The sequence below is a fragment of the Nuphar pumila genome, chromosome 8 (assembly GCF_984573655.1).
Source record: "Nuphar pumila chromosome 8, dmNupPumi1.hap1.1, whole genome shotgun sequence".
In the NCBI taxonomy this organism is placed as follows: Eukaryota; Viridiplantae; Streptophyta; class Magnoliopsida; order Nymphaeales; family Nymphaeaceae; genus Nuphar; species Nuphar pumila.
The window spans coordinates 31,958,625-32,030,713 of NC_143256.1; the positions used below are offsets into that span (position 1 = coordinate 31,958,625).

The 72,089-nt window shown below is 38.3% G+C and overlaps 2 protein-coding genes across 4 annotated transcripts; one reads left to right on the forward strand and one right to left on the reverse strand.

Moving 5' to 3' along the window:
• The first annotated feature begins 2,196 nt into the window (after positions 1–2,196).
• On the forward strand, positions 2,197–20,262 carry LOC149829881 (Thioredoxin superfamily protein). 3 transcript variants are annotated; one of them, XM_090016130.1, is made up of 5 exons: positions 2,197–2,351; positions 3,504–3,769; positions 3,949–4,092; positions 11,460–11,668; positions 19,801–20,262. In XM_090016130.1, exons 2-5 carry the CDS (start codon positions 3,522–3,524, stop codon positions 19,959–19,961), a joined length of 762 nt encoding a protein of 253 aa, XP_089872256.1. In that variant the 5' UTR covers positions 2,197–2,351; positions 3,504–3,521; the 3' UTR covers positions 19,962–20,262. The 3 variants fall into 3 exon arrangements, with proteins under 3 accessions (XP_089872256.1, XP_089872257.1, XP_089872258.1); XM_090016131.1 differs by having other exon boundaries at positions 2,216–2,346; XM_090016132.1 differs by lacking the exon at positions 3,949–4,092 and having other exon boundaries at positions 2,216–2,351.
• A 2,355-nt stretch (positions 20,263–22,617) lies between these two features.
• LOC149829882 (uncharacterized) lies at positions 22,618–54,052 on the reverse strand. Its single transcript, XM_090016133.1, has 6 exons — positions 53,792–54,052; positions 52,934–53,014; positions 36,679–36,750; positions 36,424–36,590; positions 36,112–36,223; positions 22,618–23,021 (listed from the first exon to the last, which is right to left on the reverse strand). The coding sequence occupies exons 2-6, from the start codon at positions 52,970–52,972 to the stop codon at positions 22,803–22,805; spliced, it is 609 nt and encodes a 202-aa protein (XP_089872259.1). The 5' UTR covers positions 52,973–53,014; positions 53,792–54,052; the 3' UTR covers positions 22,618–22,802.
• Positions 54,053–72,089: the final 18,037 nt, after the last annotated feature.

The following is a 72,089-nucleotide window of genomic DNA, read 5'->3' on the forward strand; positions in this document are numbered from 1 at the left end:
AGAAGGAAGCTAAAAAAGTTGTTCGAAACGCAAGGGCTAAGGTATATAAGGAGGTTTATGACAAGTTGGATACCAAAGAAGGCGAGAAGGATATTTATAGGCTTGCAAAGATGAGAGATAGGAAATCGAAGGATTTGGGTATGGTTAGATGTATCAAAGATGAAACGCAAAGGGTTTTAGTCAAAGATGAGGAGATTAAGGAGAGATGGAAAGATTATTTTGATAAGCTATTTAATGATAGTCATGCTCAAGATCTTGGAGACTTCTCCATTCCTTTTCATGAGATAAATCGTGACTTCATGCGCAAGATTCAAAAGAAAGAAATTGCAGAGGCTTTGAAGAAAATGAAATCAAGAAGGGCAGTTGGCCCAGATGGTATACCTATCGAGGCTTGGAAATGCTTGGGAGAGAAAGGTTTAGAATGGTTGACAAATCTTTTTAACTTGATTTGGCGAACAAATAAGATGCCTAATGAGTGGAGGAAGAGTACTTTGGTGCCTTTATATAAGAATAAGGGTGATATACAAGATTGCACAAACTATCGTGGTATAAAACTCATGAGTCATACTATGAAACTTTGGGAGAGGGTGATTGAGTCTAGGTTGAGGAAGGTTGTCATGATATCGGAGAATCAATTTGGTTTTATGCCTGGAAGATCAACTATGGAAGCTATACATCTTCTTAGACAACTTATTGAAAGATATAGAGAGAGGAACAAAGATTTGCATATGGTTTTTATTGATTTAGAGAAGGCATACGATAGAGTACCTAGGGACGTTCTCTGGTGGACAATGATGAAGAAAGGTGTTTCTCTCAAGTACATTAGTATAATTAAAGATATGTATGAAGGAGTAGTAACCAATGTCCGCACTTGTGGAGGGGTGACAACCAATTTTTCGATAACGGTTGGGTTACATCAAGGATCTGCTTTAAGCCCTTTCCTATTTGCGATAGTGATGGATGAGCTTACGAGATCAATTCAAGAAAATGTACCGTGGTGTATGTTGTTTGCTGATGATATTGTTTTGATTGATGAGTCTAGAGCTGGGGTTAATGCTAAGTTAGAATTATGGAGACAGACATTGGAAGCTAGAGGTTTTAAGTTGAGTAAGAGTAAGACTGAATATATGGAATGTCGGTTTAGTAAGCAACGAAGTAGTGATGGGAGTGTAGTGAAGCTTGGTGAGCAAGATATACCGGTGAATGATTATTTCAAATATTTGGGATCCATCATTCAAAAGTATGGAGAAATTGATGGAGATGTAAATCATAGGATAAAGGTTGGGTGGATGAAATGGAAAAGTGCTACTGGAGTGTTGTGCGATCGTAGAATGCCATTGCGGTTGAAGGGAAAGTTTTATCGGACGACTATTAGACCCGCTTTACTATATGGTACGGAATGTTGGGCTGCCAAGAGACATCATATTCAAAAAATGAGTGTAGCTGAGATGCGGATGCTTAGATGGATGTGTGGAAATACAATAAAATATAAGATTCGGAACGAAGAGATACGTAAGAAGGTAGGTGTTGCACCCATTGAAAATAAGATGCGAGAGAATCGTTTACGGTGGTTTGGACATATTCGGCGAAGGCCTAATGATGCTCCAGTTAGAAGGTTGGAGAAATGGGAAAATATATTAGTTAAAAGAGGTCGGGGTAGGCCTAGGAAGACTTGGATGGAGATGATAGGAAAGGATATGAATGCTTTGAACCTCACCGAGGACATGGCGTTGGATAGAAATGATTGGAGGAAAATGATTCATGTGGAAGACCCAAAATGAATTTCTTTTTTGGTTCATATCGCTGACCCCAATTGTTTTGGGATGAAGGCGTAGTTGTTGTTGTTGTATATGATTTCTTTGTGCGTTTGTGGCCATCCTAGTTTAGATTCCTCTCTCTGCACTTAGAGTGAGTAGTAGATTTTTGAAGAGATCCTGCTAAGCAAACGATTTGTGGTGATTAATAAAGCAACAGATCATTTGAAGCAATTTTTGTTCGTTCTTACAAGACAGAAAAAGGATGATGGATAGCAAGAAGATAAATAATGTTGTTTGAAATGGTTTAAAGTGTCCCAAATGAAACAAACACTCACACAATGTTGTTTCATACAAATCTGGGTTTGGGTCAGACCAACCAGATGCTCCACCCCGCTACTATGCACAACCTATATATCAAAATCAGGGGCTCCTCTCGGAAAATCCTTGCGTCATTTTTTTTTCTCGATCCCTTTCCTTTTCTTCTTCTGGCCAGAGGGCTGGGACGAAGGCAGAAATCGTCTTCCAGGGTTTCCTGTTTGATCGATTCTGATGAGAAATTATGGCTAGCGTTTGATGCATCCTCGTCTCCGTTAGGTATATTCTTCTTCTTCTTTTTGTGAGCGTCGATTGCTTAAATTTGGATTTTTTTTCTGGAGTCTTCTTGTGGAATCGGGAGAATGAGTGCGTGGAATCCGTTTCAATGGCTTAAATTCGGTTTTTTTCTTGAGTTTTCAAATAGAAACAGGAAAATGAGTGCGTGGAATTCTTTTTTATTGCTTAAATATGGTTTTTTTTCAAGTTTTCTAGTGGAATTGGGGAAATGAGTGAATGAAATCTGTTTCGATTGCTTAAATTCGGATTTTTAACATGAGTTTTCTAGTGGAATCAGGAAAATGAGTGTGTGGAATCCGTTTTGATTGCTTAGATTTGAATATTTTTCTAGAAAGTACTAGCGGAATTGGGTAAATTAGTGCCTGGAATCCATTTCAATTGTGCAGATTCTAGTTTTTCTCTTGAAATTTCTGGCGGAATTGGGAAGTAAGTGCTTGAAATAGCGTTCTTTCGATCTTAGTTTGTTCTTCCAATTTCTTTGGTGGACATTTTCTTTTTTTGCTGTGTTTTGAATCAAAGAATTTCTGTCAGAAATCCACGAGCACCGTTGGATGTAGATAGATTTTGACTTTTTCCCGTTTTAATTCTCTTTTATTAAAATTTTTTGTTAAATTATCGTATTTTTTCTTTTTCTTTTTTAAGTTTTGTCGTCTATGATTTGTTTCTTTCACATTTTCCTTGAGAATTTTAAAGGATATATAATGTTATATGTTTTTCAGAACTAAAGACTGATTGAGCGCTGAAGATCCATTTTTCTTCAAAAAATTTCTCTGGTTCCTTTGCTTTTATGGAGTTCCTTTTTGTAAATATGTAAGTCGAGAGTGCTATAATAGCATCAAATCAGAAGAAGACAAAGGTAAAAAATTAAAGGATGGTCGATGGTTTTTTCCGTAGGTACATGAAATTAAATATAGGTCAAACGATGGTCGATGGTTTTTTCTATAGGTACATAAAATTGAATATAAGCCAAACTATGGTCGATGTGTTTTTTCTGTAAATACATAAAATTAAGTATAGGTCATTTAATGTTATATATGAGCTGAAACATCTCTGAAAATTATTCATATGAAATTCTGATTTTTTTTTGTGAATAGGTCATTTTTTATCTTTAATGCACTTTATTTTTTTTCCTAGGTTAGCTATTATCTGAAAATGGCAGACTATCACTTTGTCTATAAGGACGTTGAGGGCACCAGCACAGAATGGGATGATATTCAGAGAAAACTTGGAAATTTACCCCCTAAGCCTGCTCCTTTCAAGCCACCTGCATGGGCTCCCTCTGACGATGAAGACTCCAAACCCAAGGATAAAAATTGGCTTGAGAATAAAACAGAAGAGGAATTGGAAGATTTAGAAGATGATGGAGATCTTGATGATGACCATTTCCTTGAAGAATATCGGTAAGCACTTTTGCTCTGAGCAAAGTAAACATTATCTAGTGCTTTTTTTCTGGATTTGTATTCTCGATTTGGCATTATGTCTATGTTGTAGCTGGGTAACATGGTATTTAGAATTTTTGAATTGGACTTGGAAACCAAGTACGTGGAAATTTCATGACTAGGGAACTTTTTTGATCTAGGAAGAAAAGGTTGGAGGAGTTGAGAGCCATTGCTAAGATTTCGCGTTTTGGGTCTGTTATGCCAATTGTTGGTGCAGATTTCGTCCGAGAAGTGTCGCAGGCACCTTCAGATGTTTGGGTTGTCGTTTTTCTTTACAAGGAAGGGTAAGTGTGAGTTCCTTGTATGCTGCTTTTGGGCCAGTAATACAAAATGGGTTTTCTCTTTCGAGCATTCCTTGTTCTTTTCTGCTGTCTGGATAATCATTCTGTACTTCAGCACCTATTTTTTTTCTTCTGTAGTTTCAATTCATCAAAATCCTGCTGATGCAATTGTTCTATACTTCGGTGTTTTGATGTGACCATTTTTCCAGAAAAAGTAGCATGAAATAGGGAATTGCATTGTAAAGTACAATTTCCAACTTGTTACACTGTTGACTTATTATCTTTGTTTGATAGGCTTTTCTCAGAGATGATTCTTTTCTACTGGTTCACAGCCAGGGTTTGGTATCGCTGATATTTTGAAAATATCACAATATTATCAGCAATTTAAGGTAAGCTGATAATATCTGCAAAATATCACAATATTTTTAAAAGACCACCAGAAATCAAAATATCACAATATTGTCATGATATTTTTGTGATATTATTGAAAAAATTCTTATGTTTATATATTTTAAGCCCTTTTTTGTATTTTTTTGTTTCTTATATATTAAAAAACATTTCAAGCTTATTTCCTTATATTTTTGCAAGAAAATGATACGAAACCTATTATTTTCTTATCTTTCTTATTATTTTTTATATATCTTTCATTTTTAAAACTCCCAAGATTTTCCCCGAGAAAAACAACTTATTGAAAATCTCTTCGAGAAAAACTCTAGGTGAAAGGTTACCTTGAAAGATATAGGTGAGTATGGTTTGGTAACTAAGTGGTGAATACTGAATACCAACACAACCATCATCAACATCTAAGTATGAATGGCAACTTTTTAATCTCATCACATAAAATTTTGAATTTTTTCTTTTACTTGCAGTTAATGATGCAGCCAACTTGCGGCTTTTAACACGCATATGGCATTCAAGTTTTTTGAGTTTTCCTTGTTTTCTGGTACTTCAAGATCAGGTTGTTTTTCCTATTTTATTCACTAGTGACATTTTTAGTGCCTATGAATGTAAATTTGCAGCTAGTGGAAGCATGCTGACATGCTTCTCTAAAGTTTGTTTCCTGGGTGGATACTTTAAAGTGTTTTGAGTTTTCCTTGTTTTCTAGTACTTCAAGAGCAGGTTGTTTTCCTATTTTATTCAACAACAACAACAACTACGCCTTCATCCCAAAACAATTGGGGTCGGCGATATGAACCAAAAAAGAAAACCATTCTGGGTCTTCCACATGAATCCTTCTCCTCCAATCATTTCTATCCAATGCCATGTCCTCTGTGAGGTTCAAAGCATTCATATCCTTTCCTATCATCTCCATCCAAGTCTTCTTAGGCCTACCCCGACCTCTTTTAACTAATATATTCTCCCATTTCTCCATCCTTCTAATTAGAGCATCATTAGGCCTACGCCGAATATGTCCAAACCACCGTAAACGATTCTCTCTCATCTTATTTTCAATGGATGCAACGCCTACTTTCTTACGTATCTCCTCATTTCGAATCTTATCTTTTATTGTATTTCCACACATCCATCTAAGCATACGCATTTCAGCTACACTCATTTTTTGAATATGATGTCTCTTGGCAGCCCAACATTCCATACCATATAGTAAAGCGGGCCTAATTGTCGTCCTATAAAACTTTCCCTTCAACCGCAATGGCATTCTATGATCGTACAACACTCCAGTTGCACTTTTTCATTTCATCCACCCAACCTTTATCCTATGATTTGCATCTCCATCAATTTCTCCATACTTTTGAATGATAGATCCCAAATATTTGAAACAATCATCCACCAGTATTTCTTGCTCACCAAGCTTCATTACACTCCCATCACTACTTCGTTGCTTACTAAACCGACATTCCATATATTCTGTCTTACTCTTACTCAACTTAAAACATCTTGCTTCCAATGTCTGTCTCCATAATTCTAACTTAGCATTAACCCCAGCTCTAGACTCATCAATCAAAGCAATATCATCAACAAACAACATACACCACAACACATTTTCTTGAATTGATCTCGTAAGCTCATCCATTACTATAGCAAATAGGAAAGGGCTTAATGCAAATCCTTGATATAACCCAACCGTTATAAGAAAATTGGTTATCACCCCATCACAAGTGCGGACATTGGTTACTACTCATTCGTACATATCTTTAATTATACTAATGTACTTGAGAGAAACACCTTTCTTTATCATTGTCCACCAGAGAACATCCCTAGGTACTCTATCGTATGCCTTCTCCAAATCAATAAAAACCATATGCAAATCTTTGTTCATCTCTCTATATCTTTCAATAAGTTGTCTAAGAAGATGTATAGTTTCCATAGTTTATCTTTCAGGCATAAAACCAAATTGATTCTTCGATATCATGACAACCTTCCTCAACCTATACTCAATCACCCTCTCCCAAAGTTTCATAGTATGACGCATGAGTTTTATACCACGATGGTTTGTGCAATATTGTATATCACCCTTATTCTTATATAGAGGCATTAAAGTACTCTTCCTCCACTCATTAGGCATCTTATTTGTCCGCCAAATCTTGTTAAAAAGATTTGTCAACCATTATAAACTTTTTTCACCCAAGCATTTTCAAGCCTCAATAGGTATACCATCTGGGCCAACTGCCCTTCTTGATTTCATTTTCTTCAAAGCCTCTGCAATTTATTTCTTTTGAATCTTGCGCATGAAGTCACGATTTATCTCATGAAAAGGAATGGAGAAGTCTCCAAGATCTTGAGCATGATTTTCATTAAATAGCTTATCAAAATAATTTTTTCATCTATCATTAATCTCCTCATCTTTGAATAAAACCCTTTATGTTTCATCTTTGATACATCTAACCATACTCAGATCCCTCGATTTCCTATCTCTCATCTTTGCAAGCCTATAAATATCCTTCTCGCCCTCTTTGGTATCCAACTTGTCATAAACCTCCTTATATACCTTATCCCTCGCGTTTCGAACTATTTTTTTAGCTTCCTTCTTTGCTATCATATACTTCTCCAAATTCTCATTATCACGACTCTTACTTAGATTTCTATAACACTCTCTTTTAACCTTAATAGCTAATTTGACATCCTCGTTCCACCATGATGTATCCTTACCTAGCGGTGCACCGCCTTTCGACTCACCCAATACCTCCTTAGCCACCTTTCTCATGCCACCCGCTATCTTATTCCACATTGATTCTGAATCCTCCTCGAGACACCAATCAGCTTCTTTAACTACCTGCTCTACAAACATTTCTTGTTTAGCTCCTTTCAGTGCCCACCACTTAATTCTATGATCTATCCTATGTCTATCCCTTCGTGGAGAGACAGAGAGAGAGTTTGGGTCTGGATCATATGTGGATCCATATTAAAGTTTATATTAAAAATTAAAAAAAAGTCTAAATGTAATTTTTGAAAAAAGGGAAGGGGAATGAAAATTTTAATATAAAAGGGGAAGGGGTATTTTGTAACTCCTTTCTCCACGATCTCTCTCTCTCTCTCTCTCTCTCTCTCCACGAAGGAGAATGAGAAGACCAAGACGACGAAGGAGCGGCCAAGTGAGGACCCACCCCTACCACCTCTCTCTCTCTCTCTCTCTCTCGAGCAAATTGGAAGAAGAAGAAGAAGGTTTCGATATGCTCTCTCTCGCCTCTTCCACCTTTTCTTCCTCCTCTTCCTCTTTCATCTTCTTCTTCCTTCTCCTTTTCCTCTTTCGTCTTCTTCTTCCTTCTTCTCCTCTTTTTTTTTTCCTTTTTCTTCTTCTCGTTTTTTTTCCTTTTTCTTCTTCCTCTTCCTCTTTCGTCTTCTTCTTCCTCTTCCTCTTCCTCTTCCTCTTTCGTTTTCTTCTTCCTCTTTCTCTTTCGTTTTCTTCTTCCTTCTCCTCTTTCTTTCTTCTTCTTCTTCCTCCCTGCCTTTCACCGACATCAAACAAAAAAAATGGTTTGGGTCAGGGTTGGACCTGACCTGGAGCAGTGCGGGACCCGATCCACGGTGTACCTGCACTGCGTCCGGTACCTGCTCCCCTGTCGACATGGGTACACCGACCATTTTGGTGTATCTCGGTTACATAGATTTGCTGCTAGTTGAAGCATGCTTACTTGCTTCTCTAAAGTTTGTTTCCTGGGTGGATACTTGCTAGACATACATTTGCTATTTATACTTCTTTCTTCCTCATATGATGGTTCCAACAGGCTTCTTTCACTTTCCTAGATGATTCCTTAAGAATTTTGGCTGCATTTATTTTTTTTTTCACATTCTGCGTTTCTTCTATCCACATGCCACTTCTAGTTTTTCATTCCAGTAATGACCACGGTTAGAGTTCCAATTTTTTTTCTCCCCAGAAAATAATGAGTTCATAATGTCTGAAGGGTTGCATTTGAGTTCTTGTATCTGAACTACAACCAAACATATTTTATATCATAATCTTGTGGTTCCAAGAAACACTGTTAGATTTGGCGCAATTGAAAATGCCCCATTTTTTATTTTGAACATTTATCGACAGAAATTAATCTTTGTATAGTTGGTCTTTCTTGATCGGAAGGTGATTGAGATTTGAGGGTCATCTTCATTTGAGAAATATTTGTTCTTCGTTAACAAACATTTATGGTTTTTAAAATGGTGTTAAATAGGTTTTGGCATGTAACGACCCCAAACTGGCCCTCGAAAAAAATGCGGATTTTTTTTTAAACAATTGCGGAAAACCTTCCAAGGATCAGGGCTCATCATAGATTTAATATTCCCATTCCATTAACCATCCCAAATATAAAGTCAATTTAAAACTATGAATTGAACTTCATTTATTTAATCAAATAAGTCAAGGAAGTTCAAAATTCAAAAATCAACTCTATTCATCCCATGCACATCAGTACCCAGTTCACCAAGTCATAAAACCTCGAGTCCAACCAGCCAGTCCCTCTCATCACTGAGCCTCCGTGCCTGAAAAACATTTTTAGAAAATGGGTAAGAACCAAAGTCATCGTACGAATTCTTCTAAAAATCCAACAGTAAGGAAATAACATAAATTAAATCATGCACAAATTTAATAGAAAATCAGAGGCAATAATTTATCAGAACTAACTTACTATTCAAGCAATTTAATCAAGCATTCAACAAATTCATGCTAAATCAAATATTTAGGAATGCATGAAACTAATGCTAAATAGTAAATGATGCATGAATCAATGCACGTGCATGAACAACTTAAGTTATTTATCAGAGTTGCTTTTGCATGAATGTCCCTATTAGATGCACACAAATTTAATTTTCACTTTCCTTATAAGCCCGCGGATACTAAAAAATGGGTAAAGTTCCCGAAGTTCAAGGTAGCTCTCAGTTATAGTTTAACACACAATTTGTATTTTAATTATTGGGTTTCACACTTGTTCTCCCTGGCATTAGCACCATCGATCGGAACCTGCGAAAGGGCGCACCTCACCTTGAGGCGAAGCCCTCTGCTCCTTAAGGCGTCAACCTAAGGCATGAAGAAGAAGAAGAATAAGAAGGCGTGACCAACAACATGCTTACAACATGCTTGCTGTCGCAGCGGAACTGTGGATATTATCTTGCTTGCAGCATGATTGCTGTCACAGTGCTAGTGCGCACAACAATAGGTGTAAAACAACATTTATGTAGCATGTAATGCACAATAGTGTGTGTGATCAACACATATTCAAACTGCTGCATTCGCGAACCGCAACAGGTAAAGGACGATACATGTATAACCAGCAACATGCTGGCAGCATGTTGCTGTCACAACACATGTATGAACAACCATAATGCGTGTGAGATTTCATGTATAAACAACACTGGTATGATCAGCAACATGCTGACAGCATATTGCTGTCACAACACGTGTGAACAACCATATACATGTGCACATGTACGAACCACACTTGTACGATCAGCAACATGTTACTATCACTGCTCAAGCGTGAACAACAACATGCTGACAGCATGTTTGCTGTTACAACCCAAACATATTTAGCCCGTAATGCATGCATAGTTAAAGATGTAGAAAAAGCATGTTTTTAAACATCAAGACATCACAAATATGAACAACATAAATACTGAAAATTTACATACATGATTAAAGATGTGAAAACATGGATTTAAGCATTAAGAACATAAAAAATACATGAAATATGCATACAGAAATTTTCAAACATGATTTGCCCTTAAACCTACATGATTTAAGACATCCTAAACCCTTGTTTTATCAGAAAAAGCGAGAAACTCGTACCTTGATTTGAAGATTCGTAAAAATAAATAAATCTAGAGGAAGGAGGAGACTTTCTTCTTCTTCTTCTCTTTATCTCTTTTCTTTTCTATCCCTCAACTCACATTTTCAATATTCTTTCTTTTTTTTTCTCTTTCTCTACGAAACGGTTTCTAGAGAGAGAGAGGCTCTCTTCTCCTTTTTATATTTTGAGAGGCCTCTAGGGGGGGTGACACCCCCTTCTAGATAAAAGGGGTAGAGTTCTACCCATTGTAGAACTCTACCTCTACCATTATCTTTTATTTTATTATTATTTTTTCTTTTTTAGACACCCCTTTTTAGAAGATTAAATAGTGTAGAGTTCTACCCCAGTTTGAACTCTACCTCCTCCTTTCTCTTTAAATTCATATTTTTGTTTTTAAAGTTTAAATTCATATTAGTTTTAAAAAGAGTATGGATGGATTTTGGGTTCGGGTTGGACCCATGATCCAAACCCATATCCAATTCCAATTGGATCTCAACCCAGATCGGGTATTAGTCAATATGGATCCTGGACTGGGTCCAGATCCATATTAATATAAGCCCAACGGAGCGGGTTGAGTCCGATCCAAAATGAAAAAGACCCAAAAATAGAGGCCGATCAATTTAGAAAAATGCATTTTTTGAACAAACCGATATCCGAATTTGATAAAACAGATCTCCTACGAGATCTACATTCCAAAACGGATCTAACTATGGTCTTAGATCTATTTCGCTCCTGAATTGAACCTGATTTTAACCCGAATTTTGGTCGAATTTAATTGTTAAAAACAAATAAATTCACATATTTTTTTTATCATATAGAGATCTTGTCAATGGGAGCCCTGGACCATGTCCAGACCCATGTTGACATCAGTCCATATTTTAAATATTTTCCACAATTTTGTCATATTAAATATAAATATTTAATTAAAATTATATTTTTGAGCTTAAAAATTATGGAAAAATTGTGATGTATTACATGGCTGTTCCTGATTGATCATTTTTGGTATAATTTTTTAATATAATGCTACATTATGCAGCTTTATGTTATTCTCCCCACTTTGTTTTGAAATAATATTTCACCATTCAGAAAAGGGATAAAAAGGGATTTGATCATGATTGACTTGATGCATCTTTGCAGGATACCAGAATGTGGGATACTTTTACGTTGCTTGGAAGAACTTGCTGAAAGATATCCTTTCACCAAATTTGTGAAAATTATATCAACCGACTGCATTCCCAACTATCCAGATCGAAATCTCCCAACACTTTTGGTGTATAATAATAGTGCTGTCAAAGCTACCTATGTGGGTTTGCATCATTTTGGTTCCCAAAAATGCACACCAGAAGGTAACTTTCAAGATTTCCCAATAACATTTACTTAGCTGAGCCCTTTTTTTATTGGTTTTTGCAGAATTGATGTTTACACGATTGACTGATTAGCTTCTGTTTTACTGCACGGCTGTGTTGTGGTCATATATGTCTTTAAATATTTTTTATTTTTCCATTTGGTTTTTGCTTCCGCCGCACATAAAGTGAATCCAACAGTGCACTTGTATCTAGAAAAAATCAATAACTGTTGTATTGTATGATGCACTACTGAGAAGATGAAAGGATCGGCACATGCTTTATTCATGTTGTGTTTAAATCTTGATACTTTCATATAGGAATGCCGCTGCTCTATCAACAAAATAATGTCAAATTAGCATCTTTTTTATGGGAACATGAATGTGTGTTAGAATCAAAGCTTTATTGCCATCATTTTTAGCAGCATTTGTGGTTGTTAATGTGATTTTTCAGATTCCGCGTAGTTGTAGGTGAAAGAAAATGAGAGCTTCCAACAAAGTCCACCAAATTACCAAAGTGGACACACAAAAGAGCCACAACAAAGTCCACCAAATCACCAAAGTGATCACACAAAAAGCCACAAAATGGGCTCACTCACAAAACCCACAAAGGGGCACACAAAGGAAGCTCACAAAATATAAAGTTAATATTTTATTATTGTCAAACCCATGCAAGAAGCATTACATAATGAGAGGGGTTTCACCCCTATTTATATACAATAAGCAAGCTCCATAGAGACGTTGGGCGGTTGGGGCTGGTCTTGCTCCAACGTCTCTATGTTTTACTAGTCAACCTTGTGTTGACTAGATCAACTTGAACTAAAAATAAAAAAAGAAACTAAAAAACCCAAACTATAGTTACAATATATATATATATATATATATATATATATATATATATATATACATTATACATTTTAACAGTAGGGATTTCACTGGGTGTTTCATCTGGGAGCCATAAGACCAGCGAGAGAGAATATACTTGAAGCCCAGAATTTTCAGAATCATGGGGGTTGTATTGTGGCTGAAGAAAAATTTACGAGCTGGTTGGCCATGCCGCCATGAATTCTTAAGGGACCCTACATTTCTATCCTCCAGATTTCTGGACATGTTGGGGACAGGTGAAAGTCTTAAAATGATGTGGTTTCCTAGTTTGAACCACTGGCATCATTCCTGCTTCAAGTTTTCATGCATTGAATTACATGTCCACACAGAGGGAAATACAAAACTGTGGAGTTGTTTTGTGAGCCTAAAAGCAGGACTATTATGATTGTGTCTTCCTAAATGTAAACTTAGGCCATGATCCAACAAGTCACTAGAAAATACTGGTGGTCATGAGTTGCAGTAATGAGAAGTGAAAAATGAAACAAGATTTATAATCTCTGAAGAGGATGAAGTTCAATGTGTCGGAGGCTTCTAATATGAAGCTTAAATATCAGACAGGTTTTCATAGTGAATCCTTATGTAGGCCAACCAACTGATAAAATTGTAATGAGATATTGCGGAAATATAAAGAGTGCATACAAGCACATACAACAATGAATAAAAGAGAAAATATCACAAGTCCACGAAGGGACAATACAAGCACAAGCCTTTAAGAAGGCAACAATATACAAAGCCTCTTATTGAAAAGAGAGAGGAGCTCTCCAAGATAAAAATACACAAGGGGATCACCCCTATTTATACAAGAGAAGGAGGAGGAAAAAGGAGGGCCAAAGGGCCTCAAAAGGAGAGCCAAAAGGGGGCTCCCATAGAGTCGTTGGGAGCCCCCAACGGTCACATTTGTGACCGTTGGGGGCTCCAACGACTTCTATGTTGGAGCCCCTTTTGGTCCTCAAAAATAATAAAAAGAAAAATAAAAAAAATAAATAATAAAAATTACATTTGATCAAAAAGGAAAAAATAGTTGTTTTCTAAAACAACTGTGAAATTACAAAAATACCCCTATCGGGTATTGATGTAATAAACAGAATATATATATATATATATATATATATATATATATATATATATATATATATATATATATATATATATATATATATATATATATATATATATAGGTACATTTTAACACCCCCCCTCAAACTTTACGGGGGAAGGACGGAAAGTTTGCCGAGAAGAAACATGAACCGAGGAGCTGGAAGAGCTTTAGTGAAGAAGTCTGCCAACTGATATTCTGAAGTGACATATGGCAGAGCAATAGTTCCTCGTAAAAATTCGTCACGAACATAGTGGCAATCCATTTCGATATGCTTCGTACGTTCATGAAAAGTATGATTGCTTGCAATATAGATGGCACTCTTATTGTCGCAACATAGCTTGGAGGCTTCAGTAATATCAACTCCCATATCTTTAAGCAAACTGCGAAGCCATACAAGTTCTATTGTTGTGGTTGCCATTGCTCGATACTCAGCTTCAGTGGATGAGAGTGAAACTTTCTGCTGCTTCTTGCATCGCCAGGCAATCAATGAGTCCCCTAAAAAGACACAAAAACCAGTAGTTGAGACTCGATCATTGGGATTACCTCCCCAATCTGCATCAGTATAAGCAAGAAGATTCAAAGGGGAAGAGGAGGATAGAAATAGCCCTTTATTGATGGTATTCCGAATGTAGCGAATGATTCGGAGAACCGCACTCATATGCACGGTTGTAGGAGCATGCTGAAATTGACTGACTGAGTGAACCGCATGAGTGATATCTGGTCTGGTGATGGTTAAATATGTAAGAGACCCAATGAGTTGTCGGTACGGTGTAGGATCTTCCAGAAGAACCCCATCTTCTAACCGTAACTTGGCATTAATAACCTCGGGAGTCTCTACCTTCTTATCATCAGAAATCCCAGACTTAGAACATATATCTGCAGCAAGCTTCATCTGTGACAAAATATATCCTCTAGGAGAATATGCAACCTCAATTCCAAGAAAATATCTGAGAAAACCTAAATCAGACATATCAAAATTATCTTTTAACATATTTTTAACATTAATAATACTACTTTGATCATTTCCAGTGATAATCATATCATCAACATAAAGCAACAAAATTACGATACTAGAACCTGCATTTTTAACAAAAAGAGCAGTGTCAGTATAACAAGAATGAAATCCTAATTTTATCATGATATCACTAAAACGATCATACCAAGCCTTAGGAGCTTGTTTAAGACCATATAATGCCTTTAAAAGCCGAAGTGTTTGACCTTGCTTAATATTTATTCCGGGTGGTGGATCCATATAAACTTCTTCACTTAAACTTCCATTTAAAAAAGCATTTTTTTACGTCAAGTTGATAAATAGGCCATTTTTTGGTTGATGCGACAGCTATTAAGGTTCTGACACTTGTCATACGAGCTACGGGGGCGAATGTTTCTTCGTAATCAATACCATATTCTTGGGAGTATCCCTTAGCAACCAATCTTGCTTTATATCGTTCCAACGAGCCATCGCTTTTAGTTTTAACTTTGAAGACCCAACGACAACCAATAGGTTTTTTGTGTGAGGGTAGATCAACTACTTCCCAAGTATTGGCCTTTTTTAAAGCATTTAGTTCAACTTGCATTGCTTCAACCCAATGAGGTATAGATTTAGCTTGATTATAGTGGGTTGGTTCAAAATAAGAGTGTAGAGTTATCAAACATGCCCGATAGTTGGGAGTTAAAGAGTCATAGGAGACAAACCTATTTGGGGGTATTGATATTCTAGAAGAATGCCTAACTTGTGGTTCCTCAATGGATTCGGAAATTTGAGAGTATTTTTCGAGGGCACTAATAGGTTTTTCTTGATTTCTTCTTGAGTAAACATTTATATTGGCATTGCTATCATGAACATTTGTATTTGAATTATTATCATTTGAGAGTGTTATGTCAAGAGGGGATACCTCGTGAGTGTCATCTATGTTTTCAAGAGAATCTTCTTGTATGTCATCAATAAGATCATATAAGAATACATAATCAATTTCATTTGTCTCTTCTATTTTATCAAAACCGTTTTCTTCTTCGAGAAATGTTACATCTTTTGAAACATATAGTTTATCATTCTTAAAATCATAACATCTATACCCTTTTTTATTTTCACCATATCCAAAAAATACACATTCAATTGCTTTGGGAGATAACTTATCCCTTTTATGTAGTAGGACAAAACATTTGCAACCAAAAATACGAAGTCGATTAAAATCGGGTGAAAACTTAAAGAGTTTCTCATAGGGAGAAGCATTTTTTAACTTAGAAGAGGGCATTCTATTGATTAGATAGGTTGAGGTAAGAACGGCTTCCGCCCAAAATTTTTTTGGAATATTTCTAGACACAAGCAATGTTCTAGCGGTTTCTATAATGTGCCTATGTTTCCTTTCCGCTAGGCCATTTTGTTGAGGAGTCCTAGGACATGACTTTTGATGACAAATGCCATTTTGGCTTAAATAGTTTTGGAATTCGTGAGATAAGTATTCACCACCGGAATCGGATCTTAAAATAGATATGTTACTTTTAAATTGATTTTGAACCTTTTTATGAAAATCTTTAAAGAAAGTAAATACTTCCGACTTATGACTAAGGAAATAAATCCAAACATACCGAGTAAAGTCATCAACAAACGTAACATAATATGAATAACCCCCTTTAGACATAACCGGAGAAGGACCCCAAACATCCGAATGCACCAATTCAAAAGGCCTTGATGAGAAAAAAGATCTAGTTGGAAAAGGAATAGACTTCATTTTTCCAAAAATGCAATCTTTGCAATTAATTTCTTTTTCCTTACAAAATTTGTTTCCAAAAGGAAAGAGATACATTTTGGAATAACTTGGATGACCAAGTCTTTTATGCCAAGTTTCCATATTTTTTTCTTGGACATAAGAACAAAAAAAGTTTGTAGGGAGATCAAGATGGTCCATATAATAGAGGTCTCCCTTTCTATGGCCTTGCCCAATCCGCTTCCCGGACCGGAGATCCTGCACAAAGCAACCATTAGATGAGAAAGATATTTCACATCCATGGTCGGCAATTTGAGAAACCGAAAAAAGGTTTAAATTTAATTTGGGAACAACTCTTACTTTTGGAACACAAAAATTTTGAGAATCTTTAAAAGAGCCAATACTTGAAATTTTCAAAAAAGTTCCATCGGCCGTTGAGACACAAGAGTCCTTTGAATTGATGCAAACATCACTAAGTGCATTCTCATGAGGGGTCATATGAAAAGAAGCTCCGGAATCAAGGATCCAAGAATACGTACCGGGTGATGATGTTGAAGCAATGGCCGCACCCGATGTGGAGGAAGAAACTTTAAGCATTTGTTGGAGAGCCATAGATATTTGTCCAAGAGTTTCTTTAATGTCATTGTTTTTGCCTTCATCTTCTTTGGAGGTGGTTTCTTCAAGAGAGGCTACTTTAGGCTTGAAGGCTCTCATAAGCTTTGGACAAACGGGTCTAATGTGACCCGGCTCATTGCAATAATGACAAACAATCATTTTTCTTCCTCCATTGTAGTTCCCTTGTTTTCCAAAATGAGGAGGCTTATAGGTTCTAACATTGTTACCCGGTTTGGATACGGCAAGGACTTCATCAACATGCTTACTCATGCCAAGCCTTGTCTCCTCTTGAGTGATTTCGGCAATAGCATCCTCAATAGGAGGAAAAATAGATCTATGGAGAAGTGAGGATCTCACTTGCTCAAATTCGGGGCGTAGCCCAAAAAGAAATTGAAACAATCGCTCTTGTTCCATTTGTTTTTGTCTTAAATCAACATCTTCCATAGAAACCCACTTTGGCTCTAAAAGAGCCAATTCATCCCATAGTGGGTTAAGGGCACTATAGTAGTCTTGAATGCTAGAATTACCTTGCTTGGTGGTTCTAACTTTTTCTTGCAAGAAGTATGCTCTTGCAAGATCCTTTTGGGTATACATACCCCTCATAAAGGACCAAGCCTCATTGGCTCGACGAAATTTAGCTATATTAGCACATACCTTAAGCTCCACATTGTTCATAAACCACGTAAGGATTTTTGCGTGATTGCTTTCCCAATCTTCTACTTCCTTTTGATGATTTTCAATGGCCTTGAGACGAGCATCTCCCTCAAGAGCTTTTTCTTGATCTTCTTCCATTTTTGTGAGCATAAGCTTCGGTTCCGGAACGGTCCCCATGACATAACCCCAAAGCTTCTTCCCTTTGAGATTATTCTCCATTGCCGATGCCCACATCATATAGTTCTTTCCATTGAGTTTGAAAGAAAGATCAATCTTTGTCTCCATGATGTTGCCAAGAAGTGAGAAGATGTCCACCAAAATAAGAGATACACGAACCACACCTTTCCTTCAAGAATCGAGTGGCTTTGATACCATGTAATGAGATATTGCGGAAATATAAAGAGTGCATACAAGCACATACAACAATGAATAAAAGAGAAAATATCACAAGTCCACGAAGGGACAATACAAGCACAAGCCTTTAAGAAGGCAACAATATACAAAGCCTCTTATTGAAAAGAGAGAGGAGCTCTCCAAGATAAAAATACACAAGGGGATCACCCCTATTTATACAAGAGGAGGAGGAAAAAGGAGGGCCAAAGGGCCTCAAAAGGAGAGCCAAAAGGGGGCTCCCATAGAGTCGTTGGGAGCCCCCAACGGTCACATTTGTGACTGTTGGGGGCTCCAACGACTTCTATGTTGGAGCCCCTTTTGGTCCTCAAAAATAATAAAAAGAAAAATAAAAAAAATAAATAATAAAAATTACATTTGATCAAAAAGGAAAAAATTGTTGTTTTCTAAAACAACTGTGAAATTACAAAAATACCCCTATCGGGTATTGATGTAATAAACAGAATATATATATATATATGTATATATATATATATAATAGGTACATTTTAACAAAAATGAGTTATTCAACAATGCTAATTTCATCTCCAAATTGGAAAACAAACAGTAGAAATTAACTTTAGAAGATTTGGAAATCTTTCAGGGCATAAATTCTACAAAGCCGGGCATGCTTCATGTTTTATTGTGAAATATTTGACAACCTTCTGTGTAGTTTGTATGAAGGTCTACAACTACTATGGACCATAGAAGTGTGACTCCTTTCATAATGGAATGGAACTATGACACCCCGTACCCATGACGACAAACGTCGACACCTGGACACGCCATTTTTACCCTCCGTACATACAAGTTTGTATTCAATTTATAATTTATAATTATATTTTCAGTATATAATATATATTTTAGATATAGCATATATATTTATATTATATTCAGCGTATTTTAAATTTATGTGATATATATATATATATATATATATATATATAGCTGTGTCCCTGTACCCACATTTTTTGAAATTACCCTGTTGTACCCTCTGTACCCGCATCCGCATCCGCATCCGTACCCAGGTGACATAGGAATGGACAGCAGACACTAAAGTGAAAATCCTTTTTTTTAACCATCCTGGCTGCATATTCTTTGATAATGCTTTCTTGGTATTTGTCTGTTGCTCTTGATGGAAAGATCTGCTGTGAGGATCTTCAAGAGTTGACTATACAAGGGGAGTTTTCTTCTTTTTGCGAGCATACATGGACTCCCTTCTGCAATGCTGGCCTACAACTTCTATGATGGCTGCAAGTGCCATGCAAGCTGTAACTTTGAGCAGAATACAATTTCCTTGCAGTTGATACATGTGTCACCTCCAAAGTAGAGGTTGCATTGAAAGCACTTGTTAGCCATGCAAACACCGTGTGTTCTTTTTCAGTCTGAAGAAAATACATGAATAGATTCAGAAAATGCGTACATATGCCATGTATCAATAAAACAAAGACGTCCTAATGAAAGCTAAGGATTCCTTCAGTCAATTGTATCCTTTGTGAGCTTTTCTTTAGATGCTCACTGCTTTATCATGTTTATATTGGGATAACAAATCCATACAAAAGTTTCTAAAGAATATGTTTATATTTTCAGTACAAGTTAGTGATATCACTTATGAAGTTATGGTTAATTATTCCGAAGAGGAAAACTTAGAAAAACAAAAAGGAAACAGATCAAAACAGTGTCAGTTGAACAAAAGTGTTAGTTGAAATGAACTTTTGTTACCATGACTGCTTATGAGCAGTGTTCATAGAAATATAATATTTTCATCTTTTGCCATCTTTCCAGGTGTTGCATTGACTTTGTGCCAATCGGATCCGGTCCTTAGCAACAGCGAAAACAGAGGTGATTCATCGAGGAAGGCTGTTATGGAAGGCGTGCGCAAAAGGTTCATAGAGCGGATTGTTTCACAGCATGAAGATGATGATAGTGACAATTCTAGTGATTGATACTCAGCATGTTCTTGTTTTGAATGTCAATTAAGGTTCTAGGTGAGAGTGGCCTTGTTATCACTTTCTTGTGGATTCAACTAACGTTGTGTGTGTGTGTGTGTGTGTGAGCACTGCATGCCTGTGTTTGTTAAACAGGCTTTTCTTGTGTTTTAACATGTAACTGTTTTTTTGGCTTCGGTGAGGGTTCCTCGTCATAGAAAAAAAAACATGCAACTATTTTTCTGTGGGGGATGGAGCTGGTATGCGTACAAGTGCCTATGTGGTCCCAGTTTGATCATCATTATTATATGCACATTAGATAATTTGGTTGGTGCTCGCCTGTATTCACTGACCTTGAGCTGTCGAATTGGATGGTAAAAAAACAGATTTGATTTACATGTTTTGGTTTGTTCAGTAAAAAAACAGGTTTTGTACCTTGTGATTGGATGCGTAAGAAGGATTTTCAAAGGATTTAAAAAGTCTATGGCCATACGGTACCAAAGTTTTTCCTGTAGAATTTTTTACTTCAAAAAACATGATTCAAGGTGTCGATCCCTATCCAACAAACCATGATGAATGCATTTAGGGGTCAGATTGTGTGAGAGAGAGGTGGTTGACTTGAGTGCACACTTTAATCTGTGCACACCTCTCTCTCTCTCATCCAAATGCTTTGGGCAAGATGAACCACGAGCAGCTTGTTTAAGCTTAAATGAGTCAAGCACGATCAGAGGGTGTTGGCTCAGCTCAGCTTTGGGTGTGTTCGTGGGGGTGTAATATATAAGATTTAAGTGTAATATATGTCACAATAAACAGTTTGATACGATCCTTGAATTTGAATCAGTGAAGTGATCTAATCAAACAGACTGGCCTGACTGTATTCAAATTGAACCTAATACCTTTTCAATAAATTTTGTACCTGAACCAATATGTATGCAAACCTGTTGACCCAATAGTTCTGAAATGTATATGAAAACCAAACCCAAAATCTAGCCTAAACTCACATTGCTTTGAGTTTGGATCAAACTTTCCGATTGAATTTGAAATGAGTTTAAAGGAAACTCGGCCTAAACTGGCCCCCTTCAATCAGCCACCACCCAACCCTGCAGGATACAATCAAGATTCTGCCCTCATTGCGAGCTTTTAAACTTTTGAAAGGCAAGAACCAAGCTCACCCCCTTATGCGAGTAGGAATGTTGGATCATCCATAACTTAACGTCCCCAATAATACCATATTAAGCAGCTTATGACAGCAAATTATGGTTGATCATCTCTTTTTTCCTTTTTTTTCTGGGAGAAAAGTGGTTTGATTATTTTTAAAAAGAGCTAGGCTCTGTTTAAAACCATATTTTGTCAACACATGGGAACAGTATTTCTATCCCAATGCAAGGCTCCCAAAACAGAGGCTTATATGACTCTGGGATAGTGTATGGCTCAATCAGATGGTCATTTTCTTAATTCCCAAAGTATTGGATAACCAACTTGTCCTAGCCAAGTGAGACATGGTGGGAATACCTCCATATGCTACATAACTCGATATCCCGGCTATCTCATTTTTTCTGGATAAATGAGTCGCTCCAGAAAAACACCCTAAAAGGGACAGATGGTGGAATGCTTAGAAAGAAGCCACTTGGTCTTTGCTTATTCCAGGTCCATCTCTTCGGGTGTCACTTTAAGATATTTTCCTACCACCACACAAACATGCTGTGTTTTAGATTCGGGTCATATCCACCTTAAAGGAATGGATCCCATCAAGATGAACTCAGATCCCTTGGCTCTCTTCAATTCTCATCAGGTTGACTATGGCGTAGTGTGCTTCGAAACTCATCTATCAACAGTTCATACCTCTTCTTTACCTTTCACTTGATGATATATGTAAGGGTGCCAATGGGTACGGTCCCAAGTCCCAACCCAGATCCAAAACCTTATTATCAGATAGGGGCAGTTCACATCAAAACCTGACACGGATTCGAAACATAAGCAGTCTGGTATTTTTGGATCTAGACTAGAACTGGGCAAGCATATAACATCGGATCTGGGTCAGAATCAGAGCTGAACCTAACTTGTTTTTATTTTTTATGTTTTCTAAAAATGTTGAATACTCATTTTACTGAATCTAGAGTCATGGAAGTTCATGTCTGGTCAGAATCCATACCCTATTCAACCCAGCTTGCTGAAAACAGATACGGTGTTGGACCAAGCATGACCCAACCTGTATCCGACCTATCCGAACATGCACCATTCATGTAGCTACTTGTGTTCGCCACTCCAACACTTGCAGTGAAATCGAAACACCTCAATCAAATGATACCTGGGAATCACCTAAATACAAACAAGTTCTGGTGAGTTAACTTACAGAAATCAATTTGGACAAGCTGCGTCCAAGAAAGCTTACCCTTAACCTATTCTGAGTCTGGATCCAAATACAGCACTATGGAAGACAGATTATGACATGCACACAAAATGAAAATGTGTCAGAAATTTCCAGGCCCCATCCCCTCATAAACAAATCAAGTGCTCAAACTGACCTGGCCGTCTGTTTCACATATTCTGTTCTACCAACTATAGCTATCAAATCAAACAAAGAGAAAACTTAGGCAAGCATGTAGCTCTTGACATGCACAAAATAAAGGGCAAAAGGATACTTCTAAATGAATGCCATATCCAAAACTAGATGAACACAGACTTAGAAATTGTTAATTGACTCCAAAATATTCATATTATTCCATTCATAATCATACTCTCATCTATATAAAATGAAAAACTGAAGAGAACAACAATCAAACATAAAAACAAAAATGCTAAATATAGATGAGAGATTTTGGAGATTGCTCCATCACTCCTCAACACAGGCGAGTTTTTCTACTCATCCACCCTTGTGACCATTTCTCCTTTGTCCCTGGGTTTCCTGCTTTTTCCTGCAGCACTTTGTTCTGCCTTCTTCTGTGCTCGGATCAATGCTCGCCTGGCACGGGGGCGCATCTCCCTTACTTTCCTAGGTGGCATTACATGTGGCTCTAGAGGTCGGTCAACAAAAGGATGCTCATCACCACTGAAAATTCTTAGTTTCCGATCTCGGTCCTGCATCAGCATGAACATTATTATTAGCAGTAAATTTCAGGACATAATTAGCATTGCAGATGCAAACATAATTGCAATATCATCCACATTCCTAGCTAGGTCTCAATGAGATCACTTAAAAAAAGATTAAATCCGTGCCAACAAACTTGAGGAAGGTTGTCATGATATCGGAGAATCAATTTGGTTTTATGCCTGGAAGATCAACTATGGAACCTATACATCTTCTTAGACAACTTATTGAGAGAAATAGAGAGAGGAACAAAGATTTGCATATGGTTTTTATTGATTTGGAGAAGGCATACGATAGAGTACCTAGGGACGTTCTCTGGTGGACAATGATGAAGAAAGGTGTTTCTCTCAAGTACATTAGTATAATTAAGGATATGTACGAAGGAGTAGTAACCAATGTCCGCGCTTGTGGAGGGGTGACAACCAATTTTTCTATAACGGTTGGGTTACATCAAGGATCTGATTTAAGCCCTTTCCTATTTGCTATAGTGATGGATGAGCTTACGAGATCAATTCAAGAAAATGTGTCGTGGTGTATGTTGTTTGCTGATGATATTGTTTTAATTGATGAGTCTAGAGTTGGGGTTAATGCTAAGTTAGAATTATGGAGACAGACATTGGAAGCAAGAGGTTTTAAGTTGAGGAAGAGTAAGACAGAATATATGGAATGTCGGTTTAGTAAGCAACGAAGTAGTGATGGGAGTCTAGTGAAGCTTGGTGAGCAAGAAATACTGGTGGATAATTGTTTCAAATATTTGGGATCTATCATTCAAAAGTATGAAGAAATTGATGGAGATGTAAATCATAGGATAAAGATTGGGTGGATGAAATAAAAAAGTGCAACTGGAGTGTTGTGCGATCGTAGAATGCCATTGCGGTTGAAGGGAAAGTTTTATAGAACGACTATTAGGCTCGCTTTACTATATGGTACGGAATGTTGGGCTGCCAAGAGGCATCATATTCAAAAAATGAGTGTAGCTAAGATGTGTATGCTTAGATGGATCTGTGGAAATACAATAAAAGATAAGATTTGGAACGAAGAGATACGTAAGAAGGTAGGCGTTGCACCCATTGAAAATAAGATGAGAGAGAATCGTTTACGGTGGTTTGGACATATTCGGCAAAGGCCTAATGATGCTCCAGTTAGAAGGATGGAGAAATGGAAAAATATATTAGTTAAAAGAGGTCGGGGTAGGCCTAGGAAGACTTGGATGGAGATGATAGGAAAGGATATGAATGCTTTGAACCTCATCGAGGACATGGCTGAAAAGAAGTCGTCATTATGTATATGTCTGACCCGACCCGATTTATATAATGGATCGGGTCCAGACCCAATTAGTGTATAATGTAAATTAGCATGTTATTAAGAGGTATTTTTGTACCCTAGTTTTATACACTTAACACATTAATAGAATGAAAGGTGCAGCCAGGACAGACTGACGCCCTTTCTCTGGAACCTCTCTCTCTCTCTCTCTCGATGACAAGTCTGTGTAGAGATCAAGGGCTCCTTTCTCACATGGTATCAGAGTCAGCGTGACGTCTGGGAGTGAAGGGCTGCCTCGTTTTCACCCTATCAACGTGAAGTCAACAGGCGCGTGGATCTGCGTGGATCTAACCAAGTTTGGGTGTGAAAAAGTTGATCTCGGTTTCACGATGACAGGTTCCCCTCTCTTTCTGTGAGAACCTCGACCTCCACGTGAATCTGGAAACGTAAAGTGCAGGTTTCCCTCTTTCTTTCTGTGAAAAACTCGACCTCTGTGATTCTCTTTGATTTTCTGTGATCCTCTTTCCTTCTGTGAGAAACTCGACCTCTGTGGAAACGTAAATCTGTTTTTATTTCAGATCACTGTGATTCTCTTTGATTTTCTACAATCTGCACTTCTGAAATTTATGTTAATCTGTGATTCTTCTGTTAATCTGTGTTGTTTTCGTGGGTTCTGAAATTATTTTTTATTGCATTTTCTGGAAACGCGTTATTCCTTTTTGTTTTTCTCTTTCTGTCTGCCGAGTATCACCTGGTGCATCAGCCTGCCGAATATCACCTGGTGCATCAGCCTGCCGAGTATCACCTGGAAACCATGTGAACTTGTTTTCTATCATCTGTCAGCCGAGTGTCCTGTTAGCCGAGCTCTCTGTTTTGTTTCTCATACCTAAGTGTCAGTTCAGGTTTTCTCTCAAATGGATTTTACTCATGCGTAGTTATGTCTGTCCTCAAGTTTTCTCGGTCAACTAGTCTCTGAAAAACTGAATAGCTTCAATTTCTTAACCTGGAAAAGACAGATCATCTCATTTATAAAGAGTCAGGACCTCTCTGGTCATCTGGATGGATCGGTTCCACCGCCTCCAAAATTCTTTTAGCAGGAAAAAGCGGACGATAAAGGAGAACAATCTGTTGTTCTTCACAAGAATCCAGAATATGTTGCTTGGATGAAGAGGGATCAATCGCTAGTGGCATACATCACTTCAACTCTCTCACAGGAGGTCCTTATTGCTCTTCCTGATGATTGTTCGGCCAAGGAACTGTGAGATAAGTTTGTTCAAACATATTCACAAATTTCTGAGGCAAAAATTATGTTTCTTAAGCGAGAGTTTCAAATGCTGAAGAAAGATTCTATGTCTATTATGGAATACCTGAACAAAATGAAAGGCATCACAGACCAGCTGGCTGTTGTTGGGTGTCTTGTCAGTGAAAAAGATAAAGTATAACAAACCTTGAGTGGATTGGGGCCAGACTATCATGTTATGACGACAACCTTACTATGTTTACCAAAACTTCCAAAGTTTGAAGATCTTCGTGCGAAATTATTGCAATATGAGATGACTCTGAAAGGATCTTCTGAAGATTCTCATGGGCATTCAGGAACACAAGATGTGCTAGCTATGAGAATGAGTTATGGTCGAAGACGAGGAAGTTCTTTTCGAGGAAAAGGAGACCAAGGGAGAAATACCTATGGAGGTCGTGGCATACTTCCAACACCCAATATACAAAGACAAAGACCCATTCCCACATGTTTCCTATGCAACAAGAAAGGGCACATTAAAGCAAATTGTTGGTTTAATCCTCAAAACAAAGGGAAAGCTCCACAAGCAGAGGCTAGGAAGGATGGAGAAGTAAAGGAGTTGATGTTGGCAGCCTTGGCAGGATTGAATATGAAGCAAAATGACAAAGGAATTTGGTATGTCGACTCCGGAGCAGTTACTCATGTCACGGGTGATGTAGGTAAACTCTCGACTCTTACTCCTTATGTTGGTAAGAATAGCATAGTCACAGGAGATGGATCTCATCACTCAATCTCACATACTAGAAATGCCATTATACCCATGTCAAAGTCCTCTCTTAAACTTCCAAGTGTCATCCATGCACCTAATATTCAAAAGAACATTGTTTCTGTCTCAAAACCCGTTGATGATGCTAATGCTTCAGTTGAATTTACTCTCTTTTTTGTTTATGTCAAGGATCTTCGCATGAGGAAGACATTCGCTGAAGGAAAACGATGTGGCAACATGTACATCTTTCAAGAAGATCCTTCCTCCATTCATTCCGACTATTCATCCTTGAAGCCTCACCAACGTCAATTTTTTTATCCTGATTTTATATTTACTATTTCTGAATGTAATAAGCCAAGACTTTGGCATAGTCGTCTTGGCCATTGTGGTCGCCATTTTATTGAAAAACTTGTCTTGAATAATCTTATTCCTAAGTCCAGTCTGAGTTTAGAGGTCGTTGATACAAAGTGTTCTAGTTGTTATTTATGTAAGAGTCATGTTTTACCATTTGCTTCCATTAATAAAAGAGCTTCAAGGCCATTTGAGGTCATTTGTTCAGATGTCTGGGGTCCTGCCCCAATTACTTCTCTTTCTGGCAGTAAATACTATCTTATTTTCATTGATAGTTACTCACATTATGCTTAATATTTTTTATGAAGCACAAATCAGAAGTCTTTGGATTGTTCCAGACATTTCATTCTTTTGTTCAAAATCATTTCTCTATCAACATTCTCAATTTTCAGTGTGATGGAAGAGGTGAATTCTCCTCGAGTGACTTTGTTAGTTTCCTTCAACATAATGGGATAAAGAGAAGAGTGTCTTGCCCGCATACACCTCAACAAAATGGGATTGCTGAGAGGAAGCATCGACATATTGTTGAGACTGTAATAAGCATGATGCACGGGAGCAATCTCCCTGTATCATTATGGACTGAGGCGTTTCACTCCACAGTTCATGTGATAAATCGATTGCCCATGAGTATCTTAGAAAATAAGTCACCATATTTCTCTCTTTTTGGCATACAACTTGATTATCATGAATTACGTGTGTTTGAGTCTGTTTGCTATGTTCACATTGACAGCTCACTCAGGCACAAGTTCCAAGATAAAGCCTTAAAATGCAGATTTATAGGATATGCAGAAGACTACAAAGGGTATAGGTGCTATGATCCCCTGAGTAAGCGTGTCAAAATATCAAGGAATATAATTTTCGATGAAATGAACTTTGATGATCAGGATGCTAATTCAACCCTTCATGCTGATAACTCAAGCCCCAGCATTGAGGTATACTACCCATGGTTAAATTTAGAACTCTTTTCCAATGGTAAAGTAGACTGTCCAGAAAATTGCAGTCAGAAGGAGACACATGAGGAATCAGCCAATGAAACTCAAACGGAAGAGACTGTTACACATGACTTGGAGCCAACAAGGTATAAGGGTATTGTGTACACCCGGCGAGAGAAAGAGCCCTCATTCATTTCTTGTACAAGTACGGATCCATTTGGATCATCCGCTTCACAGACGATGGATATCAGAAGATCCTCACGGATTCGACATCCGCTTGACAGGTGGGTAAGTTATAAAAAAATTTCATTGGATTTTCAGTTGTTCTTGACATCCATAAGTAAAGAGGATGAGCCTCTCATGTTCTATCAAGCTGCGAGCTCTAGAAGATGGGTAGAAGCAATGAATGAAGAAATGGAGGCCTTACATGAATGTGGGACATGGGAGATTGTACCTAGACCACTAAACAAAAATGTTGTTGGGTCAAAATGGGTGTACAAGATAAAGTATAAACCAGACGGGAGCATCGAAAGGTGCAAGGCTAGACTTGTAACCAAGGGATTCACACAAGGGGAAGGCCAAGACTTTGATGAAACTTTCAGTCCTGTAGTTAAAATGGGGACCATTCGCATTGTGTTGAGTCTAGCCATTAAACATGGATGAACATTGAGCCAGCTGGATGTAAAAAATGCATTTCTGCACAGGGATTTAAAAGAGAAGGTCTACATGGAACAACCCACTGGATATGCAGAACGAGACGCCAAAAATTATGTATGCAAGTTAAAGAGAGCACTCTATGGTTTGAAACAAGCTTCTTGTTCCTGGTTCGACAGTTTTTCTCTAGAGATACAACAGCATGGCTTCTCTCGGTCCCTTCTGGATCACTCATTATTTACTCACAATGAACAAGGAATCACTACTCTTCTATTAATATATGTAGATGACATCATCATCACAGGGAACTGTAAAAGTCACATTGAGCAGGTGAAGAAGTTATTAAATCAGAGATTTAAGATGAAAGATTTGGGAGAGCTGCGATATTTTCTTGGAGTAGAAGTTGATAAAAGAAATGATACACTCACCCTTACTCAACACAAATACACGTTGGACATTCTCAGCAGAGCAGGCATGACAGATTGTAAGCCGTTAACAACTCCAAGTGTCATTCATCAGAAACTGAGTTCAAAAGAAGGGGATATATATGGAGATCCCACTAAGTATCGTAGCTTAGTTGGCATGTTGCAATACCTGACTTTTACTAGACCTGATATAGTATATTCGGTTAATCAGGTATCCCAGTTTATGCATGAACCTCGTATGTCACATATGGAGGCAGTCAAACGTATACTTCGTTACCTGAAGGGTACAGTTGGTGATGGGCTGGTATACAAGAAAAGAGAATTAGATCCAGGCGGGGCCATGAGATCGTCACTTATGCTGATGTTGATTGGGCAGGTCATCCAGACGAACGACAATCAGTATCCGGTTATTGCAGCTTCATTGGACCAAACTTGGTATCCTGGAGCAGTAGAAAACAAAAGGCAGTTGCTAGATCAAGCACTGAGGCTGAATACAGATCGATGGCCACTGCCACGGCCGAGGCTACATGGATAAGACAGCTCCTGACAGAAATGGGAGAACTGATTGCTCTATCACTGTTGCTGTGTGACAATCAAAGTGCCATCAACATGTCCTTCAATCCCATCCACCATAGTCGAGCAAAGTACATTGAAATAGATTAACATTTTATTAGAAAAAGGTTGAAGATAAAGAGATTGAGCCCATGTATGTGTCAACTGAAGAACAAGTTGCTGACATCCTCACTAAAGGGTTGACAAAGGACAGATTTTGGTTTCTGAAAAGCAAGTTGTTCATGGTTCAGCACCATGCACAACTTGAGGGAGGCTGAAAAGAAGTCGTCATTATGTATATGTCTGACCCGACCCGATTTATATAATGGATCGGGTCCAGACCCAATTAGTGTATAATGTAAATTAGCATGTTATTAAGGGGTATTTTTGTACCCTAGTTTTATACACTTAACACATTAATAGAATGAAAGGTGCAGCCACGACAGACTGACGCCCTCTCTCTGGAATCTCTCTCTTTCTCTTTCTCTTTCTCTTTCTCTCTCTCTCTCTCCCCTCTCTCTCTCTCGGTGACAGGTCTGTGTAGAGATCAAGGGCTCCTTTCTCACAATGGCGTTGGATAGAAATGATTGGAGGAGAAGGATTCATGTGAAAGACCCAGAATGATTTTCTTTGTTGGTTCATATCGCCGACCCCAATTGTTTTGGGATGAAGGCGTAGTTGTTATTGTTGTTGTATATTTGGGATATTACAGGCACAGGTAAGGGGCCCACATACACCAGTTGTGTTTTCAAGTATTTTTTTGAAATATTGATAAAACTGGCCTGTCCGACACTTGTAAAGTTAAAATGTTCAGAATTAAATTATTTGTACTGTGTAATGATGTTCAAGTATGGGAAGATGTTAACTACGTTGTTTGCTAATTGAAGAAGATAATTTGGATGGCCCAGAGAGTTCCACAATATGCTGACTCCAAATGAAGTTCAGCCATCAGGTCATCACCCTACCACAACAGCTTGATCGGTTCCGAGGAAGGAATAAATATACTGAAGATACTTTTTTTCTACCAATGAGCTGTCATTAAGCATCCATTAATGACAAAACAAATAACTGCTGCTTTTCAGAAATCTGATCAATGCCAAATACAATGCCCCAAGAAGATCGAACATCAGACTTGCTTAGTTACCACTGCAGGGGTCGCCCATGGGTTGGGGGTGGGGGTTGGTTTGTAAAGGTGTTCAGTTAAAGACCCCAGAACAAACCCTGCTGGCGCATGGGTATGTACATAGCTTTCAGAGATTGGCTACGTAAGGCAGGGTGGTCATGGGGCCCCACCTGGGGTTTTCCCCCGCTTCGGCGAAGGTTCCTCATCATAAAAAAAAAACATCAGACTTGCTTAGTAAGAGATCTAAAGAAGAAACAAGTAATGATAGCCAAACTTCCAAATTGAAATCTTGAAGCTGGGAAGGTGAAATCCATGGAGTGAGGTACTTTCTATTTCAAGGAGGTTCCCCATTCCAGCCAAATATGCAAAGGGGTTGAATGACATAGTTGGACGGTATAATTACACCACCATTACTGACTATAGGGTCCATGTTTTTCAACAGGCTGGATCATAGACTGCCTGTGGGCCTATCCAAAAATTATAAAGGGAAATTACATGGCCGGCCCATGTCAAATTTTGACCAGGCCAGTCAGCCTGTTGATGGCACTAGCAGCCTAGGCCTAGGCTTAGTTAGTGCCAAGCCACAGGTGGGCCATGGGCTGCTTTGTCATGGCCTTGAAGTGCCCATTGGCCATGTCAAACTGCTTCTGTCAGTTCACCTAGACCTACATGCATCTGCATCGAGACCTTGTCCAATGTACCAACACGCTTGGACTGATGCAGCTTGCCTCCAGCACATAATGAATTGGTATTAGAATCACGATTTCATTGTCATTTTCACACCCGCATGAGATGGTGATATTGGATGCTTGTGCCCCTACCCGCAATGCAAGAGATGTGGCTCCTAGCACAGTGAAGACGGATTGATGAGAATGGCTTGCTCAAAGGACTTTTATAGAGAACCACATCAGCAAGGTGAGGCTTGCAGTTGCAGAATGTGAAGACTGACTGGATGACATGAAAGGTGGGGTAATCCACTTGACCTTTAAGTTTCATTGCCTTGAAGACATCATGAAGTTTGCAATTCAAATGTTTTGGTCCTATAGACGGATAGAGAAGCTCACCATCAAAGAGCAAGAACTCAGGATGCACAATGCCGTCCTTGAGTAGGATATTAAAGAACTCAGGATGTGCAATACAATCCTTGAAATTGGTGCATGACGTAGAAATATTACCCCTCTAAGGGAGAATGTGAAGGTTAAGGTGCTTGAGTCGATGAGGTACGAGGGTGCTCGCAACACCAAGAAGCTTGAGAACTTCCAATGGCAACTGAAAAATACTTGAAAGCAAGGGTACCTGGTCACTCCATTTTGCCCTCCGTACCCATGTCAACACGCATTGATACCCGGACACACCATTTTTCCCTCCGTACATACAAGTTTGTATTTAATTTATAATTTATAATTTATAATTTATAATTTATAATTATATTTTCAGTTTATAACTTTATATTTTCAGTATATAATATATATTTTAGATATAGCATGTATATTTAGATTATATTCAGTTTATTTTGAATTTATGTGATATATATATATATAGCCATGTCCCCATACCCACATTTTTTTGAATTGCCATGTGGTACCCTCTGTACACCCAGGTAAGCTACCAAGACATATGAGAAGGAAACAAGGACCAATATGGTGATCACGTTCCTCAAAAGTGACACTATGTTATGGTAGTGTCCTGCTCTATTGAAATCGATCACGTACATGCATGACCGACACCTTTGATTATCTAAAGTAGGTGCTACACAAACATCTTGAAAATTTTGAGTATATGGTGTGCAAGAGCACTAAACATTCCCTAGCTGAACACCATCGTGATAGAGGATGATAATCGAGAAGCTGTTCTACACAAAGGGGTTGCAGTCATGGGTGAAGCATGAGCTATGATAACTTCAAGTCAAGGATATCACTGCAGCACTGGCAGCTGCAGTGTTTGGTGGAAGGCCCTCCTCATAAGGACAACACAAGGGACAGCTGCTCATCATGCCACAAAAGGCCAACAATGGGAATAGAGGAAGGAGCACATTAGCCACACCAAAGGGAAGGGTGAGAGAAGGCAACCCCTACCTGATAGAAGGAAATGGATGTTTTATCTCATCATAGCTTGATAGAACCCTAATCTAATCATACTTTTCATATTTGATTTTACCTTGTTATAAATCTCTCAAACAACAACAACTACGCCTTCATCCCAAAACAATTGGGGTCGGCGATATGAACCAAAAAAGAAAATCATTCTGGGTCTTCCACATGAATCCTTCTCCTCCAATCATTTTTATCCAATGCCATGTCCTCGGTGAGGTTCAAAGCATTCATATCCTTTCCTATCACCTCCATCCATGTCTTCCTAGGCCTACCTCGACCTCTTTTAACTAATATATTTTCTCATTTCTCCATCCTTCTAACTGGAGCATCATTAGGCCTTCGCCGAATATGTCCAAACCATCGTAAACGATTCTCTCTCATCTTATTTTCAATGGATGCAACGCCTACCTTCTTACGTATCTCCTCGTTCTGAATCTTATCTTTTATTGTATTTTCACACATCCATCTCAGCATACGCATCTCTACTACACTCATTTTTTGAATATGATGTCTCTTGGCAGCCCAACATTCCGTACCATATAGTAAAGCAGGCCTAATAGTCGTCCTATAAAACTTTTCCTTCAACTGCAATAGCATTCTACGATCGCACAACACTCCAATTGCACTTTTCCATTTCATCCACCCAACCTTTATCCTATGATTTACATCTCCATCAATTTCTCCATACTTTTGAATGATAGATCCCAAATATTTGAAACAATTATCCACCAGTATTTCTTGCTCACCAAGCTTCACTACACTCCCATCACTACTTTGTTGCTTACTAAACCGACATTCCATGTATTCTGTCTTACTCTTACTCAACTTAAAACCTCTTGCTTTCAATGTCTGTCTCCATAATTCTAACTTAGCATTAACCCCAGCTCTAGACTCATCAATCAAAACAATATCATCAGCAAACAACATACACCACGGCACATTTTCTTGAATTGATCTTGTAAGTTCATCCATCACAATAGCAAATAGGAAAGGGCTTAAAGCAAATCCTTGATGTAACTCAACCGTTATAGGAAAATTGGTTGTCACCCCTCCACAAGTGCGGACATTGGTTACTACTCCTTCATACATATCCTTAATTATACTAATGTACTTGAGAGAAACACCTTTCTTCATCATTGTCCACCAGAGAACGTCCCTAGGTACTCTATCGTATGCCTTCTCCAAATCAATAAAAACCATATGCAAATCTTTGTTCCTCTCTCTATTTCTCTCAATAAGTTGTCTAAGAAGATGTATAGCTTTCATAGTTGATCTTCCAGGCATAAAACCAAATTGATTCTCCAATATCATGACAACCTTCCTCAACCTAGACTCAATCACCCTCTCCCAAAGTTTCATAATATGACTCATGAGTTTTATACCACGATAGTTTGTGCAATCTTGTATATCACCCTTATTCTTATATAGAGGCACCAAAGTACTCTTCCTCCACTCATTAGGCATCTTATTTGTCTGTCAAATCTTGTTAAAAAGATTTGTCAACCATTCTAAACATTTTTCTCCCAAGCATTTCCAAGCCTCGATAGGTATACCATCTGGGCCAACTGCCCTTCTTGATTTCATTTTCTTCAAAGCCTCTGCAATTTCTTTCTTTTGAATCTTGCGCATGAAGTCACGATTCATCTCATGAAAAGGAATGGAGAAGTCTCCAAGATCTTGAGCATGACTTTCATTAAATAGCTTATCAAAATAATCCTTTCATCTCTCCTTAATCTCCTCATCTTTGACTAAAACCCTTTGCGTTTCATCTTTGATACATCTAACCATACCTAGATCCCTCGATTTCCTATCTCTCATCTTTGCAAGCCTATAAATATCCTTCTCGCCCTCTTTGGTATCCAACTTGTCATAAACCTCCTTATATACCTTATCCCTCGCGTTCCGAACTACTTAATTTTAACCATCTTCATCATCTTAGGACTCAGATTTTATCAATTGGATATGGGCTTTTTTTTTATTATACTTAATGAGCTTCTCTGGAATACAGATTAGCTTATATGCTTAACCTTCTTTACATAAGCGCAAATTTATTGTAAACATTTTGATTCTTGTGATATAAACATACCCATACCTTGTGATTCATAAAGAAAGACGTCCTTATTGATCACAATCCAACCAGCCTTGATGATGACAATTAATACAGCCATCATGGCATTATCTAAATAAGTTATGGTAAGAATATGTGGTGTAACATGTTAAGGTTCACAAATGTCATGGTTGTCAATGGGGGGGGGGGGGGGGCAAAACCTGACATGACCCGCCAACCCGACTCTTAGGCGGGTTCGGGTTTGGCTTAAACTAACCCGTTAAACTGGTCGACCCGCCTAACCCATTTATTAAACGGGTCGGGTTCGTGTTATGGGTATGCCAACCCGGCTGACCCGTTTAATAAACGGGTTAGGCGGGCGGGTCAACCCGTTTTACCCAAACCCGACCCGCCAACCCGTTTACCCAACCCCGACCTACCCGCCAACCCGTTTACCCGACCCAACCCGTTTATTAAACGGGTTGGCGGGTCGTGTCGGGTTACCTGTTTAATAAACGGGTCGGGTTCGTGTTTGCCACAACTGACCCGTTTATTAAACGGGTTCGGGTTGTGGTATGTTGACCCGCCAACCCGACCTGATTGCCACCCCTAGTTGTCAATGTGTGTGTGAACATGTGGTCAAAGTTCAAACATATGTTACACCGACTCTTCTAAAAGGTCACCGCACCCGTTTCTTTTGTGTCAGGTAAAGTCAACTACACTGAGGTCCATTTCTGTCCAAAAGTAGATTCAGTTAACCCTAACCAAGTCCAGTTTTATCTATATTACACACACACACACACACACACACACACACATATATATATATATATATATATATATATATATATATATATATATATATATATATATATATCCGCACCTATGGTGTTATTTTTTATTGATGAGGAATAGCAATTGTAGATTGTTAATTTGATTTATTGCATGAATTTATGCATGATGAATTGATGATATGATAATTGTTTTTATTTCATTACTATTAACTTAAAACTGTTAAAAAGTTATATATATATATATATACCCTCCCAGCACCCCACACCCAAGTTTTTTTAAAGTGCCGCATCACTGCATCCAGACCCGCACCTATGTGACGTAGGGTCAAACACATCTTTTTACCCCTAAAAAATTCAGAAATAACGCGATGGTTTTAGGTATTAACAATTGTTGTGCATTTTATATACACACACAAGCATTGTTAGCATTATTTGGGGGGTGTTAACAAGTTCATAAATGTTAATCTTGAGAAATTTGCAATACCAGGTAAATGATAGAACAGAAATCATATGTTCTATGCATGAAGCAGATCCATCAAGCAAGACCAGGGTGGTTTCAGATATAGATCATACTCTTCAATTATAAGCCTAGTCCTATAGATATTTGTGATACCAGTAAAAGTGATGACAAATGGAAAGTAAGAATATATGAAAAACAATAGAAGAAACAGACAGGAAAACATAGAACTTTTCAATCTGCAATGAGCTTCACAAAAGCTTCAGAAACTTAACAGTCCAAAAAATGCATGCAGAGATTCCTCTTCTTTTAACAGGTCCTCTTCTTTTAACAGGTAAGTACTAAAATGCCAATCATGAAATTTTTAGAAAAGACTAATCACTCACATCTCTTAATTTGTTCCGAGGAAGCATCCGTAAGACAGCTTTACGGATAACCTCTGTGGGATCCTTTGCTAGCTGGTCCTTCAAGCTCCTCTCTTTAAGGTGACCAACATACCTACAAGACAAATGATTCTCCAGTGACTTATTCAAACTCCCATTAATTGCATAACATTAGAAAGCACAGTAGATTTAACTAGCTGTCCACAACTCTACTATTCAACCATAAGATATTGAGTTTGAACCATATATTCAGCCAAGTGCTTGGCCAGGGCCAGCATGATGAGCAAAACAAAGGGATTAATGTGGATCACTTGCCCCGTGTGCCAATAATAGAACTTATCAGTCATTTTTCTCCCAGTGACACAAACATCTTTTGCATTAAGGACGATGCACATATCCCCATCTTCACGATATGGAGTGTATGTCGGCTTATCCTTTCCTTGAAGCACAGTAGATAAATGTGATGCCAATCTTCCAAGGACCTGAAAACAGTGTATCTTATGAATTGATGTGCACTATAAGAATACTGAGGACAAAATTTCACTCATACAGTGAAAGATATTAGTTAACCTGCCCTTTTGCATCAAAAACTCTCCATCTCAAACCCTCCAAATTGATTCTTCTTAGGCCAGCAAGAGCTTTCTGCATAGCACAGACATGAATAAAATGAAGTGAGAAATTTCCTTAAAATCATCATAGATAGCAGCCAAAGGCATGGAAAGCAAATGTTAACAGCAAACGAATGTCAAAAAGGAAATCATACTTGCCATTTTGTATAAGGATTGTGAGTTCCACAGATGTAGCAGCGAAAGAGCTTTACACTAACCATATTGGAAAAAAAAGTGACACATTACCACACAGAACTCCAAGAGTGTATGTCTCCTAACTGTACCGTCATTCATCATCTATGCACAAGTTCAGGGGTGGACATTGAATTGGGTACTCAATGGCTGCCCCTTGTGGGATGGAAATTTTGCTCAGACCCTACATGGTCCCAGGTCAAACTGGACCAGACAGCTAGTAGTATCAGGATTGGGTACCTGCCTGGGCTCGGTCAGGCCATTATTTTTAAAAGATATAGTTCTAGTAGTTTCAATTATTTGCCTATGTTTTCTCTCAACTAATCTGTTTTGTTGAGGGGTATAAACACATGAACTTTGGTGAATAATTCCATTATTTTCAAAATAAGTTTTGAAATCATTTGACATAAATTCTTTCCAAGAGTCGGAGCGGAAGATAGAAATTTCAGTCTTAAATAAGGATGGCAGTGGACTAGGGGAAGCGGGGCCCTGCCTCGCCCCGTTTTGACAAAGGATAGAGGACATGAAACGGGGAATGGACTGAGGATGGAGGTTAAAATCAAAACCCATGTGGGGATAGACGCGGGGATGAACTTACTCTTTCCCCCACCCTGCCCCGTCCCCGATCTCCGTTAAGGAAATTACTATTATACCCTTATAAGTATTATAAAATCATATTCCTAACCCTAACATAAAAACCTTTTCGCGAATCTCTCCTTCCTCTAACGAGCCGTGCAAGCTCCCATTTCTATCATCTACTTCCTCTAAGGGTGGAAGGCGACAACAGCGGAAGGCGGCAACAGCGGTGGAAGGCGGTAGAAGGATCGGGGAAACAGGGCCCCTCCCCGTCTTGACTCGTTTGGACTGGAGTTGGAGGACATGAAGCAGAGAATGAACCAAGGATGGCCATACGGGGATGGAAGGCAAAATTTTGAGACGGGGTGAGGGTGGAGACCTTGTCCCTAGTCTTAAATTGATTTTTGATAAGGTTATGATATTTTTTAAAGTTCTCCAAAACCTCATATTTGTGCCTAAAAAAGCATATCCATGAATATCTTGTATAATCATCGACAAATATCACATAATAAGATAAACCACCTTTAGATAAAATAGGAGGTCCCTATACATCCGAGAACACTAATTCAAATGGTTTAGAAGAGAAGAAGGTTCTTTTTAAAAAGGAAAGAGCCTTTATTTTGAGAAAAACACAATCCTCACAATGGAATTTTTTATTATAAAATTTGTTCAAATGGAGCACTTAAGATAATTTTAATAAACGAGGATGTCCCAATCTTTGATGCCATAAAGCTAAGTTCACGCTTTGAACATTATAACAAAAATTATTTTTTGGAAGAAGAAGACGACCCATATAGTAAAGGTCTCCTTCTCTATGTCCTTCTCCAATTTGCTTCCCGGACTGGAGATCCTGCACCAAATACTTGTTGAATGAGAAGAAGACATTAGATCCATGGTCGGTAATTTGTCTGTTAAAGATAAGTCGACCACTTTAAAGCAAAGTTTATTTAGTCTTAAGGTTGCTTTTGGTATTTTATACATAATAAGGGACTCTAATGTAATTTTGTTATCTTGGCCAATCTCTATTTAAACTTAAGGAGATTAGACCTAATTGAATTAACCGAGTTCTTTCTTTTCTCTTTCTCATTTTCTGTGCATCCTCTGAGCCTCAACTCCTACATGGTATCAGAGCCATCGATCTAGGGAGGGTGATCTCAAGTTCTGCGTCAAAGTTTGAGTGAAGGGTTTTAGTTCACGTGAAGAAGATCGAAAAAAAAAAGGTTCACGTGAAAAGATCAAGAAAAGGTGTGTCGTTCTTTTCCTTTCTCGAGTGGTACAGATCTGATAACAGATCTGAGATCTGACAAAAGTCATGACTCGGATCTAAAAGTTGCGTGTGTTATGGGTCTCTGTCGAACAAACTGAATGGATACAAGTATGGGTTCTGTGTTGAAGCCGTAAAGGGGGTGACGGTAAATTTTTTTTGGTATCGTGGAGTTTCTGAAGACCTTAGGCTTTGGATATTTCAGATCTAATCAAAAATCTGAATGTAGTGGGGATTAAATATGTTTTTTCAGTCGTGGACATGTATATTTTAGTTGGGTTCGTTCAAATCTGGTTGGTGTGAAGAATATTCACATTAAATAGTCGTGAATCTGCAACTTTTTCAGAGATCTGATCACAGATCTGAGTGTGGTGAAGATTTAAAATTTTTGTCATGGACCTGCGTACTTCTGTTACTCTATATTAAATTGTCGTGGGTTTTTTTTTATCTTTTTATAGATCTGACTCATCTGAGTGTGGTGAAGACTAGATATCCTGTTCAGTCGTGGCACTACATACTTCTATTTGTGGTTCACTCATAAATGGTTGCTTTGAAGAACATGTTATCTTCAATAGTTTTTTTTAATTGTCTGGTTGGTTCAGATCTGATTGCAGATCTATTGTCGTGATGAAAACTTATTATAGTAGTGGATTTGCACAGTGTGGAAGTTTATTGCAGCAGCACTATTAGTGGTGACTACTGAGGAAGTGGTATTCAGTATGGGTGACGTCTCGAGATCTGATTTCAAGAATGAGGCTATTGGGGAATATAAAGCCTTTGCAAATCCTTTCTCCTATGGTTCTTCTGTGAAATTAAATGAAACTAATTATGCACGGTGGTCTAGAACTTTTATGATGTCGGTGTCTGGACATCGTAGAAAACATATACTGCTGGAATCAGAGATGATAAAATATGTCATGGATCATGAATAGCATTGAATCTCATATTGCAGATGGCTTAATTTATTACAATACAACTAAACAGATGTGGGACACTCTTCGAGATACGTACTCTCAAGAGACCAATGTGAATCGTATTCTACAAGTTGAGCAGGAAATATATAATTTACAGCAAGGTGATCAATCGTTGGCCTAGTACTATGCCTCTGTTAAGGCAGGCTTTAAAAGACTTAATGCTCACAGGCCTCTGTGTTGCTCAAAATAGAAAGATCATCAAGAACAGACTATGGTTGCTCGGTTCCTCACAGGTCTATCATCAGAGTTCTCAGTTGCAAAAGTTTAAATGTTGACCGGGTCAGATGTTCCTACTCTCGCTGATGCATACAATCGATTGAGTAGACTTGCCATCTCTCTTCCATAATCTCAACCTACATCTCAGTCATCTGCTTTAGCTGTACCATCTAGTTATGGACGAGAAAATATTATGCATGTTAGAGGCAGAGGTCGTGGAAGAAGTATGGGAGGTAAAGGCAAACTCCAATGTACCTATTGTGGAAAATCAGGACATTTAGAAGATCGTTGTTGGGATAAACATGGACGACCAGGTTTTTCTCCATTGAAGCCAAATGTTCCAAAAGTTAATATTACAAAACTAGAGGTGGAGTGTGAAACCAATTCTCCTAGTGAATCTATCACTCCTAGCCGTGCAGAATATGAGGAGTTGGTTTCTCATCGTTCTTCAAGTTCCTCTTCTCCTGTTGCTGGTGTGGCCTACTCTACTGGAGACCATCTTTCTTCCCATGATAGTAAGTGGATTATTGACTCTGGTGCATCTAGACATCTATGTGGAAACTCTAAAAAAATTTCAGATCTAAAGGCTATTACTGCACATCGGGGAGTCTTATTAGCTGATGGGAGTTCCTCCCCGGTTATTGGTCAGGGAAATGTCTCTATATCCTCTTCCTTGCAGTTGAAAAATGTCCTTCATGCTCCTTCATTTCCTCAAAGTTTATTATCAGTGAGTTGCCTTACAAAAGAGCTAAATTGTAGAGTGATATTTGATCCTATGTGCTGTTATTTTCAGGATTTACTGACGGGGAAGAAGATTGGTGGAGGCTATGAAGAAAATGGAGTCTACTATCTACATCACCCTGTGGAAAACATTTATGCTGCAGTCGATTCTTCCTCTAGTCCTGTTCAGTGGCATCGTCGTCTCGGGCATCCTTCGTTATCGAAGCTTCGTCGTGTCATTCCTCAAATTTCGTCTACTACATCATTCCAGTGTGAAGCATGTCAGTTGGGCAAGCATCATCGAAGTTCATTTCCTTCTAGTCAGAGTCAGTCCAGTTATAAGGTTTTTGAACTTTTTCATGCGGATGTATGGGGTCCCAGTAAAATTCCTACCAGGACCCAATGTCGTTATTACCTTGTTATTGTTGATTTTTCTAAGTTGTCTTGGGTGTTCTTAATAAAAGAAAGATTTGAAGTTCCTAGTATCCTCAAATCACTAGTTATTGAAATAAAAACTCAATTTGAATCTGTTGTCAAGATTATTCGCACTGATAATGCTCTTGAGTTTAAAACTAAAGCTCTATTGCGATTTTATCGAGACCATGGCATTCAACCCCAAACCACTTGTGCCTATACTTCCCAACAAAATGGGGGTGGCTGAGCGAAAACACAGGCACCTCCTTGATGTAGGCCGCATCCTTATGATTCAATCCAATGTTCCTACTTCATATTGGGGTGATGCGGTTATCACAGCTTGTTATTTGATCAACCGCATGCCTTCATCATCCGTGGAAGACCAAATTCCTTTGCAAATCCTGTATCCTAATGTATCTCTCGTCTCTCTTTCGCCCAAGGTATTTGGGTGCGTTTGTTTTGTGCACAGACTCGGACCTGACCGTGATAAATTAGCCACTCAAGCCACTAAGTGTATGTTTATAGGCTATCCAAAGAATCAAAAGGGGTATCGATGTTATGATCTGATTTCCCGTCGGGAGTATGTCAGTGCGGATGTATCTTTCTTGGAGTCTATTCCATATTATTTCAGTACTGGTGTTCAGTTGCAAACCGATCAAGATGACTCCTTTCCTCTTCCTATTCCTCCTTTTCCTTTGGAATTGATGCCCCCATTACCGAATCCAACTCCACCTTCAACTCCACCTACCTCACGGTTTCACAATCCTCCATTGGTGTATGCGTGTAGACCTCCACCTCCTCCAGAGCCTCCATCCTCTTCTCCCGAGGTAAGTGTTCCTGATAGCAATGACATTCATGTTGATGATAACAAGCCAATAGCTCTACGAAAGGGGACACGACAATGTACCTTATATCCTATATCTCAGTTTGTGTCAGATGCTAGAATTGGTAATCAGATGAAAGCATTTATCTCAGGCTTATCTGCAGAAACTATTTCTCTGAGTTATCAAACGGCCGTTCTCGATAGCAGGTGGAAGCAAGCTATGCAAGATGAAATGGACGCTTTACTATCTCAACAGACATGGGACCTTGTTGATCCCCCAGTGGATGCGGACATCGTTGGATGCAAATGGGTATATACCATTAAGTCAGTGTTATTAAAAACGCACCTCAAGGCGCAAAAAGCGCGCCTCGCCTCAAGGCGAATGCCTTGAGGCGCAAGGGTAAAGCGCAAAACCCCCGATGCGTGCGCCTCATAGGCCTTGAGGCGCACGCCTCGAGGCGAGGCGCACCTCAAGAAGAGGCGTATACGCCTCAATGCATTTGGTCAAATGAGGGTCAAAACCCTCATTTGACCAAAAGTTAGGGCTTAAATAAACCGCCCCGACTCTAATGAGGGTGAAAACCCTCATTTTTTTCTTACGCCTCTTTCTGTCTGGGTTTTTTTCTCACAACAGTCACACTCTCTCGGCTCTCACAGCGTTGTCTCTCTTGTGGTGGAGCCCCAAAACAGGTACGCTCTCTCATGTGTTTTTTTTTTCTTTCTCTCATTTTTTCTCACACAACCTCGTTTCTTCTTCTCACGCAGCCTTTCTCTCATTTTTTTCTCACACGCAGTCTCCTTCTCTCTCATTTTTTTAACACGCCTGTGTAACTGTGCATGTGTGTGTGTAACATTTATATCTAAAGTTGTACATAGGAAGGAATGGAGTCTCACTGTTATGCTCGGTTTTAATGCAGATCACTTGTTTAAATGGATTTGTCAGACCTTATAAGTATACAAAAAGAATGTAGCACATCCCAAATTACCTTGTCTACCCCATGCTATAAGTTGCCTTAAGTTTTAAATATTTAAGATGAACACCCCATCTTTTCAAGGGCAAATTTCTCCAGAAACTATGGGTACTATAGACCACGTAAAGTTGATGAGGTCCATAGCTTTTAATTTGTACTGATAAGTTCGAAAACCAACGTCGTGTATTTTTTTGGAGCACAGATTGGTTATATCATCCTCAAGGATCAGTGAATTCTGGTGTTGAGCTGAATTTGAAACAGCGTACACATACTGCCAATGAATTTGCAGTGTCCCCATTGACCGCTCTGGCATCAACCCAGAAAGAATCAATTTAAACACCAAGTTAGTCTTTATCAACCGATAATGGCAAGACGTTCTAATGTGTTTAAGATACAACTCACCTTAACAAAACTCCTTGCATCGAAAAAGTGAAATCAGAAAGGCCATTTGCAAATGTCCTCAGATACCTGAAAATCCCGTTAATAAAAGTTGATGTACCCTATCCAGGCCAATTGGGTAGACTGTTGTTATACCTGTTTGCAAACCCAGTGTAGGGAATGCTAGAAACTTACTGGAGGTAATTGCTACAACTTGAGGGGCTTAAGTCCACCCATACAACACACAAAGCTCCAGTTGAGTGCTACCGGAAGAATTTCAAGGATGACCAAAAACATGAAAGACACATTTGGGTATAATATCTGAGATTAGAGAACTTAGTGACTTTGAAATGATATTCACACAATTGATCACAAATATATTTACACAAACACCACATCTACTTCACTGTCTTGCTCATCTAAGTAATCGAACTTTCTTGAAGTACAACCAACAGCAGTTTTGCATCAACAAGAATACACGACCCTGACCCTTTCCCTTTACCTACTCAGGGTCCAAAGAAACAACAAAAATAAAAAGGAAAGAATTAGTAAACTTGGACAAAAAAACAGCAGTTGTTGCTTCATCAATAAAGCATTTCTTATTTATTTATAATTTTAGATAATTTTTATAGTTTTTTTTAAGTTTTAATAAAAAAAAATTGAGGCTTACGCTTTGCGCCTCGAGGCTTACGCCTCGCCTCAAATTTTGACGGGGCTCCTCGCTACGCCTCAACGCTTTTGACAACACTGCATTAAGTACAACTCAGATGGTTCAATTGAAAGATATAAGGCCAGGTTAGTAGCAAAAGGTTATACTCAGACATATGGTGTTGATTTCTTTGAGACATTTTCTCCTATTGCGCGGATGGGCACCATCCGTCTTGTTCTCTCGATAGTTGTTCACTATGGATGGAGTTTGTGTCAACTAGATGTGAAAAATGCCTTCCTATATGGGGATCTGTCTGAGACAGTATACATGCAACAACCTTCTGCGTTCGAGGTTGAGGGGGAGTGTCAGAAGGTGTGCAGATTAAGAAAGGCGATATATGGGCTGAAACAAAGTCCTCGTGCATAGTTTCAAAAGTTGTTTGATGTGATGTCAAAGTTTGGTTTTGATAGGTCAGCGTCAGACCACTCATTATTTATTAAGAAAACTAACTCAGGCCTAGTCGTTATGATGGTATATGTGGATGACATCATCCTTACAGGAAATAACATGAAAGAGATTGCAGCTACAAAGGCTCATCTTCAAAAACATTTTGTTACCAAAGACCTTGGTCCACTTAGATACTTTCTGGGCATAGAAGTGGCCAGGAGCAGTGAGGGAGTGGTTTTGTCTCAACGGAAGTATGTGCTTGATCTATTAAAAGAGACAGGAATGTTGGGAGCTAAACCCGTAAATATTCCCATGGATCACAAAGTTCATTTATTGGATGAGGGGTCAAAACCTGTTGATAGCAGGAAATATCGCTCGTTGGTAGGAAAGTTACTGTATGTGACAGTTACTAGACCTGATATTGCTCTGGCTGTAAGCAAGGTTAGCCAATTCATGGACAAACCAGGGTTACCGAAAACGCATATGCATAAGGGGAAGCGTGCTTCCCCGAGACGCGCTTCGGAAGCGCGAAACGCGGCGCTTCCGAAATGCACGGGGAAGCGCACGTAAAAAAGAAGAAACGCGTCCCCCTTTAAAGGGAAGGGGATCCCCGTTTCATGGGGTACGCGTCTCCCTTTAACAGGGGACGCATTTCCCTTTAAAGGGGGACGCATTTACGAAATGTCTTTTTTACCTTTTTTAAAAACGAAATTAACACGTGAAAAACAAGAAACTAAAAAAAAAACCGAATAAGGGTAAAACAAACATTTTAAAAAAAATCGTGAAAACTTAATAACGAAGGCTCTCAGGGTTTTGTTTTTCACCTGACTCTCTCTCTCTCTCTCTCTCATTTTCGGCCACCGGCGACCTCCTCCTTTGTTGACATCTGACGATCGAAGACCTCCTCGATCGACGTTGGCAATGTCTCTGTTCAGGTATGTTCTCTCTCATCCACTGACGTCCGACGACCTCTCTCTTTCGATTCACTCTCCTCTCTCATCCACTATTCTTGTGTTCAGACTCTTGATCCATCAAAGTGATAGTGATATTCATGTATACCTCTCTGAATGGTTTGTTTCGTGAGTAGCAAGTTGTAGGGATTCAGGCTGATGAGAAAAGCATTGGTTTCCAAAATAGGTTCTGAATGGTCTTTGTGTCTTGATTAAAAAAGAAACCCTTGTTGACGATGGTCAACCCACAAAGGCATAGCTAGGGGGGGGGGGGGGGGGGCAGGACTGGGCTGTAGCCCAGTCCTGCCTCCTGAAACAGTTAAATTTTTTTTTTAAAGCCCAGTCCTAGCCCAGCCCTGACTGTAGCAAATAGTTTGATTTGTCCATATGAAATAGATTTTTATTAATAATTGTAGCCATTTTTTTTTATCTTAAAAAAAACATTTTGAGGCGCTGCCCCCGAACCCCCGACTATCACACAAATTTTTTTTTGTTACACCCCTTGTTTGCCCCCCCCCCCCCTCACATGAATCCTAGCTACGCCACTATCAACCCAAGACTTGCAGGTTGTTCTGCATGAGAGCTACAACACATGCACCAGCCATGAAAGTTCAGACGATAAAAAAATATTAGACTGTGATACGTGGAATCAGCGAGCGCAGTTACCATAGATATATTGGTACACCCCCTGTGATACGGGCTTTAGACTCGAATGATCAAGATTGTTTCCTTGTATAGACTCGAATAGGGGCTATCGCCCCCTTGTATAGGAATAGTTGTGGGTACACCCCCTGTGATACGGGCGGAACACTGACTGTCTTTGCTGATTCGGGTATCAGTTTTCTGATTTGGGTTTTAGATGAACATAAAAAGATCTAATTTCTTTTAAGGACTTTTGTTGAGATTTTAATTATGTTTAAATTAGATATGTTGGTTTAAATGTTGATCTGTTTGTTTCTTATACTAGGTTCACGAATGATCAAGATTGTTTTTGTTTGAAATAAATTGATTGGCGTTATAGATTTTTAATATGCATCCTTCTAAAATGTGTTCACAGTTTCACACTGATTATAGTTAAATCGATTGATCGATGCTTGTGTTCCGATGTTTATTACGAACAGGTTTTCAAGAATCATATATAACCTTATGGGTTTTATACACAAATTTCGCTATATGCATTGAGTATTGGACTCTTAGCTGATTCATGTACTGATTCGTTAAATTTGATTTCATGGGCATATTCTGATAAGAATAAATAGAACTACTATGCAGTTCTTTTTAGATTGGATTTATCAAGCTTCTACCTATTTGTGATTTCCTGGTTTAAATTAAATTTGTGGTGTTTCAAGTTTCAACTGTCATGTTTGTTTGAGATTTAGTTTAATTAAACTTGAATTTTAAGGCTTGATGCTTTTCTCTGTATTCAATACGGGTGTTAATGCTATTAGAAAAAGGAAATCTGATTGGTTTCATAGTTCTGAAATTTAGATTGTGACTGCGAAGCTGTGTGTGATACATATTGTCTGGATTATTTTAAGAAATGAGCATGATTAGTTTATGTGCGCTGACACTGAAGTTGTTTAGTAAACCCCATGGTATTTTACGGGAATTCGATTGCAAGGGACGTTCATGGTTCACTTTGGGTCTCTTTTTTTTTCCTTTTGTTTTGGCATTCCACTATCCATCTTTTGTTGTTAATAATAGTTTTTTAAAAGTGTTCTAAAATGATTTCTATACTTTTATGATGCAGGTATATTTGCCTGTTCTTTGCTTCGTTAATGACCATCACGAGCTATGATCACGATAATTATGATGACGATGATGATTCTTTGTACAATTTGGAGCGTGAATTGTCTAGTAGTGTTGGGAAGGACAATGCAAGAAAGGGCAAGACCAAGAGCTCTTCTGATTGTCCATATCAGTTTGAGGACAATAATGAAAATTGTTTTGATGAGGAAGATGAAGAAAAATATGACTACTATTCTGAAGATGACCAAGATGATGAACCACCTAGCATGCATAAAAAAACAGTGCTATGGCGCCATGTATTGAAACAAAAGAAGAGTGGGCAAGGAAAGCAAGGTGGAACCCAGGTTTTTATGTACAGGCACTGCAAAAATATTTATCATGGGTCATATACTCGAGTTTTTGCACATCTCATGGGATCTTCAAAGGGACAAAGTGTTGGGATTGCCTTTTGCCCTGTAGTTGCAAAAAATGCAGAATTGGCAAAAAAAATTAAGAGAAAAGTTCGCAGAGTAGAGGTTTCATCAAGTGCATTTGAGTTGAGAAGATCAAGAATTGATAATCCTAAGAAGCCTATTAGTATGACTATATCATCTAGTGGAAGCCGAAAAACAGTTGATATTCGTGATACCTTTAAAAAGGTAAAAAGAAATGATGCAGATCACAAAATTATCAGATTTTTGTGTGCAAATCGCATACCTTTCAATGTGCTTCGATCACCATATTGGGAAGAGATGATATTTGCAGTTAGTAAAGTGTCTGGATATAAACCCCCATCATATAAAAAAGCACGAACAACGTTGCTTGACAGTGAGAAAGAGTGTGTTCACAAAGAGTTAAATGAATTTCGAGAAAAGTTTGAAGAGTTTGGAGTTTCCATTGTCTCAGATGGTTGGACAAATATCAAGAACAAACACTTGATAAATATACTGGTCTCAAACTATTTTGGCTCGATGTTCTTATATGCAAGCGATTTTTCTAATATGCAACAGTCAGCTGCAAATATTGCCGAGTTTTTTGAAGACGGGATTTAGACTTGTGGGGCCTTCTAATGTAGTGCAAGTGATTACAGACAATGCAGCAAATTGCAAGTTAGTAGGTGAAGAATTAAAACAAACGTATAAGTATATTTTTTGGTCACCTTATGTTGTGCACACACTTAATTTGATCTTTAAGGATTTGGCACATGAGTTTCATTGGTTTGGAGAAACATATTTGCAGAGTAAAGAAATTGTGAAGTATATTACAAATCATTCAAAGGCACTAGCAATCTTTAGAAGCAATGAAAAATTAGAGTTAATAAAGATTACAAAAACAAGGTTTGCTTCTTTGAAGCGCTTGCGTGATGTGAGAGAGAGCTTGAGGCTCACAGTAATTTCAGATAGATGGAGTGAGTGGAAGCAGTCATGCACGGATGAAACTATGAAAAAAAGGGTTGTTACAACAGAAACAACTGTTCTTGACATACGTTTAGCATTATTGATTACAAAACCCATATATAAGATGATTAAATTTTGTGATCAGGAAGGCCCTATAATTGGTGAAGTGTATGAAGTCATCGACAATATGTTGGGGGAAATCAAAGACAATCTAAAAGGACAACCAGATTTGTATGAAAAGATTCATAAGATTGTTTCAAATAGATGGGATAGAATGAATGTGCCTTTCCATAGTCTAGCCCACATGCTTACTCCAAAATATTACGAGTCGGAGTATCTCAAGATCCCAGCAGCAGGAGGGGTCAAACGAGTTTTTCTTGGTAAAAATTTTATTCTATCTATTTAATAAAGTTTAAAGTTTAATGATTTAATTATTTTATTTGCATTTTCTTGTTATAGTTATTAAACATTTTTTTTGCAGAAAAGGATAATGATATCTTAGACGGTGCAATCCTCGCGCTTGAAGTGATATTTGTTGGAAATGAAGAGCTATCTACACTTTATAGGTCACAACTTATGGTTTTTGGATCAAGAAGTGGAAGATTTAGCCAAAATGCAGCAATAATAGATGCACTGAATCCTACAATGTCGATGCTTAATTGGTGGCGTTTTTATGGTGGTGATACACCTGAGTTGAGAGCATTAGCCATTAAGGTTTTATCTCAACCTATTAACACATCTTCTGTAGAAAGAGTGTGGAGCACCTATAGTTATATTCACAATGTTAAAAGAAATAGGCTCAATGAAGATCGTGTTGATACCTTAGTGTATATTCATTTCAATCTTTGATTGATTGACAGGTATGATTAAATTATGTTGTACTTTTGTTTTGGTATTTTTTTTCTTTTTTTTTATCATTGATTATTTATTACCATTCATATTTTATATTCTTGTTATAAAAAGGTGCAACAATCGCTACAAAGAAGGACCTAATCGAAAATGGGATATCAATCAAGAACTTCCTATTGTAAAAGAAAATACGTTGAGATTAGAGGACATGCGTTGGAGAGATTTGGATGATACTGCACAACAATCAAGCACTATTTCCAAATCCAAACCCAAAAATGCACAAACAAGAGCTCCATTACCTCCAATAGTACAAATGAAGTTGAAGAAGATACAAATTAATCCAACAAAGCTAATAGAACTGCAGATATACAAGAGCGACCATCAGTTCCTTAAGGTCGGATTGATCGTTTCTTTAGCAGAAGACCTAGGCAAGGTATGTTGATATTGTGTTTTTTATATTTTAAATTATGATTTTTGAACATTTTAATTTTTTAACGTATTCATTATAGAAAATGAAGGAAGGAACAGAAGACATGGTCGTAGAGGACAAGAAACACGTGATGATACAGAAAGTCCGCGATCTATTGCTGATTTGAAGGGGAAGAGAAAGATGACAGATTAATGAACTCTTGAATTATTATCCAACTTAAAAACTTTTATGTTACTTTTTTGACATGGTCTTGTAATATTTTGTTGGTTTGATATGTCCTTTTATTTTGAATCTTGCATGATGAAGTGAAGTAGTGGATTATGTTAATTTTAAGTTTAGAGTTTAGAACTTTGTAGCTTATAATTTGCAGTTTAGAAATTTATAGCTTAAAAATTTAACCATATCTCTATGTAATCTTTGAGTTTATTGATTTCTCATTTTCTATATTACAGAGATGACAAGATTTACAACAATCACAACATCAAATAACAAGTCATTTGATTCTTTCGTTGAAAAAGGTGCACTTTTTAATCAAATTTAATTGTTTTCTTAATGCATTATTTAGTGCTTGCATGCATTTGTTAAATGGTTGAAACAAAAATGTGAATTATGATCTCTTGATGTATGATTTTTTAAATGCTTGACAGTTGCAATATGATGCATTTGTTAGATAATTACAACTTATATTATTTATTGTCTTAGATACATGCTTTATTTTGTTAATGATGACATAAATCTTATTTTTTAATAAAATAAAAATATATAATATTATAATTACATTTTCGTTTCCATTTCAATTCTTATTCGCTTCCCTTTCGCTTTTCACTTGAATCCTATGTCGCTTCCTTCTTCGCTTCCTAGGTCGCTTCCGAGACGCTTCCTAGGTCACTTCCGAGACGCTTCCTGGTTCGCTTCTAAGTCGTCCCGCGCTTCCCGCTTCCTAAAATTTTAGAAGTGTCTCGCTTTCCGCTTTCGCTTCCCGTATTGCTTCCCGCTCCTGCTTCCTCGACTGGCAACTCTGGGACAAACCGACAGAGATACACTGGAATGCTACAATGATGATACTCAGGTACTTAAAATCTTCTCCTGGAAAAGGGTTATTATTCAAGAAAGAGGGTACCCTGGAGGTAGTTGCTTACTCTGATGTTGATTATGCTGGGTCTGTAGAGGATAGGAAATCTACCACAGGATTCTGTGTATTTGTGGGAGGTAACCTAATCTCTTGGAGAAGCAAGAAGCAAATCGTGGTTGCTAGATCGATTGCCGAATCAGAATATAGGGCTATGGCCCAAACGGCGGCTAAATTAATGTGAATTCGAACTGTATTGGCCGATATTCAAGTGAAGGTTTCATCGCCTATGGTGATGATGTGTGATAACAAGGCAGCTACATATATAGCCAATAATCCTGTATTTCATGAGATGACAAAACATATTGAAGTTGATTGTCACTATATAAGAGATATGGTTCAAGCTGGACATATCTCCACCAAGCATGTGATATCTGAGGATCAAGTTGCAGATATTTTTACAAAGCCTCTTGTCAGGCCCAGTTTCTCAAAATGTTGTGGCAAACTGAGCCTGATTGATATCTATGCTCCAGCTTGAGGGGGAGTGTTAAAGATAAGTCGACCACTTTAAAGCAAAGTTTATTTAGTCTTAAGGTTGCTTTTGGAATTTTATACATAATAAGGGACTCTAATGTAATTTTGTTATCTTGGCTAATCTCTATTTAAACTTAAGGAGATTAGACCTAATTGAATTAACCGAGTTCTTTCTTTTCTCTTTCTCGTTTTTTGTGCATCCTCTGAGCCTCAACTCCTACATTGTCAAATAGAAAAAAGATTTAAATTTAATTTTGAGAAAGTCTAACTTTTGGAATAAAGAATTTTGAAGAACTTTTAAAATTTTCAATGTTTTTTATGCTAATAAAGGATCCATCGTCGGTAAAAACATTATTTTGTGTTGAATTAGTGCATCACTCGGAAACTAAAGAGGAATGTAAAGTCATATGAAAGGCTCCAGAATCCAAAAGCCAAAAAACCTTACCAGGAAGAGAAGATGTAGAGACTGTAGCACTGAAAAGAGAGGAAGTGGATGAAGGGCCTCTATGATTTGAGAGAACATGGTTCCAATAGATTTTGAATCTTCATTGGTCTCGTTTCTTTCTTCGTGAGACGCTTTCACGAATGCCACATTTTTTTGTCTTCTCTTCCTTTGAATTTGATATAATATGGCCTAATATGGTCAAGTTATCTACACTTATGACAAGTCAATATAGTTCTTTTTGTTGTCATCATATCTAGACTTCCCATAGGTTTTGAAAAATATGGTGGTTTATAAACATTTGTATTGGCACCCGGTCTTGAGACAACCAACACATTATCCTTTGTCTCCTTAGAATTAAACATGAATCTTAATCTTGTCTCCTCAATACATACTTGAGCCAAGACTTCATGTAAGGAAATAAGTTTTTCCCTGTGAATAATATTGACCCGAACTTGTTCAAATTCGGGTATAAGACCTCTAAAGAATTGGAACAATTGTTTCTCATGCTTGTATTTCTTCCATTATTTAGCATCACTAGGAGTTTCCCATATAGGCTCAAGTTTGGCTAATTGATCCCAAATCCTCTTGAGGGTGCTATAGTATTCCCTCACAGTTGTCACCTTATTTGCAATTATGAATTTTATCCTTGAGATTCAACTTATGAGAAACATCTTTTTGGGTATACGTTTGTTTAACATATTCTCAAGCTTTATCAGCTCTTTCAAATTCAAGTATGTCGAAACATGGTTCCTCAAGCATACTACCTATGAAGAGGAAGAGTAATTTGGCATGGCCTACTTCCCACTCTTTATAGGCTTTTTTATATTTAATCATAGCCTTTTATCTATCAATTCTCTTAAGGCTCTCTTCCTTCGATTCACCATTTTCTTCAATAACTATTTTTGTGATAATTGGTTGTGGTTCATGAGTAGCCATCAACAAATTGCCATGTGGTGCCTAAGATGGTGCAAAATCATACTGGGTTGACGTTGGATACAGTCAACCCGAGATTGGCATTACCCAAATTTCATCAAAAAACTAGCTTTAGTTAAAGAAAAGAAATTGTCATGAACCAAAATGATTTTTTCAATTTTTTCCACAATATTAAATTCCATATGGACCACAAGAAGGAAAAGAAGAAATTCACTCTGCACTATTTCAAGAAAGAAATTGCAAAGAACAAATACATGCCTTTAAATTTCCACTGAAAGGGCGTGAGACAGTTGTCATTTCTCTATCCCCAATCTGATTTAAGAAAACTTATCTGCTCCCCTGCACACAAGAGTGCATCATTTAGAAGTGTAAGAATGGCAGTGTCCAATCAACCTAGAAGCTTATTAGCAATAAAATTACATTTCCTTTGAGCAATAAATATCCAAAAGCACCAAATCTTTTATGTGCACTAGAAATCATACGAAGTGCATAAAAAAACTGCCATCGTTATGTCATGCTTCGTAACATGGAATACAGATTATCGATTACAATCTTAAAATTAGTCTACCTGAACGTGGAATAAGTTTCATTCCACATATTGCCATCCTAAAACAATGACACTACTAACCAAAATGACCATACCAATAATGATTCAGATATAGAACACTACATAGGGTGATCACAACAAAATTATCTCAAGCATAAAATATCACAAAGAGTAATCACATAAACATCGATTCGTTGACACTGTCTTAATTGAAATAAGGAAAGTAACCAAGTAAGGTGCCAAACAAAAATATGAGACGCAAACTAACAAACAGTTTGTGGGCGACAAATAACACATCAGGAAACTTGGTCCTCATGTATTTCAAAATCCACTTTTCTCACTTCAGTTCATCATCAAAGATGAAATGGTGATTTTGGGCATGTCTCGAAATCTGCATTCACCACACCAGTAAGGCAACTACAGAGCACCACAAGAACCACCTTCTCTACGCAGAAACACAGCAACCCAAAGAAACTTCTACACCCATCAAACACAAAACTCTTTGACGCCTTCTCTCACTGTACGGAAACGACCCCCCATTCCCAGAGAGAGAGAGAAAGAGAGATTACCTTGTCCAAGAGCTCGTTTGGGTACTGACGAGGAGGCCACCGTAAGAAGAAAAAAATATATATATAAAGAGAGACTAAGGCGCAGTACGGTCATAAGCACGTATTGGGCTAACAGCTAACATTATTCTGAAAATATTTTTATTATTATTTTTTTTAGGACGAAAGAAAACCCTGAACCAAGGGCGTTTGTTTGGGGACCTTTCTTACGGAAGAAACTCTCTTTCTTAAGAAATAAGGCATCTTTCCCCACGAAAAGGAAAACAAGATAGTCTAACAGAAATATGGTAGAACCTACATAATAAATGCAAAAAAAAAAACATCTTTCCCGTCAAAATGGCTCTTCCATGAAAAAGCACTTTTCCTCCCAAGTGGCTCTTTCAATGAAAAGAAGCTTTTCTTGAGTGGAAGAAGACATGTAAATTCTTATATTTTTTAAAAAATATCACACGGATTTTTTATTTTAATAAAAGAAGTTTTCTTTTCTACTTTAATATCTAAAATTATTTTTGTTGAAGCATTACTAAAAACCATGAAAAACTATTGCCATAGCATGTTTCATCGTGTCACAGGAAGAAAAGATGGCTGAAATAGCATGTCCCTGTGATATAGGCTTGATTTGTGAAATTGAGTGGAATTGGAATCCCATTGCATCAAAATTCTTCAATCAAAGACATAAAAAGCAAGAATATTTCAATCCCACGAACCCAAACATACCTTGGGTAATGTTTAAATCATAGTTTGAAAACTCACCGGGTCTAACCCAGTGACTGGGTTGTCTCGGTCCGAATGGTTCAAGTACTGGGTCAAAATCTAGTATACTCGCTTGTGTACAAAACGGCTGTCATGCCAAGTTTAGCATGACTTGTCCCAGTTTGCCCATGACTCAGCCAAGTCGTCCATATATATACATATATGATATAATTCATATATAATTAAATATATTATATGAAATATAATGTAAATATTATGTATATTATATATAAATATATGGTTATACATGCATTACTAATATTATACATTGAAATATTATAAAAAAGATCATATAATGCATATTATATAGAATATATTAATAACATATTGTAATATATATATATATATATAATAAAAACTTAACATGACCCAATCGAGTCACCAAGTTGACCCAACCGAGTGATGAGTCACTGGGTTTTAAAACCATGGATTAAATGCTCTGATCTCAAAGTTTCCTGCAGGTCAAAAGCCAAATATCCAATCTCCACTTTTTGAATATTTGAAATTTTATTTTTTATGCAAAAAAGGCAGGATCCATAGCATAATATGAGAAAATCATGTCAGTGATATGCATGAAATTTCACCATGGAAAGGGTTATAAAATCTTTGCTCCTGAGATTGGGTTTGTAACGACCCCAACTCATACCTATGAAAAAGTGGCAATTTTTTTTTCCAAATGCGAAAACATTCTCAGAAACCTGAGGCATTTACATTTACAACACATCTACAACCACAAGGGATCTTATACTTATCTTTCAAACCAAACCAGACTTTATTTATTAAAGTGCATAGAGTCTGAGATATAAGCAAATAAAATGTAAATAAAGAAGAAAGAAGAGTTATGTTGTCCAAAAGAATCTACCAAACAATCGTGTAGTCCCCTCGTAGCCCCGCTCAAAAGCAAGTCGCCTCACTGAGTCTCTAAGGCTGCGAAAAAAATAAAAGTAAGGGTGTCAGAATCCAAAGAATTATGTGTACGAAACCCTCTAATTAAACAAATAAGTAAAAGAACATAAATAAGATTCATATAATATTTTAGAGGAATATAATTATGACAAATTTATAACTCAATTAATTATTTAAGCAACAGAGAACAAGTACTAAATAAGAGGAAACCATTACTATCAATAGAGAACATCAATTATGCATTAAAGATATATTATCATATAATAGAGAGCATGCATCATGCAATCACCTATATAACACAAGTAAATATACATGATCTAATGCATAGCAAAAATATGCATGATTTCTATGCACATACATGAATAAATTATTATTTTTTATTAGAGTATTATTTTCATATGCATGTCCCTATTAAATGCACACAATTTAGGATCCTTTTTTTATTATCGTTTCTCACAGATACTCCAAACGGGTAAAATTTTCTAAGGTGAAGTAGGGTTCTCAGGGTAACTTAGCACACAACTTGTATTTTATTACTAGGTTTCAAACTTAGCCCTCGACCAAAACAGCCTTGGGAACATTAGACCTCCACATCTAATGTTGGGATACTAGGGATATCCATATCCACAAGTGTTACTTTCTTGGTATAACAAAACAACGACTGTGTCTACACACCACCCATAGGTAAAGTGACGAATTCTCCCTAAAATCGTGGCCAGAATAAGAACCTAAATATCGGGTTCAGGAGTAGCAATAACGCACACAGAGTTTTAGCATTCTCATAGTTTCCCAAAATTGCAACTCTAAGAGTTCCATTCTAAAGACGAGATATCTCAGAATGCAAATTACACTATTATCTTTCTTTATCTTGTTATTAATACTCATTCATTAATTTGCAATTCAACGTACAAAATTAGTAACACAAGTTCACATATCCAAATGTGAGGCTCATCACGGAACCACAACCCATGAAAAACATAAAACAATGCAATATAGTGAAACAATATTAATATAACTTTTGCAATGCATTAAAACAAGTAAAGAAGGAGCAATCAAAGCTTAAGGTTCACACAACCCATAATGATCTATTATTTGATCATCAATGCATCATACGCAAAAATCATAACATGTCATATATGCAATAATGTCAATGTGCTTTTCGATGCACATTCATATATGTCAATTTAATAATATGCATGAACTACAACATTTATATGCAAGTGTTCACTATTCATGTGCATGTGCTTTCATGTAATCATTCTACATACATGCGTTCATTCATGAATCATTTCAATTAGAATATATGAATATTCATGCATTTGCATATATGCAAAAAAAATACATCAATTTCATGTATGCACATGTACCTGAAACAAACTTGAAATAACATATTGCTTAAGCATGTTGTACCCAGTCAAAGCATGTGAAAAATTCCATTCTTAGCATGTATCAAAATACATACACTTAACAAAATCTAGAAACTTAAAATACACAACTGAACACACCATTTTTTTTAAAACATGTGACCCAACCAACTACCCAGTCGGTTGGGTTTGGAACACAACCAAACCCACAGAACCGACCCAGTCAATTGGGTCAGTCCCTCAGCCCAGCCAACCCAATCGGTTGGGGGCTGACTGCCCCATGGTCCAACCAACTGTGAGTTGGCTCGGGCCCAACAATTCAAAAAAAATTATTAATATTTTTTTTAAGGACAACCCTGCCCAACTGAGCCCACTTGGCTAGACTCAAGAGGTCCAACAGGCACCCGACTAGGTATTTCCCAGGTTTGGACAATAAAACAAACTCTTTTTCTTTTTTTTATTATATATATATATATATATAGGTCTCAACATCCAGCCGACCCAATCAGTTGGGGTCCAAATCAGGCCTAGCTGACCATGGTCGGCTAAGTCTTGTCAGACCATAGTTGGGCCTGGCAGGATACTGCCAGCCCGTACTACTCAATCCAGGAGGCTGGACTGGGCCTGACCAAACCTTGCTTGTAAAACCCACAAATTTTAAGGAATTCTCAATGAAATAAAAAAGGTGCATTTGTGTAAAATAATATGATTTTGTCAAATTCAATGCGATTCCAATGCATATGGGTTAGTTCGTGCAAATCCGATAAAGAACACTCAAATTTGGACTCAGATTCAAACTTCAGTGAGATCTGAAGATCTGACCCCATTCACGAGGTTATTTCAAAGAATTCAAATACTCCAGGAATATAGCATGAGATACAAAGCACATTACATGTAAGTTAGTGTGGAGACAAGAAGAATCAAGAAAACCCGTATGGAAATGCGAAAATCTGCCAAATAGGGAAACGTCCAGAGTAAGCATACATGAATGTATTTTATAAAATCAAACAACAAGTGGTGAAGGGGTGTTGTGGTAGGATGCACTGTTGTGTGGAGCCGCAACCCCAGTTCAAAACCTATTGTGCGCACATGTGTGGGAGAAAGGAAAAAAAGAAAAAGAAAAAAAGGTTTTCCCTTTTTACATGGAAACCAGAGTTAAACCAAATAGGTTAAATACAATTAATTTCGCACTCTTTGCAATGGAATTGAAGTTAGCACAAGTGGTGGGGTTTGTTGCCCCTCTGGTGGACGACCATGGTTCGAAACCCCCTGTGCGCGGAGTCTTTTTGCATAAACCACCTATGATTTTTACCATGTTGAAAAAGGTAAAACGTGGGCTCAAAAGAAACCCTACATTTTAGCCATTCTCCACCAAAACCGTGAGAGGAGTTGCTACTCCTCTCACTTTGCCAAAAAATTCAGAGAATCCCATGTATCATGGGATGAGGGGTACCACAATAGAGGAAAAAATGGTAGAAGTTAGAAAATTTAACACATGGAGTGAGGGACATTATCGAAAGAGGAGATGGTTCCACCAAAAATTGTGGGATTGAGGGAGATGCACTTGAGTTGAGATTTGAAAATCCACCTAAGAGGGTAGAGATAAAATAGGAAGGAAATTTAGAAATCGTGAAACACAATTTTCTAAACCCTACTCTCTCTCTCATCGTGCTCGACCCCCCCTTTGTTGGACGGTGAAGGTATTGCTCCTCGTGACGACATGTTGCTCCTTCGCGAAGAAGAAGAGTCTTCCTCGTTAGCTTGAAGCTCCAAAAAGGTAAGGGGCACTATCTTTTATATGTGGGTGTTTAATGCCCTGTTGTATGAATATGTTGCTTTTCCCTTCTGAACTCAAGCGGAAGGAGACGTTCCTACTACGGTAGTCACGAGCTGCGATCATGGCTATTGTTGGCATGGGGTCAAAGCCCGGTTGTGAGGGTTATTTGGAAACCGTTGGAATGGGTTTTCAACCACCTAATCATGTTGCACTCCTTCACGTGTTGCAGTCCCAACATGTTGCAGTCCCACGTGCTGCACTCCTTCACGGTTTTTGATCGCCCAATCGTGCTGCAGTTCTGTAAAAACATTGTACCCCTCGGCTTTTGGTTGCTTCAATTATTTCTCTCTCTCTCAAGCTACTTTTTGGGTAGAGGTAACCATCAAGAGTTTTATGGGTACAATCTTTACTTGGATAAATTGTTTCTTCATGCTTTTGCATGTATTATGTAAGTTGGTTCATTGTTTGCTTGGTGTATTATGTGAGTACGAAGGTGGCCGTAATACTTGGTTATTCCACTTTTGATGGTAAACATCAATCAATGCCTATTTGTTAAATGTTTTTGTTGATCTGTATTCTTTATTTCATTGTTTTTTTTTTGTAATTTGGGTATATTTGGTTCTTGTATTTTTATGATTGATGATGAGATTAGGTTATGCCCGCCAAATGTTTGAGTAAATGCCCAAAAGCATCATTTTAATGGATCTTCTTGCTTTTTCATGTTACTTGGTTGAATTCATTTGGGTGATTATATGTGCCACCAAGTGCACACAGTAGTTATGTTTTCCAAAACGATTAAACTAGTTATAGTTCAAGACTCCTGGTTTCAAGATATTGATCCAAATGTTATTATCTAAAAGGAAATTAGGAATTTCGGGTTTCTAGTTCCCATATGTTGCACCCATTTATCCCTATATATCTGATAAGTTGGGATATTGTGGTTTACAGTTTGTCCCACTTGTCTGGATACGTGGGTGCATTCAAACACCCCTTTGGGATCATTCCATTTGTTGGAATTATTCTCAAAGAAGAATAAGACATTTATGCATGTGAATTCTGGCGTGACTTTTCTTGGATATACATTGACATTGTTTTTTTCAGTTTCACGCTGTGTATATTCAACATCAGCCAATACCCCTTAGATATCTTACAAGTAACATAGTTATACATTAATCTACCTTGCAAACATAGAGATATTTTCCATTGGTGCTGTCAAACACCATGTGTGCCAATGGCACCATTGGCTCTGCTGGATCGGAACCATGGTGCATAGGTTGCGGGCTGGCAGCAGTCTGCTGTCATCGTTTCTGACTAGATGCCGATGTTGACATGGTAATTAGTGTGGAGCTGCCATAATCAACAGAACTCCATGTCTGGACACGTGAGGAGAGTCGACCTTGCTGCTCTAGCATGAGCTGGGTACACGACTGCCAGTTTTGAAAACGCTGTCATCGTGAGGATGTTGCGACTATGTCGCAAGCCACTACCTGGAGCATGGCGGTAGACCTATAAGGGTCTGTCGTGGCTAAGTAAGGCTACGTAAGGATGCAAAACTGCTTAGGGCAATGCAGCCCAACGAAGTTTTACTCTGCTCGGAATGTTTGTTGGAGCTTTACACATGTGAGAGTAATAAACCAGACCAAGTGATCCAGCTCCACCCAAACCGAGGGCAACAAGAAGGTCGCATGTTTTGGATCGCGTACACACATGATGGCAACTGCGAGGCCACGTCGAGTCAATAGCTCATTGAGCAGAGGGCATGCTTATGGTTTCACTAAACCATGGAGTGAGCCTTTCAAAAGTATATTTGTTAAGGGATCAAACCTATATGCCACGTGGATGGCATAATTCATGGGTACGAACATGTACGCCAGAGCTCAGAAAAAAATGTTTAAATGTGGGCTTCGAGTCGAGCCATGTTCTGAGAAATGCTATTTTTTGATGGTGCTTATGGCACCCTGGCTCTAAAATGCATATAAAGTGTGTGAACCTTAGGACGGGTTCGGGATTTTGGAATTCCTCTGTGGTGCGATGGCTCACACAGGAAAATAAACAAAAAGTATAAAAGTCTGCAAAATCATAAAGTTTGCAAGGCTCTAGGTACACCTGAAAGATGGTGTATGTTACCAGACCCCTTGTGGTGTGATGGCTCGCACATGGTTATAAAGAAAAAGTTAAATAAAAATATAAATATAAAATTTTCGAGATTCTGGGTATACCTGAAAGACTATATATGTTATCAGATTCTCCGGGCTTTGGGTACACCTGAAAGATGGTGTATGTTATTGGACCTGTGGTCTACCTTGGAGAGGGTAGATGGTACAAGCTTCGTAGGACAATTGAGTTTTTGTGAGAGTTAGGCGTCTCATCCGGTCCCCAGTCCACGAAGTTAGGGGGCTAGGACTACCAAACGTCCTAAGTGGTAGATCCAAGTCTTCTGCAGAAGTGTTCAGGGTGCATCCTAATTCTAGTTCTAGCCACTGGGGAGTACTCTCTCGATCACGGACCATCCCCTTTGGATATCCGTATGGCTAGTCATACGGGTTATAAAATAATAGACCCCTATATAGTCTCAGTTCGATACGATGTTGAATGCCTATGCGTACCCACAGGGTAAGTGAAAGATAAACATAAAAGTTTTACATTGTTCTTGTATTAGTTTTAGAGTACAGTTTGTAATCCTTGTCTTAGATCTTAGAAATTATAGAAACAAGTAATGTCTGTAAGAATGAACATGTATTTGGTATATCTTGTTGTTTCTTAGTAAAGTAGAAAGCATGCCTGTCTCAGTAGAAATTTCTTTCTTAGCAAGTTACATTGCATGAAAGTTTATAATTATAATAACTGCAAATGTTGCACATAATTGTACACAGGACACTGAGCACAACATATAATGTAACGCCCCAACTTTTATAGTAAAAATTTTGGAGTAAATTTTTTTTTTTTGAAATAGCGAAAGTGACAAGTCCAAGCGTCGGGCGAATTACAGGTAAGCTAGAAAGGTACTAAAATCATTTCATTCATTTATTAAAGCATTAAGTACATCTCATAAATGGAAATACAAACGTAATTATTCAGAGTTTAAACAGGAAACACTGAAAAACTGAGATCTCTTGACTACTTCCAAATCGACGCCACGATGCTCCAATTATGTGTTACCTGAAAAATTTTAATGCAGAAGGGTCAGACTCCCCTGTCTGCGTAAGAAGTATTATATTTATATGTTGTGCTCAGTGTCCTGTGTACAAATATGTGCAACATTTGCAAATATCATAATTGTAAAGTTTCAGGCAATATAACTTGCTAAGAAGGAAAATTCTACTGAAATAGACATGCTTTCTACTTTGCTATGAAACAAGAAAATATCAGGTGTGTGTTCATTCTTACACGCACTATGTGTTTTTATCATTTACAAGATCCACTGCAAGGATTTCAACATTTATTCACAAACATCTACGAGATCAATGTAAACTTTTTAAGTTTATCTTTCCATTACCCTATGGGTACGTATAGGCATTCAACATCGTATCCGACCCTCTCCACGGTAGATCATGGGTCCGGTAACATACACTGTTCTCTCAGGTGTACTCAGAGCCCGAAGAATCCAGTAACATACACCTTCTTCTAGGTGTACCCAGAATCTCAAAGGTTTTTATATTTATGTATACATTGAACATTTCTTTAAAACCAGATGCGAGTCATCGCACAACGAGGGGTCCAGTAACATACACCGTCTTTCAGATGTACCCAGAGCCCGGAGAATCCGGTAACATATACCGTCTTTCAGGTATACCCAGAGTCTCAAAGGTTTTATATTTCATTTTATGTTTTCTTTATAACCAAGTGCGAGCTATCGCACTACGAGGGGTCCGGTAACATATACCTTCTTTCAGGTATACCCAGAGCCTCATAAATCTCATATTTGATTTCTCAATTATTTTCCTGTGTGAGTCATCGCACCACAAAGGATTCTCAAAATCCCGAAACTGACTTGGGGTTCACACACATAGTATATATATATATATATATATATATATATATATATATATATATATATATATATATATATATATATATATATATATATATATATATTTTGTCAGGGTGTCGTAAGCACCATTAAGGTAGCATTTTTCATTTTTCGGAACATGGCTCGACTCGGAGCCCACTGTCATCATTTTTTTTTTGAAGTTATGAGTTAGGGTGTAGGCAATTGTATCCCATGAACTAAGCCAACTTTGTGGCATAAGTTATTTGTTTTATACATTCTTTTCTAGAGTATTCTCTAGTTATGGTCATCGCAACTCATCGCGTCATGGCGACTACCCGAGTCCTTGGTACCATAGCCTCCTGTTACTTTTATTGAAACAAGCCGTTACGGTAGTGCTCATCTTGTCACAAAATGTCTGACAAGAAACGGGAGCCATTGGTCCCGTCTGTCACACCTACGTATGTAGGATCCAGCTAGCACCCGAGTCAATGGTGCTCTGTCACCATCCGGTCCCATAGTTATGGCAGACCCCGAAAAATCACCCCAATAATGCTCAAAGGCTTGCACCGCTGCGGTCACCAAGGAGAGGTAACCTACAGTTTTGCTCCAGCCGAGTGTCACTCCTAGGTAGTACGCAATGCCATTGCTAGGCTGTTGAGCGTTGGCTAGTCTATGGAACAAGCGTGTTAGAACCAGCTGTGTCATTCTAACATGGTAGATACCTAATGATGTGAGTAGAACGGAGCTAGAACCTTGTGTGAAATAAAGTGTTAGAACCAAGTTTTGTCGCTAGTCTATTGATAAACCTTGTGTGCAATATGTGAGTGTTAGAACCGTGTTAGCAATACCTATTGATAAACCTTGTCCTAATCATTCAAACATGGTATGTGAGTAGAACTAGCGTGTTAGAACTAGCCAAATAATGTGGGGTTGATATACACGGATTCTCAATTTAGGTGCCCACGTGTGGGCGAGTTCACGTTAAACAGAACAACTCAATGCACATTGCGTGAATGATAAACAAGGTTTCTAAAACAACACAGCAGAATCAATAACTATAATGTGTGGACTCAATGCTTTTATTCCCTGTACACAATTATGCGCTTTATTTAAATAATGACCAGATCGATATTAACCCACTCGGTCTACTACCAGACCATCAGGGTGGTCTGGTTCATGGCTGGGACTGGGTAGCATACCCTATCGGTCACCCATTCATCATTTTTTTTTTATAGGCAAGCTGGGGATAAGCAAACCCCCCACCAGTTATGCCATTGCACCATTGGGTTTTGAACATGCAAAGTCCCAATATAAGGTGACGTGCACTAACAGCACTTACCAAACAAATGGAGCCACATGTGATACAAATCTATCATCCTCAATCAGCACGCTGAGGTCGTGCATCTATCTGATTAACGAACAAAGAATTTTAGTATTCAATAGGAACCGATGGCATTTGCATGTGAATATGAAAACAAATATTCTAATTAATTGGATTCATAGGAATATGTATCCACATAATAATAAATGGATTCAATTGAATATGTCAACATACGTATAAGGATAGCTACATATGAACATTATAATGGGATTCATCAGATGTACAAGGAAAAATAGAAATATAATATTAACATGATTATCCAAAATATCTTGATAATGCATAGACTGATATGATTACGTAATTCTGTTTTGTCATGCACAGTTTTGAATCAGCTCATACTATCATGCTTACTATATGATCTAAATGCAGAATTAGAATTTTTGTTGTACATGCCCAGGCCACATGACATCACCATATGAACCAACCATTCAGCATGAACATTTTCTGTTTCTTAGAACCAGAAAATGACGTGCTTTCAAATGGGTACATAGCATATATTAATAATACATTTTTTTTTGTTTTGTTTTTGTTTCCGTGTGTGTAGTTTCACATCATGCTACGTACATGTTTGTAGCAGCGAGAAAGCGATCCCTACGTCAATCACGAAAGGGTTATTGATTGAGCCTCCATTGATCGTCGTTGTCTAGACGAAGGGACGGTTCAGCCCATCACCGAGCATACCTTATAACACCAACTACCAATAAGGGTAGATGGTGCCGTCCATGACGAAGTCAATACCGCTGTGACATATTTGCGCAACAGAGCATCGATCACGTACATATAAACTATAACACCCCTTACCTCGTTCGAAGCTTTGACCGGCAACGATGGTGGTTTCTTCTTCACGTTGGAGCCCACTACGATGCCAATGGAGTCCAGTCGTACAACAATAGAGATTCACACTACCAACAGCAATGGAGGTTGACCCTCACAATGGAAGAGAAGGAGGAATAGGAAACGTTGAAAGAGAGAGAGAGAGAGAGAGAGAGAGAGAGAGAGATGGGTAGTCTCATATGGCTCCCCATCATAACTTTATCATTTAATTCCCCCCCTTCTTAGGGAAGTTTAGATTTTTCAAAAACTCAACTTCCAGCCCACCTTTTTAGTGGGTGTTTGGAATTTCCAAAATCGCCCCCCTTACTCTCTTTAGCAAAATTATCTCAACCACCTGTACTTGTTGCTTTAGTGGTACCCTTCTCCCTTATTGGTGGGATTTCGCTTACTTTTTGGTAAAGTGAGATGAAAAAGCCACAGAAATAGGCTTGGCCAAGATCTCACGTTTTTACCTTCTTCTTCTTTTTTCTTTTTTTTTTCCCCCAAAGTAAAATTATCACTTTTCTTGTGTAAAAAGGAAAAATCCATGCACAGCGGGTTTTGAATTGGGGTCTTCAACCTAAGGGGTAATGAGCCCCACCACTTGTGCTATGTTGTTTTCATTGCAAAGGGTGTGAATTAAATTGTATATAACCCTTTCAATTTTGTTCTAGATTTCATAAAAAAATAATGTTTTTCACTTCTACGTGGGCGCACTGTGAGTTTTGAACTTGGGTTGTGACTCCAAACAACCATGTGCCCTACCACTACACCACACCATCACTTAGTGTTTACTTTTACAAGAAAATTCCTTTTATGTCATATTTGGACGTTTTACCTTGTTGATGGATTTCTTTCATTTTCAAGTGAATTTTTCACCCGTTGGTTCTAAACTTGCACTCTCTCGCCATAAATGTGCTTCGGATCTCACGCTATTATCTCAAAACCATCGGATTTCTCCACTTGGCCTCATGAACCGGGTCGGATCATCGGATCTCGCTAAAGTTCGGATCCAAGTACCCTTTCTAGTATTCATTACCGGGTTCGCTCTACTGGCCCGCAAGCCTCAAAATCACATTGAATATTTCATAAACCATATTATTTCACATAAACACATGTTTTTATTTCATTGAAAATTCCTTAAAATTCATGGGTTTTACATATAAATATGATGCTTCTTATGCAGACAGGGGAGTCTGACCCTTCTGCATTAAAATTTTTCAAGAAGCGAATGAATGAAGCAATCGTGGGTGTCACAACGGAATTAGCCATGGGATCTCAGTTTTCAGTATTCATGTTTAGACTCTGATTAGTTAGATTTATGTTTCAATTATGAGATGTAATTAATGACATTAATGCTTTAGTTAATGGATGCAATGCTTTTTAGTACTTCTCTGTCTTACCCTGTAATTGACTCGACACTTGGACTTGTCACTTCCGCTATTAAAAAAAAAATTATCCAAAATTTCATGTCCAAATTATTGGGGTGTTACAACTTTGGTATCAGAGCAGGACTAAAAACATGAGATCATGGCTCTTCCAGCGACCGCGATGGCTCTGTAAATATGTAGAACTCTTAAAAGTAGAATAGAGTGGAATAACAATATAATAGTGTGTTGTACTATTATGAAATAATAATTAAGATTGTAACAATGTTTCTGTTTGTCCCAAGTAGATGATGTAGGCAAACAGGTGCAATGATATCATGGATACTCTGCACAACTTGGCAGAGGTCGTAGGTCAACAAGCGACAACAATGCAGCAGATGGGCAATAACCTTCATCAAGTGGCCCATGAGAAAGCAACAAATGGTGGAGGCATGTCCTTTAAGAAATTTATGGTGGACCCTCCCGCTTTCTCCAGAAAGATGGATCCGAAGGCAGCAGAGAACTGGATACGGGAGATTGAACGTATCTTCCGGGTATTGGAGGTTTCTGAGGAGCGACGGGTGGACTTTGGGACTTATCATCTCAAGGAACACGCTGAGAAGTGGTGGGAGACCACCAGGGAGGTCAGGTTCCAGAACGGCTCCGTGACTTGGGTAGAATTCGTGGAAGCTTTCAACGCCACTTACTTCCCCAAGCACGAACATACAAAGAAGATGCAGGAATTTCTGGACCTGCAGCAGGACGAGCTGACACTGGCAAACTATATTACCAAGTTCCACAGCTTGGAGCGATACTGTCCGAATGTGTACACTTCAGACGAGGATCGGGCTACAAAATTCACTCGAGGATTGAAGATGGGTTTGAGGAACCGTCTGTACACTCGAGGACCCAAGACCCTTGACGAGGCTATCCAGGTAAAATCACTATATTTGTTGTTATATGAGTTTTATGCAAGTTATCGAAGTTAATACTTAGTATATCGATGAACATTGACTGGTTATCAACTATCCTTCGTATCTAGGTTGCGACTCTCCTTGATGATGACTGGAAGGAAGGGCAGAGGTCGCAAAAGAACAGAACTGGGGTTCAGAAATCCGAGTTCAAGAAGAAGTTTGGTGGGAAGCATTTTAACAATCAGGCAAAGAAATAGAGGCAAGACGAAGGCACCAGACCCAGACCAACGCAGATCAGAGGTGCCAGAAGTGAAATAGCTTCCACCCCGGTCAGCCGTGTCCCTGTGAGACAGAAGGATGTCTCTATTGTGGAAAGATGTGACACTACATCAATGAGTGTCGGAAGAAGCAAGCCGACGATACAAGGCATGAGACTGGGGGACAACAACCACAACAACATCGAGCACCACCACCACAGTCGCAAGCAACTCAACAATGAGTAGCAGGTCGATTCTATGTTACTCGACCGATCAATTACAGAAAGGGGACTTGGTGCAAGGTATAATGTTTATTTCCAGCCAAGCTGCTCTAGTACTGTTTGACTGTGGAGCTTCTTATTCCTTCATTTTTTTACATTTTGCAAAATAACTTAGAATCCCCATAGAATCATTGAATCAAGAACTAGTAGTATATAACCCTATAGGATTCAATGAAATTTGTGTGAACTATATGCTAGAAGTAGAAGTTGTTTTAGGAGAACACAATTTACCTACCAACCTAATCATACTCGATATGATCGAATACGATGTCATATTGGATATGGATTGGTTCTTTGAACACTATGCTAGAGTTCTTTGTAGAGAAGGGAAAGTAATTTTGTCTCGACCAGATATGTCGGAGGTTGAATTCCAACTGACAAGGCTTGGAATAAGGAAAAGAGTTATTTCGACCATTAAAGCTCAGAAGTATCTCCGCCGGGGAGATATGACTTTTCTAGTTAGTGTGATCAGAGGAGAAATGGAACCAACACCGATTGAAGATCTGGAAATCATCCACGACTTTGCTGACGTATTTCTGGAGGAACTTCATAGATTACCTCCACAACGAGAAGTAGAATTCAGAATTGAACTGATGCTGGGTACAAAGCCTATATTGAGAGCACCTTATCGAATGGCACCAATGGAGTTGAAGGAATTAAAGAAGCAGCTGCAAGAGTTGGAGTGCGGTTTTGTGCGACCTAGCACGTCTCCTTGGGGAGCACCAGTCATGTTTGTGAAAAAGAAAGACGGGTCTATGAGGCTATGCATAGATTACCGAATGTTGAACTAGGCGATCGTGAAAAACAAGTATCTGTTACCGCGTATCGAGGACCTGTTTGACCAATTGAAAAGGGCAAAGGTCATCTCGAAGATTGATTTAAGATCGAGATATCACCAGCTAAGGATAAAGGATGAAGATATCTCTAAGTCAGCATTCAAAACCAGATATGGGCATTATGAATTCGTGGTGATGCCATTCGGACTCACAAATGCCCCAGCTGCATTCATGGACCTGATGAATCGGGTATTCATGCCATATTTGGATACCTTTGTCATCATTTTTATCAATGACATACTAGTATATTTTGAGAACATGGAGGAACACAAGGAACACTTGAAGATTGTTTAAGAAATCCTCTGAACACATCAGTTATACGCCAAATTCTCAAAATGTGATTTTTAGCTTGAAGAAGTCATGTTCCTTGGACATATGATCTTGAAGGATGGAGTCTCAGTAGATCCAGTCAAGGTTAAGGCCGTGATGAATTAGGCACAACCAAAGAATGTCAGTGAGTTTCGAAGCTTTCTGGGATTAGCAAAATATTACAGATGATTCATACAAGACTTTTCTCGAATCGCTATGCCAATGACAAAACTCCTAAGGAAGGGGGTGAAATTTGAGTGGAATGAGAAGAGCGAAGCGAGTTTCCAGACCCTTATGGCAAAACTTACCACCGCTCTGGTGCTAGCCTTACCATCTAGAAGCGGAGGATTCGTGGTGTACACGGATGCTTCCAGTACTAGGTTGGGTTGTGTGCTGATGTAACATGGCAAAGTCATTGCCTATGCATCACGACAATTGAAGACTCGAGAGAAACTATCCCACTCATGATCTGAAGTTGGCGGCCATGGCCTTCGCCTTAAAGGTTTGGAGGCACTATCTGTATGGAGAACAATTTAAAGTTTTCACCGATCACAAAAGTCTAAAGTATTTATTCTCTTTTAAAGGGAGATCAATATGCGGCAAAGGAGATGACTTGAATTCATAAAGGATTATGAGTTCACGATCTCTTATCATCCCGAAAAAGCAAATGTGGTTGCAGATGCCCTTAGTTGTAAGGTTGGGGGAAATCTGGCCAATCTCGTAAACATCAGATGGAAGATGATTTCTGAGTTCATAGAGTGAAAGCTTTTATCTGATGATCAAGGTATACTCAAGATGTCAAGCCTGACGGCACGATCGAAACTGCGAGTGAGAATCATTGTTAAACAAAAGGATGACTCGCAGTATGAAAAGATGGAGGCACTAGTGCTACAGGAGGACACAACATTCTAGCGCAAGGAGAACAAAAGCATATGGTTTAAGGATCGACAGTGGGTGCTGAGCGATCCAGAACTCAGAGAGGAATTAATGACCGAGGCACACAAGAGCAAGTACACCATTCACTCGGGCAGTACCAAGATGTTTAAAGATCTACAACACGGGTACTGGTGGAACAGAATAAAACATGAAATTGCTAGATTCGTTGCAAAATGCTTAATTTGCCAACAAATCAAAATTGAACACCCGAGATCGGGGTGAACACTGCAATTGATGAAAATTCCTCAATGGAAATGGGAGCATATCACAATGGATTTCGTGATGGGACTGCCGTGAATCCGCAAGAAGCATGATGCTATTTGGGTAGTGGTAGACCAACTCACTAAATCGGCACACTTTCTACCAATGAGGAAATGTCAATCATTGGAAAGCTTGATCGAATTGTACATCCAAGAGATAGTACAACTACATGGAGTACCAGTCTCAATCATTTCTGACAGAGACCCTCGATTCACCTCACGACTGTAGGGGCAGTTACAGACGGCATTGGGCACCAAGTTGAAGTTCAGCACTGTCTTTCACCCTCAGACTGACGGTCAGTCAGAAAGAACCATACAGACACTAGAAGACAGGTTAGATGCCTGTATGTTGGATTGAAAAGGAGAATGGAATGCTCACGTGGTACTAGCAGAATTCGCCTACAACAATAGCTACCATACAAGCATCGGGATGGTGCCCTTTGAAGCAATGTATGGGCGACCTTGCAAATCATTGGTACACTGAGATGAAGTTGGCGAAAGAGTGGTGGAGTCACCAATAGTACTTCAGCATTATGCGGAGAAGATACAGAGGATTCAAGAGCGACTTTAAGCTGCACAGAGCTGATAGAAAAGTTATGCAGATCAACGACGTAGAGAGCTCAATTTCAAAGAGTGGGATGCAGTGTTTGTCAAGGTATCGCCGACCAAGAGCGTCTTTAGGTTTGGCAAAAAGGAGAAGTTAAGTCCTAGATATGTCAGACCTTTCCCGATATTGGAGCGGATCGACGAGACAACATACCGAGTGGAGTTACCCTCTCAGCTTGCCAAGATTCATAATGTATTTCACGTATTGATGCTGAGGAAATACATTCAGGATCCTTTGCATGTGATTCAGTTGGAGGATTTAAGTGTGCAAGAGAATCTGACAGTAGAAGAGAGACCGATCAAGATCGTGGATCTTTGGGAGCGGGTAATGTGGAACAAGATCATCCCATTAGTCAAAGTGAGATGAAGGCATCATGGCTTGGAAGAATGCACGTGGGAACCAAAGGCAGTGATGAGGGACAAGTACCCTCAGTTATTTGATTGACATGTATATAGAATTTCGATAACAAAATTCTATTTTTAGGGGGGAAGGATATAAAACCCACAAATTTTAAGGAATTCTCAATGAAATAAAAAAGGTGTATTTGTGTGAAATAATATGATTTTATCAAATTCAATGTGATTCCAATGCATACGGGTTAGTTAGTGCGAATCCAACAAAGAACACTCGAATTTGGACTCGGATTCGGACTTCAGTGAGATCCAAAGATTCGACCCAGTTTGCGGGGTTATTTCAAAGAATTCGAATACTCCAGGAATATAGCATAAGATACAAAGCATATTACATGTAAGTTAATGCGGAAACAAGAAAAATCAAGAAAGCCCGCATGGAAACGCGAAAATTTGCCAAATAGGGAAATGTCCAGAGTAAGCATATAGGAATTTATTTTGCAAAATCAAACAACTAGTGGTGAAGGAGTGTTGTGGTAGGACGCATTGTTGTGCGGAGCCGCAACCCCAGTTCAAAACCCATTGTACGCACGTGCATGAGAGAAAAAAAAAAGAAAAGAAAAAAATGTTTTCCCTTTTTACATGAAAACCAGAGTTAAACCAAATAGGTTAAATACAATTAATTTCACACTCTTTGCAATGGAATTGAAGTTAGCACAAGTGGTGGGGTTTGTTGCCCCTCTAGTGGATGACCATGGTTTGAACCCCCCTGTGTGCAGAGTCATTTTGCATAAACCACCTATGATTTTTACCTTGTTGAAAAAGGTAAAACATGGGCTCAAAAGAAACCCTACATTTTAGCCTTTTTCCACCAAAATCGTGAGAGGAGTTGCTACTCCTTTCACTTTGCCAAAAAAATTGGAGAATCCCATGTATCATGGGATGAGGGGTACCACAGTAGAGGAAAAAATGGTGGAAGTTAGAAAATTTAATACATGAAGTGAGGGGCATTATCAGAAGAGGAGATGGTTCCACCAAAAATCATGGGATTAAGGGAGATACACTTGAATTGAGATTTGAAAATCCACCTAAGAGGGTAGAGATAAAATAGGAAGGAAATTTAGAAATCGTGAAACACAATTTTCTAAACCCGACTTACTCTCTGTCTCTCATCGTGCTCGACCCCCCCTTTGTTGGAC

Bases quoted from the DNA above. Each gene is read 5' to 3' on its own strand.
- LOC149829881 (XM_090016130.1), top strand. From the start codon at position 3,522: ATGGCAGACTATCACTTTGTCTATAAGGACGTTGAGGGCACCAGCACA. The intron at 3,770-3,948 runs GTAAGCACTTTT...TTTTTGATCTAG, and splicing joins CATTTCCTTGAAGAATATCG to GAAGAAAAGGTTGGAGGAGT. The intron at 11,669-19,800 runs GTAACTTTCAAG...CCATCTTTCCAG, and splicing joins CCAAAAATGCACACCAGAAG to GTGTTGCATTGACTTTGTGC.
- LOC149829882 (XM_090016133.1), bottom strand. From the start codon at position 52,972: ATGACAACTGTCTCACGCCCTTTCAGTGGAAATTTAAAG. The intron at 36,591-36,678 runs GTTAACTAATAT...CACTGTTTTCAG, and splicing joins TTTTTGATGCAAAAGGGCAG to GTCCTTGGAAGATTGGCATC. The intron at 23,022-36,111 runs GTGAGTGATTAG...ATGCTGATGCAG, and splicing joins CTCGGAACAAATTAAGAGAT to GACCGAGATCGGAAACTAAG.